Raw genomic sequence first — 72,089 nt, forward strand, 5'->3', positions numbered from 1 at the left:
TACATATACACCATGGAATATTACTCAGCCGTTAAAAAGAATTCATTTGAATCAGTTCTAATGAGATGGATGAAACTGGAGCCCATTATACAGAGTGAAGTAAGCCAGAAAGATAAAGAACATTACAGCATACTAACACATATATACGGAATTTAGATAGATGGTGGCGATAACCCTATATGCAAAACAGAAAAAGAGACACAGAAGTACAGAACAGACTTTTGAACTCTGGGGGAGAACGTGAGGGTGGGATGTTTTGAAAGAACAGCATGTATATTACCTATGGTGAAACGGACCACCAGCCCAGGTGGGATACATGAGTCAGGTGCTCGGGCCTGGTGCACTGGGAGGACCCTGAGGAGTCGGGTGGAGAGGGAGGTGGGAGGGGGGATCGGGATGGGGAATACGTGTAACTGTATGGCTGATTCATGTCAATGTATGACAAAACCCACTGAAATGTTGTAAAGTGATTGGCCTCCAACTAATAAAATAATATTTAAAAAATAAATAAATAAATAAATAAATAAATAAAGATGTGTTTTCCAGTTTTGTTAAACAGTAACTATTACTCAGGAGAAAAATCAAGATTTCTGCCCTTTCCATGGACTAAATATGTAATTTCAAGCAAGTCATTATGGTGCCAATTCCATCAGATTGTTGTGAGGATTAAATGAGCCAACTGAAATGAATTATGTAGCACCTAACTCATGTTAAACAGCATATTTTAAACTGCCTTTAAAGTGAGGTAATATAGGTGAAAAAGCAAAAATTCAAATGACATGAAAAGCTATACAATGCAAAATAACTTTCTTTTGGCAAAGTTTTCCCACTGTTATTACTATTATAATACTATTATTAGAGATCTCCAAGCAAAAATAACACCCTGTTGACTGAAAAGGGAAAAGTTTACAGACCAGGAGATAACATCCTTTGAGTCAGAACCAAGTGAAATAACACATGTATTCTGGCTAAATTCCAGCATGAGTGATTAACATTCTCCAACTTCAAATAATTTTTATCATTAGCCAACACTTGTCCATCCCCAATAATACACACTTTGCATAAAGGCCACAGAACGAGGCAGCCTCTCTTGGCATGTTCACAATCTGTGCATACTTTCCACTGAGGGTTTCCCTCTCTTTTGGATTGCTATTCCATAGCTGAAAACTCCCACTGCTTTCACCCCTGGGATGTTTGCCGACACTGACTGCCAAGTAGTTCCCCAAAACAAACAAACAAACAAAATATAAGCACAGGTATAATCACAGGGAATGAAATAAGTAATATACATTTTAAACATATTTATTAATAGTTTTGATGTTTGTGAAGCGGTTGATATTTAACTTTGAGGCTGGAATTAACACACATATTCTTCATTACAAGTCTTGTTGATAAGTAGGGAGGAGAGGACTGTTCCGCAATTTAGTTTCCCAGTCTATGTAAGTGGGATCCAGGACACAAGAACGACAATAGCCGCGGTGTGTCTCGGTCCTTTAGTCCAGTCCTGAGTATTTTGAGAACTCAGGCCCTCCTGCCCTTTTTTCAGCCTTCTTCCCAGTAGAAGGAAGGGGCTGGGGAAAGGGAAACAATTCAAACCCTCTTTGTAAGCGTGTGAATGAATTTCAAGAATGCTAAACACCTCAATCTTCCAGCCTAATTAGAACACGTTAGAAAAGAGGCATTTTCAGGACATTTAAAACTTGCAGCATAATAACCCATCTGGAGAGCGCCACAGTGCGTCCCAGTGGTTGGGGCTCCCAGCAGGTCTTCCCGTGGGCTCCCGCTGCGCCGTGTGCCCCGGATCCCCGGCGGCCAGCGGCAAAGGCCGGGGAAGCGACCGGGACTGGCCCGGTGGGAGTAGGGGGTACAGCCCCTGCCCATTACACCGCCGGAGCCAGTGTTGCTTTTCTCTGCAGGCAGCTTCGGAACTGCCTGGATTTTTAACCCGATAAACTGATAAAGGACTAACATGTTTGGAGTCTTCCTAAGATGGAAAGAAAATCACTTTCTTGTTGCAACAGTAAGATTTTGTTACGAAATACAAAAGTAAAAGTTAAAGCCTGGGAGATAACCGGTAGAATATGAGGCGGGGGGGGGGGGGTGGGGGAAGAGGTGGTAGAAATTGTGGATGTCGCGGCCCAACTATCTCGATTGGAATCCCGGGTTTCCCATTTGAGCGCCTACTCTGCGCCAGGCGCTCGGAATACCGTGCTGAACAAGATTATCTACGTTGTGGTTTTCTTGGGGGGCATTAACATTAGCTCGGTTGCCTTGGTCAAGTTTCTAAACTGTTTCTTCACCTGTAAGGAGTGTCTGATTCATAGAATTATTTTAAAGATCTGAGACATCCTGTATTAAGATGTGAATGACGAACGCGCTGTCCGACACAGTTAGGACTCGGTAAGTGTTTGTTCCTCTCTAAATCTGAGCTCACCGGGTGTGAGGGTGGCGCAGAGCGGAGACAGGTGCCACGGTTAAGAGTGATTCTTTGAGCAGTCTTTTAAACAAGCGCTGGACTGTAAGGATACTTAGCTGCTGAGAAGAGATCTGGTAGGTGCCCTGGAAGCAAGCGTTCATAAGCTAGAACACTACGGGAAAGTGAGCCCCGCATAAGCGGGAATCAGCAGAGAACTCTGGAGGGACCTCTAGGGTTTCCCGCTCAAGGTCTCAAGAAGGCGTGATTAGCATTCGCCCCGCCCCCCATAGCTTCCCGGCCGGCGATTGGCCCGCGCTCCTCGGCTACCCGCTCAGGGCTGGACCCGAGGGCTCCTGGGGCGAGGCCGAACCGGCGGGGCAGTGGGCGGGGATGCACGGAGAGTGTGGCGGGGCTGCCCACCAACCCAGCCCCAGCGCGAAGGGGCGGGGCCAGGGTGGAGTCTCCCGGCGGGCCTTAGAAGCAGGTGACCCGGGCGGGGCGGGAGAGGCCAGTCCGCCCGCGACCGTGACTCTGCTGTGGCCACCGCCGCCGCCGCCGCGTGCAGTTCAATACCGGGTGGAGGTGGGCGAAAGGGTGTTAGAGTGCGGGGGAGGAGCCGAGCCCGGCGCGTCCCGGGAGCGCCACCACCGCCCCCAGGAGTCCGCTTGGAGCGCGGAGCCCCCTGCAGGGGAGGAGGCCAGCGGCAGGTGGGCGGGACGCGGCGGCGGGCGCGCACCGTGCAGTTCCGGCAGGGCCAGCGCTGGCTGCTCGCGGTGCTGTGAGGCGGCGGGATCCGCCAGTCGCCTTCCTCTCGCCCATCCTCTCGCCCAGGTGCAGCCAGGCGCACTCGCCCCTCTGTCCAGCTCTCGGACCCTGGTGGAACACACGGCCTGTCCCCGCCCTGCCCCCGCCCGGATCATACGGGGGACCCCGGAGGAGGAGAGGGCGGGGGACCCTGAAGGAGGAGAGGGCGAGTGACCGGTCTGCGGCGACCTCGTTCAGGGGGCGACCCCCTCTCTGAGACGCCCCCACCTGCTGCCATGTGCTGCTGCCTCGGATACCCAGCCTCTCGCCAAACTTGCCCGATGCCAGTCCGTCTCTGAGAAACGGGGAGTGTCCCAGAGACGGGGGACCCAGGCTGGCTACGGACTATCTGCTTCTCTCCGGATTCTAGGAGGTGAGAGCCCCCGCCTTCCCCTTCTCCTCATTCTTTTCCCTATCCCTCAGCCCTTTTCCTGGGGGGCTGAGCGCTATAACCTCGGCAGGCCCAGGGAAAAGGGAGGAAGGGTGAGGGACGGGGAGTCTGTAGTTGTGTTCCAGGAGGTGAAGGGGAGGGAAGGGAGAGAGGTTAACTTAGAGATTTGGAGACGGCTTGCGGGATCGTACCGTTGACGCCCCTCTAATTGGGAGTGGTTGCCATTTTTCTTCTTCCCCACTTTTTTTTTTTTTTATAGAGTACTTTCCCCAGAATCGGAGCCTAACCGTCCCTCTCCAGCCCTGTCCAGCGAAGAGCTGAGCGCTCCCTGCGGAGGTAGCGTTCTCCCGAAACAGTTGGTCTTTGGACGGATTTCTTGAAAAAGAAACCAACAGGTTGCCAGCCCCAGCGCCACACAAGTCCGCGGAGAGGGAAGCTCCGATCCCGGTTTCCTCCTGCCTGAGCTGGCCCCGCGCGGGCTGCGGGAGACGCGGGGAGGGAGGGGGCTATGGCTCGACCTGACCCGTCCGCGCCGCCTTCGCTGCTGCTGCTGCTCTTCCTGGTGCAGCTGGCGGGCTGGTCGGCCGCCGCCTCCAAGGCCCCAGCATGCCTGCCAGGAGATCACAGTGCCCATGTGCCGCGGCATCGGCTACAACCTGACGCACATGCCCAACCAGTTCAACCACGACACGCAGGACGAGGCGGGCCTGGAGGTGCACCAGTTTTGGCCGCTGGTGGAGATCTACTGCTCTCCGGACCTGCGTTTTTTCCTTTGCTCCATGCACACGCCCATCTGCCTGCCAGACTACCACAAGCCGCTGCCGCCCTGCCGCTCGATGTGGTAGCCGCCAAGGCCAGCTGCTCGCCGCTCATGCGCCAGTACGGCTTTGCCTGGCCGGAACGCATGAGCTGCGACCGCCTCCCAGTGCTGGGTCGCGACGCCGAGGTCCTGTGCATGGATTACAACCGCAGCGAGGCCACCACGGCTCCCCCCAGGCCCTTCCCGGTCAAGCCCACCCCCTTCGGCCTGCCGGGGTCGCCGGCCTCGGGGAGCGACTGCGCCGCCGGGGGCCGTCGGTGTTCATGTGCAGCGAGCCCTTCGTGCCCATTCTGAAGGAGTCACACCCTCTTTACAACAAGGTGCGGACGGGCCAGGTCGCGGCGCCCTGCTACCAGCCGTCCTTCAGCGCCGGCGAGCGCACGTTCGCCACCTTCTGGGTCGGCCTGTGGTCTGTGCTGTGCTTCATCTCCACCTCCACCACAGTGGCCACCTTCCTCATAGACATGGAACGCTTCCGCTACCCGGAGCGCCCCATCATTTTCCTGTCAGCCTGCTACCTTTGCGTGTCGCGGGGCTTCCTGGTGCGCCTGGTGGTGGGCCATGCCACCGTCGCCTGCAGCCGCGAGCACAGCCACATCCACTACGAGACAACGGGGCCTGCGCTGTGCACTGTCGTCTTCCTGCTGGTCTACTTCTTCGGCATGGCCAGCTCCATCTGGTGGGTCATCCTGTCGCTCACCTGGTTCTTGGCGGCCGGCATGAAGTGGGGCAACAAGGCTATCGCGGGCTACGCGCAGTACTTCCACCTGGCCGCGTGGCTCATCCCCAGCGTTAGGTCCATCACCGCGCTGGCCCTGAGCTCCGTGGACGGGGACCCGGTAGCCGGCATCTGCTACGTGGGGAACCAGAACCTGAACTTGCTGCGCGGCTTCGTGCTGGGCCCGCTGGTGCTCTACCTGCTGGTGGGGATGCTCTTCCTCCTGGCGGGCTTCGTGTCGCTCTTCCGCATCCGCAGCGTCATCAAGCAGGGCGGCGCCAAGACGGACAAGCTGGAGAAGCTCATGATCCGCATTGGGACCTTCACGCTGCTCTACACGGTGCCGGCCAGCGTCGTGGTGGCCTGCTGCCTGTAGGAACAGCACTATCGCCAGAGCGGCGAGGCCGAGCTCACGTGCGCGTGCCGGCCCGACTCCGGCCAGCAGCGCGCCAAGCCCGAGTGCTGGGTGCTCGTGCTCAAGTATTTTATGTGCCTCGTGGTGGGCATCACGTCGGGCGTCTGGATTTGGTCCGGCAAGACTGTGGAGTCGTGGCGACGCTTCACCAGCCGCTGCTGCTGCCGTCCGCGGCGGGGCCACAAGAGCGGCGGCGCCACGGCCGCGGGGGACTGCGCCGAGGCAAGCGCTGCGCTCACGGGCAGGACCGGGCCCCCAGCCCAGGTGCCGTCGCCGCCGCCTATACCACAAGCAGGTGTCCCTGTCGCTCATGTAGGAGGAGGCGGCCAAGGGACCGGGAGCCGGGTGGGAGTTGAGGGAGCTAGGTTGCTTTCCTTTGGTAGCTTTGCCAAGGTCACTTCCGTTTTACCTTAATGGTGCAGACGCCCCCTCCTGGGGCAACTTGGAGAGGAGGGGAAGGGGCTGTTTCCAGGGGGGCACCTGTCCCAGGACTTCTCAGAGGGGCTCAGCTGACGTCTGCTCTATCTTCCTGCCTTTTTGAGGGGAACCATGTTTTTAATTTATATGTCGTTTTCTTAATTTTTAACTTTGTTGCATTTTGGCAACAAAATTTACCTTTGCTTTGGGGTGGGGGTTACAATCCTGAGGTTGGCATTCTAATGAAGGTCCACTTGGTTCAGGGTTCTGTGAACTGTGTGGTCTCAATTGGGAAAATGTATTTCTTATACTTGTGTCTTTAAAAATAATGTAAACAGTGAAAGTTTAGGTTGCTGTGAGCAGGAAGTTTCCCGTGGGCTTCTCCAGCTTACTTCTCCTTCCACTGCTTAAAGTGTCCCAGATGCTTTAAGATGAGCTGCTTGGCCCTTTCCCTAACTTTGGGGACACCCTAAGTCATACTGAGGAGGGGGAGCATAATGGGTTTACGCCTCCGGAAAGTGACAAGGTTAGGAAATGTTGAGAGTTTCTGTGTGCGTCCTAGCTTTGTTTAGCAAGCTTGAGTTTCTTTTCTGTAGTCCTTGTAATCATTCTCATTCTTAACGGCGCCAGCTTTGCTTGAATAACTTAGAGGTAGCATTGTAAGTGTCCAGAATAAATGTTTGGAATAGTGCTAACCTAAGGGATGGCGATTGGTTGAACTTCAATTCCAGGCTGTTAAGATGGCAGCTTTGTGCTGGAGGAGTGGGTGGTTCTTAGTAGACTCTAGTGATCTTACTTAAAAAAAAAAAAAAACTTGTGTTATATTTTGGTAAAAATGAGCCCACTTCCTTCTTCTGAAAGTACTTAGTGATAGAGCTGAAGGGGTCTCCTTTTTACATTTAAGGACTAAACTGGATATACCTCCTGTAATTAAGTAAATTTCCAACACTTCTCTTATCTGCTCCTCCCCCATCCCACCTCCTTTATCATGTTAAACAGTCCTTTTGCTTTTCTTATTCCTCCTCTCCTGGAGAGCTGTGATTAGAAACCACACCCAACCTTGAATGAGGTGCTTGAAAGGGAGGCTGGCTACCTGTGAACAAATATTGGCAGCAATGAGGGAAAATGACTGTCCCTGGACATTGGACTAGATTACAGCCAGATGTTTCAAAAGCAGCGAGACACTGCTCTCTGCAGCCTCTGACAACAAATGAGACCCATAACACACTTGCTTAAGCTTTTGAAATGTGAATCAGTGTAGCAAAAGAAAGCCGTTTTCCCCACCCCACCTCAATATATTTTTCTTTTCCTCCTCTTCTGAGAAAGCCTCTAATCTGTTGAACCATTCCCTCATTCATATATGAAAGCCTGCGTATTGTTGAATACACACGTATACACACTACACACACACACTTTACTATTAAAAATGCTGTTTGCTTTTCTAATCTGTTTAACCATTCATTCAAGAAGAGTGTGAGGCTATAGTTGGGGAAGGGAGTGACAGTGCATTTTCCGGTAAAATACCGGGGACTAAATTTAAGAAGCTAAAATGGCAAATGCAATTAAAATTTGGGAAGGCCTCTCTAGAAAAATGACAAGTATAACGATTTGCACTTCATTTATACCAAAGTTGGAAAAGTAAGATTTAAGCCCAGGTCAGCTTTTACTTTATGGATATTAAGTAAACAAGTGTGTATTTTCCACAATGGATTTAAGCACTATGCTGATGGAAAGAAGCATGATGTTAATAGTTTTCATGAACTTTCAAAGGCTGTTCATGTTTATAAAAATGCAATGCTCGTAAGCACTCATCTAAATCAAAATTAAATTTCAGTATATTTGACAAAACCTGGTACACCGAACTACAGAACTTTCTGCACATGTAATTCGTCTGCTTTTTCTGCAGCTGCTTAGAACCTTGAAATAGATCCCCTGCCTGAGGGCCAGTTCCTCTCCTGTTTTTCAAATGAGGACCTTTTCTGATCACCTTGACCTCTTCCCAGAAATTACATAGATTATTCTGCTGCCTTCAGTCATTGTGTCTAATTTGGGTTGTTCCTTTTCCTTTTTTTTTTTTTTTTGTGGAAGAGTGTAAAGATGATGCAGAATTTGTCTAAAAGTTGTGAGAGGATGTGGTTGAAGTGATTTAATTCTTACTTTTAAAACAATTTTTTTTTTTATTTCGGCAACATACCGAACCTAAAAAGAACAACCAATTTACTTTAAAAACAACTTAAGACAGTTAAGAGAAAGGATACTAAGGCAAAGAGCAGTAATAGAGGTAATGCACTGGAGGTTTTTTAGGTTCATCCCAGTTCTTAGCGTTGCCTGACTTCCGTCTCTCTCTCTCTCTCTCTCACCCCTGCTCTCCCTTCCCTCAAAGATTAAGCCCACCTGCTTCCTGAATTCTTGCATCAACCACCCCTCCCCCTACCCAGGCAGAGAAACCCATCTATTTATGCTCACCCCCTGTTTCCATCTCATACTCAGTTCTCTCCTGATTTTTATTTTCATCAGGCAGACCATCCATACTCATGAAAGCAATGGTAAAATGAAAGGCTGTGAGGCAGGTTACCAGCTTCTTTACAGCCAGCTCTGATTTTAGTGAGGACTCAAGGCCCCGTTCAGTCTCATGCACAGCTTTGGGCTGTCCCTTTCGTGGTTCAGTTTTAATCAATGGCTCTCAGCATAGATAGGAGGGTGAAGATTAGAAGGAACTAATATGCGACCTGTCAGTGAATCAGCTGACAAGAACCTTAGGAAGTCTTTTTACTATGTATTATTAACCTCACATTCTGAAGCTGCCTAAATTGACTGGAAGAAAGTTCTCTTGGTGCCTTATTGGTTTATCCTTGCAAACCTCTGTCATACTTTCTTGCCGTCGCTTCCAACGATGGGCCCATGTGTGTGTTGTGTGCCACTGTGCGCATGTACAGGCTTAAATAATGTGCCAGCAGCCCTGTTTCCAAGTTGATATTCATTAGACCCTTTCCTCCTGGGCTAGGGCTGCACTAATCCTGACACCGGCTGCCAGGAGAAAACCTCATGGATCCCACACCGAACCTTAGTAACAGCATCTGTGACCTGCAGTCTCAAGTACAGAATGGGAACCCCAGAGCTAGGAGACGTAGTTGTATATTTTAATGAACTGCCACCCCTGCTAAAGAGGCTTCTTTCACTTTTGTGCTCTACAGAAAGACCAAGGAGGGTAGGAGGGACAAAGCTTTGAATCACTGCTTTCTAACACCGAATGGGGCCAACAGGACAGAGAACATCACAAATCTAGGCAGGTGTGAGGTACAGTGGCTGAGAATTGCCTGCTCCCTCTGGGTGCCCTTTCTTGCCTCCAAAGTCCAATCAAGTGGTCCTGGGAACGAAATCTGCCTGGGTTGAGGAGGGTGGTTCTGAAAGAAAAAGCTACCAAGACATGAAAGCAGGGTGAAGGGTAGGCAGGATGAAAGTAACTAAGTAACCTGACTCAGAACTCTGAAAAGCTTCTAGCAGCTTGATGACAACTACAGGATTTATTTCAGCCAGGATAATGTCTGTGGTACATCATTTGAAGACAATATTACTTCATGTTGTTAAAAACTGTATGTATAGTATGTATGTGTTGTGGGTGTATATAAATAATTTATATATATGGGAGATTTAGTGACTTTTGATACGGGTTTGGTGCAGGTGAATTTATTACTGAGCCAAATGAGGCACATACCGAGTCAATAGTTTGAGCCCAGGGCATTCACTACTTTTTCTGATTTCCACATATGTGTATTGCCTGTCCCATGAGGTACTGTCGATGTCATGTCAAATCCAGAACTCATAAAGCAATGCCAGTGGTATTTTATTTGCAGACAGTCAACTCAAATCTATAAATTATTACTGGCAGATGATTATAGTATTGAATCTCTTAACACTAACAAAAGGAAATCCAGAACATCTTGATAAGAAGTTTTTTGTTTTGTTCCTGGAAGTCAGTAGAACAGCAGTTGTATGTGGTTATGTTAGTTTCAAGGTACTTAATTTGCTGACACTATTTCAGATAAAAAATCTGTATGTATTATATTTGTGGGAAGGTAAAATAATGGTTTGAGATTTTTATCAAATATGGAGAGTAGTTATTTATGAAAAACAAAGATATGTCTGTTTTTGTTTCTTTGTTCCCAATTAATATAGATAAATTTTAAAGTATATTAAAGCAATGGTAAAGTAAGTAAAAAGATGCTACACAAGTATTTTTCTCTTCATGCTTTTACAAAGAGACACACTGCTTTCTAAGTGATTCCCTGGAGTAGGAACTGGCAAACCACTCCAGTATTCTTGCCTGAAAAATCCCAAGGACAGAGGAGCCTGGTGGGCTACAGTCCACAGCATCTCACAGAGTTGGACATGAATGAGCATGGGCTGGCTGAAGGCGCTATGTGGATTCTAACTTAATTATCAGATTTCTCAGATATGAGTGGCAACCTTTTTATTGATAATGAAATTAAGCAAACTCCAATCACAGAAGCAGAACTAATGAAAATATGTTTTACTTGAATATACTTCTTAGGTTTCTCCTGCCAATCCTGTGATTGTTTTATGATTCACTTGAAGAAGGGAAATACACAAGAACAGAGGCACTGCCTGACATTGTGTTGTTTGGTCAGCTCTGTCTAGACTGCTGAAGCAATTTGGATGGAAGCGGTGCTGTTCTGTGTGTCTGCTTGGCAGTCATGAACTCCCCAAACTTGATCATTCAATTTACAACTTGGTATTAAGGCCTCCCAGGTGGCTCAGACGGTAAATTATGTGCCTGCAATGCTGGAGACCTGGGTTCAATCCCTGGGTCTGGAAGATCCCCTGGAGAAGGAAATGGCAACCTACTCCAGTATTCTTGCCTGGAGAATTCCATGGACAGAGGAGCCTGACGGGCTATATGACCTGACGGGCTATATGACGGGCTATATGACCATGGGGTCACAAAGAGTTGGACATGACTGAGCAACTAACACCTTCACTTTCATTAAGGTCTAAACACCAGTCAAGGAGCCCAGATAAGGAGATATATATTCTCCCTCTATATTTGTGGAGAACTGGTTCCAGGAACTTTCCCTCCTGCAAATACCAAAATCCACAGATGCTCAAGTCCTTTATGTAAAATGGTGCAATATTTCCATATAACCTACACACAGTCCTTCCGTCTTCCCCCTGCATCCTCCCATATACTTTAAATCATGTCTAGATTACTTCTAATGTCTAATACAAATCCTCAGTAAGGAGTCGTTTTAAGTATAATGCAAATGGTTGGTGGTATGCAGCAAATTAAAGTTTTGTTTTTTGGAACTTTCTTAAATTTTTTCCCCAAGTATTTCCAGCCCATGGTGATTGAATCCACTGATCAGAACCTGTGGATACAGAGGACCTATTGTAAGTTGATTTAAAGTTGCCACATCCCTGACAATATGGACAGATGCTTAGCAAGCCTGAGAGAATGTAGTGTCAAAGTAAGATGAGCATTGTTAGATTGGTACACATTAGGACATTTGAGAGAATAGAAAATACAGCAGTTGAGCTGGATCCTGGTAGAAGAGCCACTGTGCCTTCCCCATACAGGTCTCCTTAGTTGACACATCTTCCTGATGCTTTCTCATTGCTTATTCCCCACCAGTAGGGAAGGGGCCTGTTAGACTTGGGTGGCTAGAGAAATAGGTCATAATGCATTTTTAGTGGTTTAGTTGCACAGCTCTTTAGTTGGTCACATCCAACAGAAGGGGAGGCAGTATAATTGTTCTATGCATAGATTTGGGAGCTAGACTGACTAGGGACTCAAATTCCAGCTCCAACAATCATGGGCTGCTTGATTCGAGACAGATTGTTTAACCTTTTAGTACTCTCATCTGTGAAAGGGCGATAATGATAGTATTTATATTTTAGAGTTGAGAGGATCTGAAGGATTAAACCAGGTTAAGGTAAGTATCAATAAAATGAGGAGGAAGCAGCCATTCAGGCATGGGATGGGAGAGAATTGAAAGACTAGTTTTCAAGTTTGTGTCTGTGTAAGAATCACTGGGGGTTCCTATTAGAAATGTAGATTTCCTGGCTTCGCTCCAGGAACTGAGATTCCTTTAGTCTAGGATCCAGGAAGTGGTTCTTTTTGTTTTGTTTGCTTGTTTAAACTTTTAGAATTACTTTAGGTTTACACAGAAGTTGCAAAAATGTATACATCTTGCCCTAATATTAACATATTATCATAGCACTTTTGTTAAACTGAAGTCAAGATTATCATATTACTATTAACTCCAGACTTCATTTGGATCTCACCAGATTTTCTACTAATGTTTCTTTATCTGTTCCAGGATTCCACTCATTTCTTACAGGTTTTCAGCCCATGAGAAGCAGATGGTCTAGGGACCACATCTTGTGAGATACTGGGACACGTAAAGGACCAGGCAAGGTCAAACTGCCCTATCCTCATGTTGGGAAGATGAATGCAATTTTGAAGCAGAAGGGAATAAACCGGTGAGGCTCTGGAGGGGATGGGGGTGGATATAGCAGTTTGATTTTAAGCCTTGGGATGGAATTGCCTCCGTTGGATGAGAGGGGTTACCTTAAGAGTGAGGCATCTGTTCCTAACACCAGGTGAAACAAGTTGTGGAGTCTGGAACGTGGGGTTGCTGCTTAGCCTGAGGTGATACGTCTAGAATTGTGGGCAGGTCAGGGGACTGAGTGCAGCAGATGGGGAACAAGCACCTTGAGGAGGGCCCAAGTAGTTGATTAAAGGGGATCACAGGGACCAGTTAGCCTGTGAGCCATATAAATCCTGTACTTCCTGGAACCTGCTAAGGCTTTGAAAGTGGATCACAGTAGTAACCAGCATCAAGCACTGCCACATTTGGCACTAGCAGAAAGTTAGAGGGTGAAGCTGAGATGATCCTCTTGAGAGAGGCCAGTGGGAGGTGACCAAACACTGAACCTTTGCCCTTGGAAGAGTCAGTTCCCACAGGGAGGAAATACAGGGCCACCGTCTGGGGAGCCAGAAGTAAAGGTTGGAAATGAGAATGCTAGGATGAAGGAATAGATGTTTTAAGAAAAAGTTAGGAGAACAATCTGAGTAGATATGGACACATTCTTGAGTACCTTAGGTTCTGAGGCTGTCGCTGAATTTTTCTAATATTCAAATTACTAGCTCCCTTCACATTTACCTGGGCCTTTTTTAAAGAATGTTAACCACTTTTCATTTGACTCTGGATTCCTCTTAATTTCTATTTCACTTTCCTAGTTCTTTCTGCATCCTAGAGTTCCCTAAACCACAAAATGGTATTCTTAAAATTTGTTTCACATTAAGTAAATTGTTCTCTCATCTGCCAAACCCATTTAAAATAGACTAAATTGCCTCAGAAACCAGACTGCACCTGTGTACAAGGGACCAGACTTTGCTGAAGGGCTCCTGGATTTTATTTTTGCTGGCAGTGTCAGGCTGGCCAGGGTGGTAAGTGGCCAACAATTGAGATCTTAGGTGATCTAATCCTTGGTAGATGCTAGGGATAATCGACAGATTCTGCACAGAAACTAGCGCTTGCCTGAGAGAGGCTCTGCCAGCCATCAGGTGCTTTACCTAGTAGCTCTGAACTCACAGACCACAGCTTCTGGGCGAGGAACAATCCTTGTCACTCTACACATGGTTAGAAGGCTTATGTGATCAGAGTCCAGGTAACCTACATGCTGTATGGAAACACTTCCCAAAACATTGCATAACCTGAAATATAGAGTGAATGATTTCCCAGTAAATATTGACTTCATCAGCACTTTTAAAAAATCAAGTAATGGTATATCTTATAAAATGGGAAAACTAACAAATGAAACATGAGTTGTTATAAAACCAGGATTTAGTAATGTTGAATTTCAATAATGGGCATACAGGGTACTTTAGATGTGATAGAATAGGGTCATGATAGAATCTGATACAGAATGGAAAAAACTTCTCAGAAACACTGGGCCCTAAGTTGTCTTAGGGTGAACCCCGTGAATTTAATGTAGAAAAATGACAATTTCATTTGGTTCAAACATAGATTTGAAACCTTTGTCTTGTCCTTATAAACTTCAGTTCACAGTATTCCAGTTAAAATTGCACCGTCAGTATATTCCAAAAACTAAAAATGAAAATAAATTTGAGTTGAGGTATTCTTTTATAGTCTTAGTACTTTAGGGAATAAATTCTTCCTAGGTATAAACTCTCAACACTACCCTATGGCCCCTACTAGGAACTAGTTTTCATGCCCTATAGTACTTATGAGAACCTTTAAGTTTTCCATTTATCAAAATGGCTGTAATTGTCTCTAGAATTAACACTGAAAGAGCAATTTTTAGTGATTCTAACTTGTCTTCAAACTACAGTCGTGTCCAAGCAGTGTTCCTACCCCCACTTTTAACCTTTGACCACTCAAGATGTGACAGCATTTCTGCTTAGTAACTGGCATATTATTACATGGTACAAGCTATCTTAGTGATTTGTCATAGTTTTTCTCTCCTTCTGCACTAATTCAGATTATTTCTCCTAATCAACAACTTACCAAGAACAAAGTTAAAAGATCTGACCTTAGGTAGTGAATTAAGGTGGATGAAGACACAACAATACTATCAGGAGTGATGGAATATTGTGCGAGTGCAGTGACTAGGGTCTTAAAGAAACCTTATGGTGATCTGGTATATTACATGGCTTGCTTAGCAGTCACCCTCTTTATAACAACCGCAGTTCTACCTCCTCTTCTTCCACTTTCCTTCCTGTTCAGTGGCTTGAAATCCTCAGTAACTCACATTCTGATTCACCAGTACTTCTGTAACTCTTTCCTGTGTTTTACCTTTTATCTTCCAATGTGCTTTTTTCCCCTGTTGGTACAATAACACACAATTCCAAAGTGCCATCGAATGCACTATGCCACTGAGCGCCACAGCCAGTGATTTTAAGTGTACTAAATTATCTTCTGGTTGAAAAGAACATAAGCCGAAGAAATAAATGCCTCTTAACTAAAGGCAAAGGTCAAAGCAACTTTTGAATGCGTAGTCGGAAAATGCTTTCAGGCCTGCCTATCAGAGCGGATTGAGAACATTTTCGCTAAGCAGAGCCGTGATGTTATTTATGTGAGCAGTGAGAAGCTGCACAACAGCCACATATTTTAATTAAAACAGAGTTTATTAGCTTTTCTTTTAATATAAACATGAGGAAGAAAAACCACACAAGTTGGAGCATTCTTTTCAAAATAAAACTTCAATCGATACTTGAATCTCCAAGCTCCATAAACAATATTTTTTGAGGTGGTAGACTGTAGTATTTTATATCCATTATTTATCATTTATGTCTCTGTCCTTTAAAAATGATGGAACCTGTGGCACTCAATATAATGTGAAGCCCTGCTATAAAGAGAGAAAATATTTCTGGCCCAGAAATGCTTTGTTTACAGGCAAAATTCCTAGGATTATGTTTGAGTAGGTAGGAGAAAGATTTTACATAGTTGAGAACACTTTTTTTTTTTTTTTAATGTTTCAAGTTTAGGTGACATCATTACCAATTTCCTAAAAGACCGATTACTGGACCTTCCTGTCTTTTAATGGGCTTCCTGGTGGCTAAGGGGTACCCTGTGTTTTAAAAAGCCTGAGGTAAGGGTTCCTAAGATTTATCTTTCCTCAAGTAACAACTTGAAGTGACAGACCTAGAGCCACGTTAACACGCAGAACAGAAAAGCTGTTTCATGTCGCTTACTTTCCTGTCACTACTACTAGGGTCCAGTTCCTTTCAGTTTATTACCGAGAACTAATGCTATTGTTCGTAATTCCTTTACCAAACCTAGAAAAAAGAAACTTCCGTGCTCAAGCAGATCAACAGCCCAGCCAGGCAAAGGACTATTTTAAAAAGCGGAGGCCAGGTCTATAAAGATCCAAGATATCCTCCTGAAGTCTTTATGCAATTTGAAGCTGTGATACTTGTAGAAATATAAATGCTACAAACTTACAAAACATCACCTGAGAGTTTACTTGAATTTCTTGTAAACTCATTTAGTTTTGTAAATTTTAAACATTAAGCTCTTAATTTTAATCTTTTGTTTCAGCCTATTGTTTGCCATCTTCAAGAGGGACTGAAACAAAAAATTCAAATTAAAAGCTTAACATCCAGGATCTCATTCAGATATGAAGGAGAATTCAAAAGCTTTACAGACAAGCAAAAGCTGAGAGAATTCAGCACCACCAAACCAGCTCTTCAACAAATGCTAAAGGATCTTCTCTAGACAGGAAATGCAGAAAGGTTGTATAAACGTGAACCCAAAACAACAAAGTAAATGGCAACGGGACCACACCTATCAATAATTACCTTAAATGTAAATGGGTTGAATGCCCCAACCAAAAGACAAAGATTGGCTGAATGGATACAAAAACAAGACCCCTATATATGCTGCCTACAAGAGACCCACCTCAAAACCAGAGACACATACAGACTAAAAGTGAAGGGCTGGAAAAAAATATTTCACGCAAATGGAGACCAAAAGAAAGCAGGAGTCGCAATACTCATATCAGATAAAATAGACTTTCAAATAAAGGATGTGAAGAGAGACAAAGAAGGACACTACATAATGATCAAAGGATCAATCCAAGAAGAAGATATAACAATTATAAACATATATGCACCCAACATAGGAGCACCGCAATATGTACGGCAAACGCTAATGAGTATGAAAGAGGAAATTAATAGCAACACAATAATAGTGGGAGACTTTAATACCCCACTCACAACTATGGATAGATCAACTAAACAGAAAATCAACAAAGAAACACAAACCTTAAATGATACAATGGACCAGCTAGACCTAATTGCTATCTATAGGACATTTCACCCCAAAGCAATTAATTTCACCTTTTTCTCAAGTGCACACGGAACCTTCTCCAGAATAGATCACATCCTGGGCCATAAATCTGGTCTTGGAAAATTCAGAAAAATTGAAATCATTCCAGTCATCTTTTCTGATCACAGTGCAGTAAGATTAGATCTCAATTCCAGGAAAAAAATTGTTAAAAATTCAAACATATGGAGGCTAAATAACACGCTTCTGAATAACCAACAAATCATAGAAGAAATCAAAAAAGAAATCAAAATATGTATAGAAATGAACGAAAATGAAAACACAACAACCCAAAACCTATGGGACACTGTAAAAGCAGTGCTAAGGGGAAGGTTCATAGCATTACAGGCTTACATCAAGAAACAAGAAAAAAGCCAAATAAATAACCTAACTCTACACCTAAAGCAGTTAGAGAAGGAAGAAATGAAGAACCCCAGGGTCAGCAGAAGGAAAGAAATCTTAAAAATTAGGGCAGAAATAAATGCAAAAGAAACTAAAGAGATCATAGCAAAAATCAACAAAGCTAAAAGCTGGTTTTTTGAAAAAATAAACAAAATTGACAAACCATTAGCAAGACTCATTAAGAAACAAAGAGAGAATAACCAAATTAACAAAATAAGAAATGAAAAGGGTGAGATCACAACAGACAACACTGAAATACAAAGGATCATAAGAGACTACTACCAGCAGCTCTATGCCAATAAAATGGACAACTTGGATGAAATGGACAAATTCTTAGAAAAGTATAACTTTCCAAAACTGAACCAGGAAGAAATAGAAGATCTTAACAGAACCATCACAAGCAAGGAAATCGAAACTGTAGTCAAAAATCTTCCAGGAAACAAAAGCCCAGGACCAGATGGCTTCACAACTGAATTCTACCAAAAATTTAGAGAAGAGCTAACACCTATCTTACTCAAACTCTTCCAGAAAATTGCAGAAGAAGGTAAGCTTCCAAACTCATTCTATGAGGCCACCATCACCCTAATTCCAAAACCAGACAAAGATGCCACAAAAAAAGAAAACTACAGGCCAATATCACTGATGAACATAGATGCAAAAATCCTTAACAAAATTCTAGCAAACAGAATCCAACAGCATATTAAAAAAATCATACACCATGACCAAGTGGGCTTTATCCCAGGAATGCAAGGATTCTTTAATATCCGCAAGTCAATCAATGTAATACACCACATTAACAAATTGAAAGATAAAAACCATATGATTATCTCAATAGATGCAGAGAAAGCCTTTGACAAAATTCAACACCCATTTATGATTAAAACTCTCCAGAAAGCAGGAATAGAGGGAACATACCTCAACATAATAAAAGCTATATATGACAAACCCACAGCAAGCATCACCCTCAATGGTGAAAAATTGAAAGCATTTCCCCTAAAATCAGGAACAAGACAGGGGTGCCCACTCTCACCACTACTATTCAACATAGTCTTGGAAGTTTTGGCCACAGCAATCAGAGCAGAAAAAGAAGTAAAAGGAATCCAGATAGGAAAAGAAGAAGTGAAACTCTCGCTGTTTGCAGATGACATGATCCTCTACATAGAAAACCCTAAAGACTCTACCAGAAAATTACTAGAGCTAATCAACGAATATAGTAAAGTTGCAGGATATAAAATTAATACACAGAAATCCCTTGCATTTCTATACACTAACAACGAGAAAACAGAAAGAGAAATTAAGGAAACAATACCATTCACCATTGCAACAAAAAGAATAAAATACTTAGGAGTATATCTACCTAAAGAAACAAAAGACCTGTACATAGAAAACTATAAAACACTGATGAAAGAAATCAAAGAGGACACAAACAGATGGAGAAACATACCGTGTTCATGGATTGGAAGAATCAATATTGTCAAAATGGCTATTCTACCCAAAGCAATCTATAGATTCAATGCAATCCCTATCAAGCTACCAATGGTATTTTTCACAGAACTAGAACAAATAATTTCACAATTTGTATGGAAATACAGAAAACCACGAATAGCCAAAGTAATCTTGAGAAAGAAGAATGGAACTGGAGGAATCACCCTCCCTGACTTCAGACTCTACTACAAAGCCACAGTCATCAAGACAGTATGGTACTGGCACAAAGACAGAAATATAGATCAATGGAACAGAATAGAAAGCCCAGAGATAAATCCACGAACCTATGGATACCTTATCTTTGACAAAGGAGGCAAGGATATACAATGGAAAAAAGACAACCTCTTTAACAAGTGGTGCTGGGAAAACTGGTCAACCACTTGTAAAAGAATGAAACTAGAACACTTTCTAACACCATACACAAAAATAAACTCAAAATGGATTAAAGATCTAAATGTAAGACCAGAAACTATAAAACTCCTAGAGGAGAACATAGGCAAAACACTCTCTGACATAAATCTCAGCAGGATCCTCTATGACCCACCTCCCAGAATATTGGAAATAAAAGCAAAACTAAACAAATGGGACCTAATGAAACTTAAAAGCTTTTGCACTACAAAGGAAACTATAAGTAAGGTGAAAAGACAGCCCTCAGATTGGGAGAAAATAATAGCAAATGAAGAAACAGACAAAGGATTAATCTCAAAAATATACAAGCAACTCCTGAAGCTCAATTCCAAAAAAATAAATGACCCAATCAAAAAATGGGCCAAAGAACTAAACAGACATTTCTCCAAAAAAGACATACAGATGGCTAACAAACACATGAAAAGATGCTCAACATCACTCATTATTAGAGAAATGCAAATCAAAACCACAATGAGATACCATTACACGCCAGTCAGGATGGCTGCTATCCAAAAGTCTACAAGCAATAAATGCTTGAGAGGGTGTGGAGAAAAGGGAACCCTCTTACACTGTTGGTGGGAATGCAAACTAGTACAGCCACTATGGAAAACAGTGTGGAGATTTCTTAAAAAACTGGAAATAGAACTGCCATATGACCCAGCAATACCACTTCTGGGCCTACACACCGAGGAAACGAGATCTGAAAGAGACACGTGCACCCCAATGTTCATCGCAGCACTGTTTATAATAGCCAGGACATGGAAGCAGCCTAGATGCCCATCCGCAGATGAATGGATAAGGAAGCTGTGGTACATATACACCATGGAATATTACTCAGCCGTTAAAAAGAATTCATTTGAATCAGTTCTAATGAGATGGACGAAACTGGAGCCCATTATACAGAGTGAAGTAAGCCAGAAAGATAAAGAACATTACAGCATACTAACACATATATACGGAATTTAGAAAGATGGTAACGATAACCCTATATGCAAAACAGAAAAAGAAACACAGAAGTACAGAACAGACTTTTGAACTCTGTGGGAAAAGGTGAGGGTGGGATGTTTCAAAAGAACAGCATGTATATTATCTATGGTGAATCAGATCACTAGCCCAGGTGGGATGCATGAGACGAGTGCTCGGGCCTGGTGCACTGGGAGGACCCAGAGGAGTCGGGTGGAGAGGGAGGTGGGAGGGGGGATCGGGATGGGGAATACGTGTAACTCAATGGCTGATTCGTGTCAATGTATGACAAAACCCACTGAAATGTTGTGAAGTAATTGGCCTCCAACTAATAAAATTAAAAAAAAAAAAAAAAAAATCCTCACCCAAAAAAAAATAAAAATAAAAAAAATAAAAAAATAAAAGCTTAACATCCAAGATTTACAAAACTAAATGAGTTTAGAAGAAATTCAAATAAACTTTCAAGTGATATTTTGCATCTGTAGCATTTATACTTCTGCGGCAGTGTCCTGGAGTGTCCAAGCACACTGTATTAAAGCTTAAAATTGCACCAAGACTTTTGGGACACCTTCTATTTCACTATCTGCTTATTCCTGGACTAACAGGTTGGCTGGAATTACGAAAATAGCCTTTAATACAAGTATTTAACAAAGAGGAAAATCATCAGAAAATGAGAAGCACCATTAGAGTTAACAAGAAACGCAGCACGGACCCGACAGAAGTAGGTAACAGCATGCTTTCTCTTCTTATGATCCCAAACATGCTAACATGCTAGTAAGCAGTGCTTGCAAAAAGACTGAATGACAGGTGTTATTCAGCAGCTTTTTGGTTTGAACTGATTGCCAAAAATGACTAGCAGCTTCAATGAAATAGGGAGGAAGAATCCTTCAAAACCTAACAATGCTACAACAGGCTGTTCCTAAGTGGCTTTATGAGTTGTTAGGAGTCCCATGTTTGAATGGTAATACTACATTGATTCTAAAGGAATATGCAGCAATATGGGTGAGAAAAATAGGAAAAAGTAAAAGTTATATAGTTAGTGTCTTTAAAGTCTAAAAATTTAGACTATTAAAAAAACCTCACATAGTTCACAGTTATCGGCCTACACAGTAAGCAAATATCTGTGGGTGGGTTGGGAGCTTTTAGCTTTGGAGTGGTTTTTGTAACTCTGTTTACATTAAAAAGGACAGAAGAGTGTGTTGCCTTGACAAGGTCCAGTTTTTTCCTATGACCATAACCTTTGCGGTCTGCAAGTCTCAGAATTCAGTGAATTCAGTGTCTTTCTTCTAGGTGAAAATACTAACTTTGCTGGTTTCTCAGCAGGAGAGGTGGTATTTCTTCAGTCCTTGTTACGAGGGGTTCATGATGTTACAACCCCTCACCTCTCTCTGTTCATAAGAGGATGGCATTGGAGCGCTGAATACCAATGAAATTATCAGCGCTGAAAGACCTTCTCATAGCAACTCTGCCCAAGTCTTTGTATTCGTCTTCACACAGTCTGGAGATGGCCTAAGAAAGTCAATCAGATAGAACATAAGTATAATTGGGGGAAAAAAGTCCCAACCTTAAAGAAAGCAGCATTGATAAGCCACACATCTGCATTCATTTAGGTTGACAGTTGCTGCTACTTTGGATAGCTCATATCTACACTGCTGATTCCCGAAGATAATATTCTCCAAGGGCTATGATGAGATTGCTGGGGCAGGGAGGAACATATTTAAAAACTGGGTTCCCAAAATAGGCCCCATCTAACAGCAATATGATGTTACCTACATACTAGATCCTTAAGCATAATGAACACACCTGAGCAAAGTCAGTGTTTCCCAGCTCTTCAACCTCTATTCAGTCTTCACTATTTACTTCACACTAAGAGCATTTCAATGAGGCAGGTGTGTGCTGACGGCAAGAAAGGCCTAGTGATGAAGCACTACAAGGTGCTATCTCACAGGCATGTAAATTATCGTAGAAAAATGTCTTATTTCTAAAGTACCAAGGTACTGGAAAAAGTGCCAACTTTATATGTATTCATTTCAGTTGTAAATTTTGCTGTATACCCACCAGAAATCGCAAACTACTTCAAATTACTCTTCAAATCACTACTACAAATTACTTCATCCCATGTATGTTACCACTTCCATTAAAAACCCACCTACTTTCTACATCCAGTTTCTGAACCCACATTATAATTTCCAAGTATAGGTCTCACAGGTTAGCCCCTGATGCTTCTGGTCTAATAAACTCATGGGGCTGAACTGTGATACACACAAACACACACTACAAGTTCAGGCAGTTAAGAGTGGTAAGTAATTATCAATGTACATATGATTAGGGATACAATTATAAGAAATTATTCCTGTGTGGTTAAATGTAAGTGTGGAGGTTCAAATGGAAAACCATTAAGAACAATTAAATCTGATTTAAAATATTCTGAATTATGGTTACATAAGATATATCTGTACTTTTTTTTAAAAAAATGTGAGATCTCTGTCTAACCCATAAAAGACACAGGGAATAAGATGCCAATGGGTTAATAAGCTCTTCAAACTGTTAGTCACTGCGTAGTGTAAGTCAGCCACAGATGCTGGCTTTGGTGGCTGACAGAAAACCCAGTTAGTGAATCCCCAGTCTTACCTTTAGGCTCTGTGCTCTTTCTTTGCTAAGAGGAGCAATTAGAAAACTCAGGTTGTTGTCATCTGCTAAGGAGCAAAGGTCAAAGTAGTATTTGGCATAAACACTGGCGGGAACATGAATATTAAACTGAAGGAGCTCCAGAAAGTGCCTTTGCATCTCATTCCTGGGGGAGGAGAAGACAAAACCAACATAGGACAGTTTCAGTCAACTGGGCTACCTTCAGAAGCCCCATTCTGTGCCACAACAGCTCTAAATACAGTTTGGAAACAAACAATGGCTCCCCAGCTGGATTAACACACTAATGTTCAAACAAGGTACAGCTCTTTGTGGTTCTTCCTGCGTCCTGGCATTTGGAGTTTGGGACAAGGTGGGGCGGTTACGGCCCTCTTATGCACCCATGCTGCTGACTCGGGGGCTCATTCTTCAGAGTTCCATTACTGCAGCTGGCATTCATGCTCCACGCTCACTCACAAGGCCCCGCTATAGTCATCAGATGAAAGGAATGATGTATGCTGTTTATTAGCTCTGGAGAACTTGCAGACATTTTCACCGATAACAGGAAGGGGCTTACTGAAGTAGAGACACGCCAAGAAAAGGAGTAGGCACATCACCACGGCAACAAATGGGGCCATGGAGAGCCACTGCTATTATCTCTGAGGGGAGAAGACTCTTGAGGCAACAAGGATTCATCTCAGATAAATAAATAAAGAAGCTACACTCGATGTGAAAGGGAATCCCCTCCCCCCGCTCCAGTGCAGGGGACTGTGGCAAAGGGCAGAATGCAAGTTTCTGTTCCTCTTAACCCCAGTAGGACCAGAAGGTGTTCCTGGGACAGGATGGGATACACTTTTTAAGATATGGGAGGCAGTAGGATTAAGGGGAGACGTCTTGGCTAGACTAAATGCACCTGAGCAATGATCCCGATGGAGCAGTTCCCCCTGTGCTCTGTCCGCCGGCCCTGACTAGGACAGAAGGCGCACAGGCACGCAGGGGGCGAATTCAATGAAGTGGGAAAGTAGGGTCCTGGGGGCAGATCTTTCCTGTGGGACCATACACAGTCATTTGCTTGTCTAATGTTTAAGTAAATAAAATCAGAGTAAGTCTTACCACTTTCACAGCAATCATTTTAAAGAGTTAATTATATACAAATGATAAATACCCAGACAAATGAAAGTGACTTATTTTTCAAAATATTTGTTTCCTGGTTTTAAAGTGTTAATCTTTTATCCATTGGTAAGTCATCAAATGTTTGATGTTCTCCTGCGTGGAGAGCACAGTGTGAGCAGAAATGAGGTTTCTCATTTGTTGAACTTTAAACCTAACTGAACCTACCTCCAAAATTAATTTCCTGTTCATATGGCCATAAGTCTATAGAAATGTAAATCAGATAATGTTTTGATAATCAGCTAATCAGGACTTAATTTACTACAGGAATAAATGCACTTCACTATCCCTTTTATATTCTCTTCCACTAATACATTTTAATTGTGTGGAAACACAGTACTTCAGAGGATTAACATGTCTATTAACAGAGCTTTACTTACTGAAGAAAAAAGCATTAGGACTACAGAATACGCTTCTGCGTTTTGTTTTGTTTTTTAAATGACTAGATGACTGAAGAGCATGCCATTTATAGGCGCAGCAAATTTTCTGAACAGCAGCTGCTCAATATATTCAAACAAGATACATGGATGTTAGAAAACTTTTAAGGAAAAGCTGATAGATGCCAATTTTTCAATTTAGACTCAAAATGAGACCATTACAAATAGCAGCCAACAGCAGGGGGATGAGACAAATGTGACTTGAACACTTGGCTGTAATGCTTTCCAGTTTCCAAAGATCATAAACAAAAGCAACCTATTACGAACACAGCTCCTGGTGATTCTGTTGTACACAGAAAAGTGCTGTTTACAATTAGCTTCTTCCTGTAGCTAGACACTGCCATCAGTGCCATTGGGCTCACATCTATGAACATCCACACACTTCCCTGCATGTTCTCTGATGCTGTAACTGGACCCAGAGCCCCCGTCAGCTTAGTTTCAGGTTCTGAGAAAATTTCAGCTGCCATCATGGCAGACCTGGTGTTTATGATTACACATTTTCCTTCCTTCAAGGAACCAGTTTAAAGATGGATGATAGTGGTGCTCAATGTCACCTCAGTTTCTACAAATTCCAAAAGTACTTCTACTTATCTCGAATTATCTGCCGTAACACTAAGGTGGCTACCAGCAATATCACCATGACACTTTTTATCATCAAAGTGGACATTTTCACCAAAAGCCACTTTGACAGCTACCAACAATCACTGGTCCCTTCTCTTAGTCACAAGCTTCTTTGCTTCAGTTGTAAATATGCACTTTGGTAAATCTGAATTAAGAGTCAGGGGCAAAGGTAACAAAAACAAACTCTTGCCACTGCCTGTCATGACCTTGATCGTCCTCTGTTGTTCACTATAATAAAGAGGTACCCCTTTACGTTCTCCTAAATGCCACCCACAAGGACATTTTTGCTGCCAAGTGAGCACTTCTAGAGTCTGCTGCAAATACCTCTCTGGTTCCTGCTGCCTCCCACCCTCGGGGCCCTTCCCTGCAGCCAGACAGCAAGCCTGATGTTTCACGCCCATGGGAGCATGCCATCTGTGAGGAACCCCCCAAGTTAACTCGAGGCCCCACCAAGTACCGCTGTGGTTGCTGAGTGCCCCGGGTGAGGCCCCACTGACACTTCCTGGGCTACCTGAGACAAAGGAGTTTCCTAACTCAGCAGGCCTACTTCTAAACAGGGGGAACACTCCTGACAGCGGAGGAGACAGAACACAGAGATCTGAAACCTTTCTATTTGGTCATCTGTACATCATGGTTTCTGTAACAACAGAACCTTAGAGACAACCTCAGATTACAAAAGAAGAAAAGACCTGCAAAAACAAACATACAATGTGTGACTCAAGTTGAAGTTATAACCTCAGTAGTCTGGAGGTGCTAAGACCTCAGCAGTGACCACTTAACTTCCAAGGCCAGACATGTGTCTCTTAAAAACAGACTGGACCTGGTAGACAGCTTTAAGAAAGACGTGAAGTTATTTACTGCACCATGCTGTTCTGGTAGTGAGCTTGTAAAATGGTAAAAACCACCAGAAAAGTAATTTCAATTTATCAAGCAGAATATTACAACAGTAACACACCAAGATTTAACTAATGAATGATGGGAAATACAAATGGTTATACTACAGCTAGATAGAAAGAAGTCTAATTTTATATTTATACCTAATTCAGCTCTCTGCGCAATGTAACCTTTCTTAAAATGTAACATTTCTTAAGCTGTAAACTTTATGGGAGCAAATAAGGTATTGGAAAATGGTTAGACAGTTCACCGTAACCTTACAAACTCACATGTCCTCAACTGTAATGTCCTTTAGGATCTGGCAGTAGTCCACATTCCAAACAGCCTGATCGTCCCAAACCTTGGAGGCAAGAAGAATGGCTCCCAAAACAATTCTTTTCCAGTTAGTGGGGCAAATGTCGATCTCAGCATAAGTTAAAAGCCTTTCTAAGTAAACCTGCAAAAGTAGAGGACTGACCTTTGATTTTAGTTCAGTTTAAGGGCTGTGATAGAATTGTTAGGAATGATAGGTTTCATCTGTTTTTAACATGTCTTTTATTCTTTGGTTCTACAGAGACTTCTGCTCGGCCAGCCAAGGCCAAAGGCCAGGTCACAGTTGTAAGGCAAATAGTTCTGTCAGTCTGGTATTTCTACTCTGCCCATGTGAATTTCCAACCCAATTTTGGTCGCAGGAATGAAAGGACATCTCAGCATTCTAAAGACAGGCATTGTGTTATTACCTTCCCACTTGTAAAAGGCAGCACGTATAGCCCAGCATCGATTCAAATGTTCAGTAAATGCTTGAGTGCCTACCGTGTGCAATGTACCTACCATACTGGTGGTGGGTACGTGGCAATTTTACATAAAGCTTGAGTATGTAAAACTCTGGTAAGACTGAGCAGTTCTTTATCTTCTCTTCAGAGGGTGAACCTGAAGATAATAACCGGTGGTCAAGAGAGCCTCCCAGTGGCTGCTGCGTGGCAGAGCAGGACAGGTAGCACAAAGCAGCTGTGCTTTACACTTGGTGCCTTCTTAGGGAAGATTCATGCACAGAAAGAGCTTTTTGTTCACATCTCCATTATTTCATAACTCATTTGTCTTACATATTCTGCAACTTAGTCAATTTGTTTGGTTCTAAGGTGGTTAAGAGCTGCCGGTGTCTGAATCCCTGGGGCTCCTCTAAATCTGCCAGGTAGTCTGTGGGATGACTTCATGGCTTCTTTTATATGTGTCAAATGGCTATTCTATAAAGAACCAGACCAAGTTAACAGCTGAGTAAAGATTAAAGACATAAGTTGTGATGGTGCTACCTCTGCAGAAGAAAATATATGCCATTTGACAAAAAGAAAAATGTCCCGTTATCAGACTGACAGCTCCGATCTGCCAAAGCTCTCCAAACTCAATTGTGTTCCAAACACGGTTACTGAGATTATATACCCTTAGTGAACTTCTGCCCCCCACTCCCCAGAGAACTCCGCGTGCGCCAGGACTCTCTAAGAACGAGTCTCCCACAGGGTCCGCCCCTCTACTGTATTATGGCACTGGTAGAGGCAATTCAACCTTAGGGGCAGTCCCTCAGCTTCCTCTCAGCTTCACTAAAGGCAAACCTGGTCTCATTTACACCACTTGCCCTCCTGTCTCAGTGGAAGGGACATCTCTTTCTTTTCCCTGAAGCTAACTCTTCTATGAATGAAGTCAGTCCACCTCTCATTTCTGCAGAACACTGTTCCCACAATTCATCTCTTCTTGAACAACCCCCGTTCTCTGTCAGAGATTTTCTCCAATGTTCTCTTACATGTTCTCAGCCCATCTGTCACCACCCCTTAGAACACTTCCTTCAGGAAATGTTCCGACACTGGCTCCTCATGACCCATCCTCTCCTTAGCCCATTTAGTCTGCCCCTGGCCGCCACTGCCCCGCTGAAATTACTGAGGCGTGGTCACTGCTGCCTTCATGACAAACAGCCAGCACTCTTCATCGCGGCGCCCCACTCCCCAGGCCTGCCCTCAGAGCTGAGAGAGACTGCCACACGCCTGGCTGCTGGGACCAAAGACCTCCGCTTGAGTTATCGCACTGCCGTCTGCTGGGAATTCTCATCTCCACTTTCACTGGTCACCTGCCGGCTCTGCTCTTCTGTCCGTCACTTCTGGCTTCCATCACTGCCATTGCCTCCTAACTTCTCTGCTTCCACTGACCGCCAACCACCGTCTGTTCTCCCCAGAGCAGCCAGGAGAACCTCTCAGATTAAGTGCACTTCACGGGCCTGCTCAACATCTGCCAGGGCTCTCCCATCAAACAGGTCACTTCTGTGGCCTGCTAGTTACGAGGCCCCGTGTGAGAGGCCATCGTCCTTCTGTGACCTCATCGCCTGTGCCTTCCCGCATTCCCTACGCTGATCACAGGGGCACCTTGCTGATCCCTCAGCACAGAACCCGTTCCTGTCTGCGCCTTGTGCTCTGCCCCCTGCCTGCGCTACCAGGCCCCTCATCTTCCTCAGTCCAGCCAGGTCCTGGTTCAGATCTCACCTCTGTAAGGAGGCTCTTCCTGGTCTTTCTAGCGTGCATGCGTTAAGTCGCTCAGTCGTGTCTGACTCTGTGACCCCATGGACCCGTCTGGCTCCTCTGTCCATGGGGAATTCTCCAGGCAAGAATACTGCAGTGGGTTGCCACTCCCTTCTCCAGGGGAGCTTCCCAAACCAGGGATGGAACCCAAGTCTCCTGCACTGCAGGCAGACTGCTTCCTGTCTGAGCCACCAGGGAAGCCCCTCTAATCTCTCCATGCCTTTACCTTGCTTTCTCTTTCTAGCTTTCACTACTACTTCAAACAGTCACCTTTTTAAAATACTCATTTTAAAAAGTCTTACACTCTGTGGTACACCCGATACTTACACACACTGTAAATGAGCCATACTCCATAAAAACTAGAGAAAAACAAAACCCTTATGTCTGCTATGCTCACCTCAGAAAGGCAAGGACTCTCCTCTGTGCCCAGCACTTAGAACCGTGACACAGGCAGGCATCTGGTGCCTGTCTATGCCCTAAGGAGCTCCTTGGCAGCACTCGGCACGTGCGCCATGCTCTCCTTCCTCAAGCTCTCCTGGCAGCTCTTCTGAGTCTCTGCTGGGTTTCCTCCCACTCCAGCCACTCCTCTGGGGACGTGTCCTCTAAGTGCTGATGGTCCCCACAGATCTATCTTCTCCTCAACTTATATTTAACGCACTTTCTCTGCATTTGAACAGCTTCACATAATTCCCTGCCTCTTGCTCAGCTTCAGGCTCCAATCCCATACAGTCAAATGACTGCTAGACACTGTCACTCTGCTGTCTCACAGGTCCATCGGGCTTAACTTGTCTACAAAGAAAGGCCCCTCTTCCAACCCACACACTCTCTCCTGCCTGCATTTCCCAGCTCTGCACGTGCCAGCGCCACTCCTGCCTCTCTCAAGCACATGCTAACTAAGCACCGTAGCTGGCTTGCAGCTCCAAGAAAAGGCCTGCGTCTGACCCGGGGCCCACTGAGGGGAGCCTCCTCTCCCACACTCTGCCTGCAGAGGCGCGGGCAGCGGTGGACGCAGGCCCTCCCTTCAGACATGCAGCTGACTCTCCCCTAGAGGTCTGCTACAGGGAGGAGCTGGGCAATGCCAACTACCTCTCAGCTGAGCATGATCCATTACTCAAATGATAAAATCTTACCAGAGGAACTCGGTACGGATGACAGAAAGGTCCTCGCACAGCTGGAGCTCGGCAGGCTAACCTGAGTAAGCCTTTCCGAGCACTGCCGACACCCCAGGCCTGGGCACCTTCACATGCAGGACCAGAGGACAGCAGAGATGGTTAGCACTGCCGTCCAAGGCCAGGCAGGTGAAGGCAGTCGGTCTCAATCAAGACACACATCACAGCTGCCTAGGCAACACAGCCTGAGACTCAGAAACACACTGAATCTGCACCTGCCGTGGGCCAGGAAGTTCAGTGACCGCCTCCCTCCCACCACCCAGCGCACTTTGCCGGTGTGCACCTGTGTGCACTGTGTGCCCATGCGTCCTGAGGTGTGGAAGGAGAAACCAGACGTCTCTCCTGCTGCCTTTAACATCAACTGCTTTGTGATGAGAAAAGCAATGGCAACATTTTAAATCATGATGATTACTAAAGCTCAAATCTGTATGCTTTAATTCTTTTTGATACATTTCTCTTTAATAAAGTTCTGATGATCATTTCAGGAACCTACTTTCATTTGAAAAATAGGCCCATACCTTCTGTACAAGAAAAAAATTTCTAGAGATGCTTCTATTAAGAGAAAAATATATTACCAAAGTCACTATTGCACATTCAGCAGTCAGCTGGGCGGCACTGAAAAGAGTATGAACAAATCTGTAAATGAATTTGTGTTCAGGATCATGCTTAAAGTACTCCTCTGGAACCCCTTCTCGCTGAAAGAAGAAAAAACACAATGTTAAGTATCCACTGAAGAAAAATACTTAAAAGTACCCTCAAGATAGCAATCTTCACACGTGGGCCCATGTGCTACTTAAAATAATTTTGACTGGGTGACATATCTTGTAGTCTTTTAAATATAAACAACTGGATCCTAAAGTACCATAGTGATTCAATACTCACTACCATTCATTAGAGAAAAATGCAAGCACAACCTCAGAAAATGCATTTTCACCTTCTTCCCCAAAGAATTCTACCCAAATGCAAACTATTTTTAGGCTCAGAGTCTTGCTGATCATTGTACGTCATCATACTTTTCTGCAGTCAACCATGAAAACACCTCTCCACTGTCCTGTAACCAGAGGCTCTAAGAGTGTGCTCTCTCACACAGCGGTCACCAGTCACGTGTGTCTACTGAGCACCTGAAGAAGAGAGTTTTTAAACCCTGTCATTTTAATGAGTTTAAAATTTAAACAGTTTTTAAATTTTCGCCTTAGAGGTCTTACATATGTGTTAGGAAATGTTTATATTGTGTGATGCTATGGAAAATCATCCTTTAAAAAGCTACATTTTCTGTTACTTGGGTATGTTTACTTACCTGCTCATTCGTCATACAAAGCGTAACTTGGTTCTTATCAGTCACACCCCTGACACAACATGCTTTTGGTAAAATTACTTGACATAATATGGGGTGGGGGAAGAAGACTTAAAGGAAGACAATCTTGGCTTTGAGCTGGAGGCAATAATTTTCTTCTAGTAATTAATATCAAAGCAATTCAGCATGAAATAAACACAACTGTAATAAGAGAAAAATACACCTTAAATAAAAGTGACACTTACTGAGAGTGGATGTGATCTCTCATCAAAAATGTCCAAGGACCTGTTGGCATCTCTATAAAATAAGAATGTGTATTTTAAAAATTAATTCAGGAGTTACTAGCTTAGTAAAATATCTGCTAAAAGTAGAGAGAGGAGTAGAGGAAGCTTAACCTTAATAAAGCAAACAGTTTTACATATTCTCCTGGATTCTGCCCTTAGAAAGGTTTTCTGATCTATTTTATACTCAGCACACCAAGTTGCATGAAATCTCTTCTACAACCAGCCAGAGCTGCCTTTACCCACACAGACCCCTTCTAACAGGCAATGTTCGTAGACCAATACATTTCCACTTCACTAACCTCACACTGGAATATACAAGAACATTTTATAAAGTGGTAGTAGTGGGCAATAAAGTCTTCTAACTTCAATGAATGTAAATATGAGATTCATGATTTTTTCTTGTCTCCACCCCCTTTTGTTCTTCATATTATATTCTTATTGTTTATTTCTTCTTGTCTCTTTTAAATAGTTTGAGTTAAAAATTTTAATTGTCTTTTAAGAGAGACCAGGCTTTTTCTTTTAAATTCCACCACACTTTTCTGCACTGTGCCCATTTAAACAGCAGTTCTGCAAATGTGGTCTATAGGCCTCTGGGAATCTCCCCTGACCCCTCTTCAGAAATCCTGTAAGTCCAAGAGGTCAAAAGTTTTTTTATAAGAATACCAAGACATCACCTGCCTCTACACTGTTTGACACTTAACTATGATTGTATAAAAGCAAAAGTGAGTAAAACTGCTCATTTCTGAGTGTGAATCAAGGCAGTGGTATGAAACTAAATTAGAAGTCATTTACTTATTCCTGGCCAAATGAATGTAAAAAATCTGCTTCACTTAAGAACATCCATGATGAAAGAGTAAAAATTAAGTGTTCTTAAACCTTTACTCTTCTTCTTCATATTCTGAGTAAGTGGAAAGTATGCATTAAGCACTTGTATGTACTGAAATATGGCTGTGCTAAGGAAGAGCACTTGTAACTGACTAGTAACCAAGTCACTTTTTCCCCCCTAGAACATCATATTTAAACCACTTTTTTCATGAAACACCAATTGACAGTCATTGTTTCAAAAATGAACAAAGTGAGCCTGTCACTTCAAAGAAAACTCTAAACTATTTGTTGCCAATGATAAAATTCAAACCATCAAGCTAAAAATATTAGGATTTTTGGAAAATCTGTACCTTTCAGTGTGAGCTTTATTTATGGTGAGCTTAATTTATCAATACTTAAAGACTTTTCCAATAAGACTGGGAGTGATACTAACAAGAGTGAGTTTTTGACACTGTCTGAAGACATGTGAACCAATACTTTGCAAATGACAATGTATAATATTATAAAATCATGTACAGATAAAAAGATCCACTCAGTATGCATGACAGATCAATGGGCATTAATTTAACATAGTATCTACCTCAAGTTCACTGATAATGACTTGGAACTCCATCTTAACTAATTTAATAAACTGGCACATGTGGATTTTGGGGACAGTATCAAAGAATATGTCCAATTATCTCAAGGCTTTAAAAATTCACCTTTTCCCAACTATATGTCTGCATGTAGCTGGATCTTCATATTGCTTCTTCAAAGCAAATGACTGAAGACAATGATGACATGAGAATCAACTGTCTCCTATTAATGAGATACTATCCTCTCCACTATTTTGTTGTGGAAAACGGTTATTTTTCATTAAAAAAATGACTTATGTTAAACACTGGGGTCCCCAGTCAGATGGTGATCTCATCCCTCAGGAGACAGTTTTCCTGTCCTAATGTGGAGAGAAGCAGAACACCTTACTTGCACCTACAGAGCAGAGGCCGGGGTGCTGCTAAATACTCTGCGACACACAGGGTGGCACCCCACACCAAAGCCTCATCCAGCTCAAAACTTCAGCAGTGCTAAGGAAAACATACACTGGATTTAATTTTTTTAATTTTAAATTTCAGTTTCTAATACAATAAATATCCATATAAACCACATAAAACTTAAAGAATTAGAGTCCCAAAACAAAAATAAATGATTCACTTCAATACTGTAATGAAAGCACTCTAACAGTAAAAGCTTACTCTAACACTGTCTACTGTTATTAACACTAAACTTGATACTGTGTAAATTAATTAGCTGGAATAACAAGACAGGTTTTAAAAGAGCTCACCTGTTCTTTATGTGGTAATATATTGCTGAGATCACACTGTGGAGGAAAAAAAAAATATTGTAATAATTGGTTTTTATCACATTAGGCCTGAAGACATTTTAAAGGGTTGGCAGAGAGGTAAGACCATCCAGATGCCCAGTGGCCCCCACACCCCCTAATTCAGAGCAGTAGCCATAGGTGGTATCCCCCATGTTTTAGGTTCTTTGGCTTTTAGCAAAATTAGGAGACCCAAAATATAGATGTGCTCTTAGAAGACATGTTTGGGTTGATTATTATAATATATAAATTATTATATATTTCCCCGGTCATTTGTCCTTCTCTGCACAGAATCTCTCATCCCATACAAGTTACATCATCTATCCACATGGTTAAATTTAAGCCATACAGATTTTGTGTTTGTGGCTTTTTGTTAGGCACTGCATTTCAGTTGATTCAGTTCAGTATTCCCCCTAACACATCTATTTTCCATTATTTCTCTAAAAGTAAGTAATACAAGTGCTCCATATCAAATAAAATGGATTTAAAATCACTTTCACACATAATTATTAGGAAATTTAATAGCAAAATTTTACAGTCACAAAACTGGTGATAGGCCTAGTTACCCTGAAATGAGCACTGCTGTGAGGCGGCACAAGGCAGCACAGGGCACTGCTGACGACAGGCATCTCTGCACTATTTTACATAAAGTCTAACCAGCCAACAGGTGCCAGACCTCAGGTAGTTCTTACATGACTGCAGCCCTAAGCTATTCACAGATGCTGTGTACTAGGCAACTAAGGGGTTCCCTAGTTAAGTTATTTGCTTCCCTTTGTTCTCAGTATCTAAAATGAAACTCAACAGAGAGAAGGCAAATCTGAATTTTGTAACTCGTCTATAGAATCTTAGCATTTGCAGAAAGGCCTGTAACACTGTTAGCGTCAAAGATGGATACTTCTATAGTGCTTCAAACTTTCTTCAAATTGATTTTAAAGTCACAGAATTAAAAGTTACATGATAAAAAGGGCAACTGAACCTAATATGATACTTAACCCATTTTACAAATAAGAGAATCAAGGCTTAAAATTGACTTACTCAAGGTCCCAACAATTATCAGAAGTAGTTCTCTTTCTCCTACCCTCAAAGCAGAGAGTGGTTCCCAAGGTCAGCTGCACAATGGATTACCCGGGACACTTTAAACACTGCCTGGCTTCTGCTTCAAAATGTTCTGATTTAACTGCATTAGGTACAACCTGGGCAACAGGATTGTATTTAAAGCTCCCCAGGTGACTGCAACGTGCAGCCAAGTCTAGGAATGAATGAGTCACGGTTATGATCAGAATCTCTCAGGATGCTTTTGTCTATGAAATCACGCCTCACACATCATTCCTCAGCTTGTCAAAAGGGGTGTATGTGTGAGACAAAGAGACACAGGGACAGAGAGGCAGACAGACCCACAGACTGTGTCTTGAGGGCAGGGAGGAAAGGTGGAATTCATGTATGTGTTCAGAGACATACATCTTGAAAAAGTTGCATAAGTGATTCTAATAAGGCTCACCTACCCCAAATGAAAACTAATCCTATCGTATTTCTCAAAATCATTCCTAAAAGCCAATTTGCCCTATTAATTTCTCAGTAAACCTTTATTTCATCAATAATGAATGTGAATGGTCATTTTTAAAACTTAATGAGAAAAAAATTTACTGTATTTCCAAACACTAAGACTAGGTTGAGAATAAAAAGCATGAAACCTACTTCTCTGAGCAAGGTTAATCTTTAAAACTACTTCTGAATTATATACTGGAACATCAGGCTCTTTTGAATTCAAAAGAAGCTGTGAGTCTAGCCACAGTGAGAGTAGTTTTTAACCCACAGATTTAGAGTCTTGGCTGAATAAAAACATTCGGTGATTACGAGAGAAGTGCCAAAACTCAGGACTTTAAAGAGCAATGGGGCTCAGTTTTTGTTGAAATACGATTTGACCGAAACTAACATTATAAGAAAGTTACATTATTATGATTGTGAACTGGTTGTTTTTAATTAAAGTTAGAAGTTACTGATCATTTAAATAGCTAAAAAATAAAAAGCCTTGCACATTAAAAATTAAATTTATAAGCTAATTATATTTTTAAGACAGAAAAGTAAAATTAATGATAAGGATACTAATATTTTCAAGTAGCATTTCCCAAACTGTTCTGGAAAGTCAACATTCATATGCTAAGAAGACATTAGTTAATGTTCCATGAACAACCCCAAGGGAGGTAGGAAGGTCTGCATCCTGTTTGTTTTTTTTTTTTCAATTTTTTTATTTTTCAGTGGGTTTTGTCTTACATTGATATGAATCAGCCATAGAGTTACATGTATTCCCCATCCTGGTCCCCCATCCCACCTCCCTCTCCACCCGATTCCTCTGGGTCTTCCCAGCCCACCAGGCCCGAGCACTTGACTCATGCCTCCCACCTGGGCTGGTGGTCTGTTTCACCACAGATAATACACATGCTGTTCTTTCGAAACATCCCACCCTCACCTTCTCCCACAGAGTTCAAAAGTCTGTTCTGTACTTCTGCGTCTCTTCTTCTGCCCTGCATATAGGGCCATCGTTACCATCTTTCTAAATTCCGTATGTATGTGTTATTATATTGTATTGGTCTTTATCTTTCTGGCCTGTTTGGTTTTTAATTCTCTCTCTTAAATAAATGAACATTCTCATGATTAGGGTGTTTTGAACTGTGCATCTCCAATTGTGGACTATGAGGGGCTTCCAGAAGTTGAGGAATAGTTTTCGTCATCGTAACACTGTTCGTGTCTTCTTAAGTATAAGCCTGGCCACAGCCTTGTTTCTGAAATTTCATCTTTTTTTGTTCTCTGCTTTGACTGATACAGTGTGTTAGAGATACACATATATAAACAAAAATTTTAAAAAAACAAAAACAAAATTAAATGTGTCTATTAAGTTAAAATCTCAGTTGAACAAATTTCATCTATGGAGAAATTAAGCTTGAGAGTATGCCCCTTAAAACGGTTTGATATATTTTCCCCCTCTTTGGGGGAGAGGAAGGAGAAGTAAAATTTCCTACAGAAATACTGCAGGAAAAAAATGCACGGTGGGATAAATCTGACCAAGTCCAGTTAAATTTAACTGCAGATTCACTTCGGTGCCAGTAGGGGACAAGCTGTTCCTTCTTCTAATGGTAGCTTCCAAACTAGTATACATAGTTGTAGGACTCTCCCAACTCATAAAGAAATAATTTTTTTCTAGAAACATACAATAAACAGGTACCTCTGTTTCTCATTATGTTCAACATTGTCTTAACAATAGAAATGAATCAAATGAGGTTTACATTTTTCCTGGGATTTCTCACTTGCTGACTTTCCCCTCTATCATGTACTCTATGATTAACATGGAAACTGAAGACTCATATTGAGAGGTCCTTGAAACCAACATAGAGTTGACACCAGTTCTTAACCTGATCACTGAAAAGGACAAACCAAATGAATGAAATTATGTATGGCGAGGATGCTTTCAGCATGAAAGGGGTCTGCCACTCAGCCTTGGCAACCTAGTTGTACTCACCATTTTATTGTGGTTCTAAGATTAGGCTGGCTGACTGTGCTGTCATCTAGAAATATGGTTGGGCATGAGCTATACTTTTTAGTAAGCTGCCCTGGAGATACCTGAAGGGGAAGGGAGGTAGAAGAAAATGTCACAGTAAGTTAAACCTATAAAAGTGTGTTTTTTCCTTGGTTAAAATGTCAAACGATAAAGCATTAAGATTTTCCTTATACTCCATGAACTGCTGAGTGTTGCATCATGTGCAGCTCCATGGGAAACCTCTGTACTCTAACTTCCACAGGCAAGATCTGAGAAATGTGGTATAAACTGCTGCTCTTGAAAAAGGACCCACAAATGAACCTGGCAAGCACCTATTATAAATTGCCTTTATAGTAATGAGAAAGCTTTTAGTAAGACTTCAGTGTTTCTTCCTTAAGCAATGAAATGTAGCGGAGATTTCTATTTCTATTCATTTACTACAATGAAATGCAATGCTTTATATAGTATCGATGTGAAAGCATTTCACTGCAGTAAATGAGCGCCAATCATTAGTTTGGGAGACTGTGAGGAAACAAGCGCTTTTGAATCAGAGGCTGGGCGTGCCAGGGCTGCTCCATCACGAGTGACCTGAAGGCCATAGATCTCTTTGAGCCTCAGTTTCCTCATCTGGAGGATGAAAGGGTACAGCTTTAAGATTCTCTCACAGCCAAGAAACAGACAAAGCAGCTCTGAGAATTTCACGGTTAAGTAAGACTGCCATTATATTACACAAGGGAGAGCCTCAGAGAATACTTTCCACTCATCTCACAGTTTTATTCATTCTACTCTACATGTTATCTGCCACTCATCATGGCACTCTGCTGCCTTGCGCATGCTGCTCTCTGCCTGCAGTGGCTTCTTCCTCCTCCTTGTCCCAGCAAGCTTGACCCCATCGACCTCCAGCAAACCTCAGCCAGCAGCCACACCACCAAACTTCTACCTTTCTGCACACTTACACCTCTGTTTCACCACCTGTTACATGGGCTCAACTGCTTGCCTGGTATCCCCCCTCCTAAGTAAGCAAGCAAGCTCCTCCAGGTGACAGATTCTTACTGCTCCTCCTCCAGCTGCTGAGAACAGAATCTGGGACAAATTAGGAATCAAGAAGCGTTTGACCAATTATTTAAGATCGATTACAACTGGAAGGTAAATCATGCTAATGATACACATTCAAACTATCTGCAGTGGTGCTGGGTAGGTGACAAAGAGCTTTGTCAGACCCTCTAGAGAATAAGCTATCTTTAAAACACTTTAGAAGTATCCATTTATTTGTGAAGAGCCCAAAACACAGCCATAGTCAAATACTAAAACAGCCTGAACTATGTGAGGACAATTCTCTTCCTTTAAGTAAAGGCCAATAATCAAATCCCAGTCACTGTCAGTAGCTCTGAGTAATAGCATTCTTTAATACCACAGAACACAAACAGTTTTAACACTTGGTTTTGTTGGTTTTTGTTTACTAATTCAGATGAGCCTTCCTTCCTTCTATTAAAATAAAGTAGTTTTCACCACGCTGTCACACTCTATCAGTGTCCTCCACAAACGCATCAAAGGTGAAACAAGGAGAAAATCTAGTCAATGTTTTTTTAAAATACAGAGCTAGTTAAATAAACATTGCTAGTAGCCAATAGTAGGAACTATCCAAATGGGTGTATAAGCCACCGTTTTGCTTGTTTCAGGTATTTTATGGCAAGGCCACTTACTCCTTATTAACAAAAATTTCTACACATAACATACCTGAAAAGTACCACTATTTGGAAGAATTTCTCCTTCAAGCTAGAAATGATTTAAACTGAAACTCATATATTCCTTAAGTCATCTGGTTAATGTGTAATTTTAGAATCTCAAAAGAGAGACAGCATGAAAACTGTTCATTCAAATAGTTATATTCTAAATGAAGTTATCTTTTAAAAGGTCACCATTAAGAGTATGACACATTACACACAGTAAAAGTCAGTTCTGACTATAAAATCTATCTATGAGGGGAATAAAAATAGTAAGAAAATGCACCAAAATATAGACTAGTTTGTAGAGCTTTGGCTTTGGGTAACATTTATCCCGTTTTTCTCTATTAAAACTTTTTCTTTATTATGAATTATATCTGTTTATCTTTGGAAATATTAGTGCTGAAACGTTTAAGAAGTTTAATCAGACGTAGCCCTACAGACTATGGGTGCTCATTTAGTCTATCAGTAACCTACAGACTACTGGCTAGATCCTACCAAAGAAGTAGTGAACACTTCTCCAGGCCTACTCCTGAAGCAATTCAAACTTTTGGCATCTATTATTCACTAAAGGATGGCAGAATTAAAGCCTCTGAGCAAAGTCTGGATGTATTAGCTGCCAACAGGTTACTTTCCCCTCATCTCACTTTAAAATTTAAGGTAACTGTCTTTTATGATTAAAGCCTTATCATCACTGGCTCAAAACCTCAATAAACTACACTGACAAAGATTAATGATATAAAATGCAAATACAAAAATCAAACAGCAAAACCCACTCACTGATAGTGTAATGTTCAATGAAGAAGAGTATTTACCTTCATTCAGAGCTAAGGACAGAACAGATGGACTTCTACAATCTTTACAAGAAGGGAAAAGGCTTACTTAGTAGACTTCAGGTTTAATAGCAAAGACTAAAAAATCATCATACTGGAAGACTAATAAGTAACAATCCCCCCCAAAACTTATCATTAAAAGTCAAGCACCTGTTGAAATTCTGCCTCCACCCAAGTGAATCTTCCCATCCTGCCTACTGCCTCTGAGTTTAACCCATCAAAAAAATTAAGCTGAAATTCACTTTTTTTCTTCCCCTTTCCACAAGCTTTAGATGTGTTTATTAATAATTATTAAGACTTTAACTTAAAATTTTGTAATATTCTATGCATTAGCGTGGGGCTTCCCTGGTGGCTCAGTGGGTGAAGAATCCACCTGCCAATGCAGGAGATGCAGATTTGATCCCTCAATCAGGAACATCCCCTGAATTAGGAAATAGCAACCCACTCCAGTATTCTTGCCTGGAAAAGTCCATGAACAGGGGAGCCTGGTGGGATACAGTCCCTCGGGTTGCAAGAGTCATGTCTGACTTAGCAACAAAACAACAAGAAGTGCATTAGTGTAAACTACTCCATCCACATTACTGCACATTAATGGACAATGTGGCACGAAGAGTAGTTTGAACAGGATTCTTAAGGCCTTAGTAGAAATGTACAGTATTTTAATTGTAGGTATAATAGAAAGTATTGTCTGAATCAGTATCATTAATTATACTGAATTAAAACTTTTAAACTTAGAATTTACATTCAAAGTATAAATCCAACTTTGAGTGGACCAACCACAAATCTACTTCTTTTCCCCCTTCTTTCAGAGATATCATCTCATTAGAATTAAAAGTATTTTTTTAAAAAAGCTGTACCCAAGACAGGATAAACTGCAGATGATTTTTGATGTTTGAAAGATGAAAAAATGAGATAAAGGAGTAGTAACTGACATGGCATAACAGAGGAAGCACAACCTTGGAACTACAGAGTGACTGGGCCAGGAACAACAAAACCAATCTGTCTTACAGAACCCAAGGCAGGTTCAAAATTCAGAGACGTGGTCGCCAAATCCGTGCAGTGAGGTCTATCAGTTAGCAAAGTGATGCTTCCAATTAGATCTTAACAGACAGCGAGGGACCATCACATGTTTGAGGGAAACCTCCAAGAAGTCACAGATCAAAGCAGGGAGAAGGAACTGATGGGAATGATAAAAATCCAGGAGCAAATAAAAACTTAAAAAAAAAATCTTCAACATCTACAGAAAGATGAGAAATTGCATCAGTGAAAAAAAGAATGAAAGGATGGAAGAGAACTCTAAAAAATAAGGTAGACAAAACAATATATTCAATAGAAGGATTAGAGCAGAGTCAAGGAAACCTCCATGAAGTAGGACAAGAAGACAAAATGGAAAACAGAAGCGGAAAAAAATCTGTGCAGAAATATTGCTCTAAAATTTTCAACATCTAACAGGAATCCAAAAGAAAAAAATAGAAAATACCAAAGCAGCACACAAAAAAATTCACTAGAAGAAAAGATGTTCTGCATGTTTAAATGCCCCAATAGCGTGACAAGGTCTATACCAAACCATGTTATGAAATTTCAAAACCCCACAAAGACAGAGGGTACTACAAGGTTCCACAGGAGGAAGGAATGGAGAAAAGACTAACTTGGTAATATACAATGTATCAAATTCAATAGATTTAAGATCAACACTGTAAATGAGAAGACAAGAGGGAAATGTCTCTAAAACTGCAAAAATTAGTTTCGACCTAGAATTCTACACTTTATCAAATAGGAGTTTCACAGAGGCTAGGTCTTTATAAAATTTTTGCTCATGTGCCTTTTTCCAGGAAAATGTGCTCTAGTAAAACAAGACAGAGGGAAACAGAATCTAGGACATAGGGGATCCAACACGAGAGCAGTGATGTGAGATCCCAGGTGACTTCACACAGATATCCCAGGAAAACAGGCACAGAGCCAGGCCAGGAATCATTAGTATGTAGGGGGTAGGAAGACAAAAGGTTGGCGAAGAGTGTCTCCAAGAAGAAATGGAACAGATGTGGTTTTGTGGATGGTAAATATTTTTGATAGGCATGTGACAAATGTTACAACATTTGGGGGAAAAAATAGCTGTTAGAAAACAGGCAAGTGAATATAGTCAGGAAATTAATTCCACAGAAAAAAAATGAAGAATGTGAAAACAGGGAGACTGGCCAGGGAGCTACTCAACTATGTTGGGCTGTGTGAGATTATGTTTGCTAGAAAAAGCAGAACTGGATTATCCTGAGAAGTGTAGAAGTGCTCAGATTTCATTAATATTGAAGAAAAAGAATGAAAGGTATATAAGGAGGTGACACAGAGACCTATATGGCTCAGCAATGAACAATACTTGCTTAGTCATAATAATGTAAACAGTGATTCCGATTTAATAAAAACTGATGCATGTAAAGGGAACAGAAGGAGGGAAATAAAATCACGGTGGACGAGGAAGTTAAGCTTTCACCTGTTGTGCCAAGAAGTCAATGGACGGTGCTAAAAATTAAATCACCTATTACACTTTTATTACTGTGGTTAAAAACTAAGATAAAAAATTTAAGGCAAAAGAATTTAAGGTAGATCTTTATGCTATAACCATATTATTGAAATTTAACTTAAATGTCAGGACCCTTAAAAAAAAAAGGGTACTACTAAGTCAAAAACCTTTCTGAATATACTTGATAATTAGGAACTAGAGATTCAGAAATTTTATAAATAAGAGGTTAATGCTAACAGTATTGGATCCATCCTACTTTTTAGGAATCATGGCAGACGTGCTTTTAATTAATCAAACTATTGATTTCTTAACTTTTCAACTATTTACTTACATGGTTTAAATGGTTGCTCTTCCTCTTTTCTCGCACTAAGAATAAAAAAAAATTAACTGATAATTCTGATAAAACTACCATAGAAAAATAAGTCACTAATTATCTGATGGATTACCAATATACACAATGAGTTAAAATTTCATTCTGTTTTTCAAAATAATTTCCAACAAAATATATAATTTAAACCACCCAGCAAAATGAATCCTATAAATAATATCTAAAAACTTAGTTTTACTATTTGACCAAGATACTCTGTATTAGGTACAAATCAAAGACTCTCCATTTACAAAAGAAAAGGACAAAGCAAATTAGGCCAGGTGAGATATTTAGCTAGTAAAACAATCCACCAGCTGCACAGTATGCAGTATTTCCTAGTTCTACATGTACTTTAGTCACCAGGATTAACAGATGACAACTCTAGGCTCCAGGTTCTGGTCAAGCACCCGCGTCTCTGGAAGCATCCTGAACCACTTATTTGTCACCTATTCAAACACCCAACTTAAAAAATACAGGTTCTTTACACACTGGGAAGTAATCTATAAATTTTAACATGTGTGCTGACCTCACTGGACATACATCGACAGCACATAGAACTGTTTTGCTCCAACAAAGGCCAGAAGAATATAAGCTCAAAGAGGGTCTTAGGCCATACACTTTCCCATGGTGTCACAAGCACGAATTCCTTTAGACTGAGGAGAGACAGGGGCATGGGATAGTGTTTCTTTTACTCTCTCCACCGTCTCTCTACAGTGTAAGCAGCTCATGAGTCTGGAAAAGGCTGAGAAGTACAGTAATCCTAACTAAAAATAATTGCCTCAAGGCAAAGTACACACACTCTAAGAAAATGCAAACTAGAAACCCCAGGAGCTCCCAGGGTGGAGAACATGTGGAACACTCTGGGCCCTCCCCCACGCCTGGCCCTCTTCCGTCTGGCTGTTCCTGAGACAGACCCTTTGATAAAAACAAGTAATCTAGTGAAAATAAAAGAGGAAAAGAACCCTCTATTTTTTACTGTGCTGCATTACTTCAAATATTATAGAACGTTCACTTCTGGTATTCCTGCTCTCATAAACAACCGAAAAACCTGATCATATATGGCTTTTTAGCAAATAAACTAGGATTTAACATATATTAAGGAAGACAAGCAGGCAAGACAAGCAGGAGTGCAAAAACTTCTGATTCTCATCTTAAAACAAGCAGGACACTAGAAGTTTACACAAGGTTTCCCGTACTGAGGATAACCTTCTGGAAAACCCCATACGGCAGGCACACTGGTCTGATTACCCTGGCCCAGCCCTACCTCAGGGTGAAAGAACTTTGAAGAGCTAAAGGTTCTTATAAGAACTTTTAAAAGAACTTAAAAATTCACATGAATCTGGATGTGAGAGACGTTCACCCGGTTGAGCACTGTGCAAAATGGTGCCGAAATCACAAGCCTCGACTCCCGTACACAACAACTGATTATGAAAACCTAACTGTGACCTAGACCGTATCATTCATCTTTAACTCATGTGCTCCTGGAGCGAAAGGAAAAGGACGAAGGAGCATGGAAGAACAGACCACAACTGATCATGTGGCAAGCTGGCTGCTGATAAAGAAATAGCGAAGGGTATAAACAGATGGTCCAAGTGTTTCTCCTCATTAAAACAGCGACACCTAAATGAAAAATGCATCATCACATATTAAAATAAAACCACATATTAAAATATTATCACATATGAAAAAAAATATTTAAACCATTCTAAGCGCTTTTCTCTATCTTCCTATAATACACAAAACAAAAACAGTTTTCAACCTTTTTCTCGGGGGCGGGGGGGGGGGGGAACACTGTCTTACCGTCTGTTTGAGATTTGCTCAGGAAAATTGTGCCTGCCCTTGGGTGGTCAGAAGGGTTTGATTCCAAAGCTAAGTCTGCACAGGAAAAAGAGAAAAAGGTGTGACAGTTTAGTTGAGTAGAAAAAGACATGACTTTTAAAACAGCTACACGCTAATTTTAATCAAGTTTAATAGTCTTAAGAAGAGCGTTTAGTAATGACAAGAAGGAAACTGTAGTAAAGGCAACAATACAAAAATTCTATTGGGAAACAGAAAAATTGTAGAAATTCTCCATATATGTGGAATAAAACCAGGGCTATGTCTTAGGCTTTCTTTTTTTAACTTGCACCTAATCTATGCCACTTTTAGGCGAATCATGTATGTGATTCCCCTCTTTTTTTAACTTGCACCTAATCTATGCCACTTTTAGGCGAATCATGTATGTGATTCCCCTCCTACGTATTGATTAAAAATTCAGTCACCTCTCTTTAAGGTGATATTACTAGCACATTTCAGGAAGTCTCAAGAAGCAAGTTATGCTGTAGTCAATTACTATCAGATACCAGCTCAATCAATCAAATATGCTATAACCAAATGAGCTGCTTTTGGCAAACGTTCTTCAGACAATCTAATGGCTAATTCCAACTACACTCAACAAACGAACTCATTTAGTTGGCTGCCGTTTATCTAGGGGCTATTCATCATGGCAGATTTAAGAGGATTACATAAGAGTTCAATGTTCTGATCCATAGGAACACTTCCAGGATAGTGAGTTTTAACTTTGGCCTATATAACAATTTTCTGTACAACTTGCACTTTTTGCCAGTGAAAACTACATCACTATTTTATAATAGACTTGACAGGTAAGCCATTAGACAGTAAACTCATACATACACACAATATTTCTGCACACTCCATTAACTGTTTTGCCAAGAGTCTAAGGAGACGATGAAAAAAATCTACCGTACTCTTCACTGTCACAAAGGTAAGACTGTCAACTCTGAAGCAAAGCATTACCACCCACACTTTCCCTCATCCCCTCTCCCACAAGCACACACAGTAATGTTAGAGGTATTTTGAGAAATTACTGTGCATTTTATATGTGAATTCTTCCTAAAATTACTTCTTTAGCAATCTTTAAGAATGTGTTAACCCAGGAGAAATATTCTTGAGCTTATGATTGGGGGTTATCATTAAAGTTATATTTTAAGACCCATCACTTTTATATTACTAATTTAAATTGCAACTTATTTGACAGCATGATAGACTTATGTGGAAAAAGGATGACTAAAAAAATTTAAGTTCGGGTCTTAATATAAACACTCCCAGGAGGAAACCTGTAAAATACCAGGTCACTGAACATTACTTTTCCTCCAACCTAACATTCTATCAATCGTGAGATCCACCTCAATTGAAGATGTTAAAAATATGAAAATAAAGGCAACTTAGGACAAACAAGATGCATTACTGAAGCCTAAAAGTGTTAAAATTATGCTGTCAAACTGTCAATAAATGATTTTTCCCTGTCAGAATATCAGAGAGAGGGTAGTGACCAAGAAGTCATCTGACAGGAGGAGACTAATGCCAACATACTGACTTCAGTTCAGTTCAGTTCAGTCGAGTCCGACTCTTTGCGACCCCATGAATCGCAGCACGCCAGGCCTCCCTGTCCATCACCAACTCCCGGAGTCCACCCAAACCCATGTCCATTGTGCCGGTGATGCCATCCAACCATCTCATCCTCTGTCGTCCCCTTCTCTGCCTGCCCTCCATCTTTCCCAGCATCAGGGTCTGTTCAAATGAGTCAGCTCTCTGCATCAGGTGGCCAGAGTATTGGAGTTTCATCTTCAACATCAGCCCCTCCAATGAACATCCAGGACTCATCTCCTTTAGGATGGACTGGTTGGATCTCCTTGCAGTTCAAGGGACTCTCAGGAGTCTTCTCCAACACCACAGTTCAAAAGCATCAATTCTTTGGCGCTCAGCTTTCTGTACAGTCCAACTCTCACATCCATACATGACCACTGAAAAACCATGGCCTTGACTAGATGGACCTTTGTTGGCAAAGTAATGTCTCTGCTTTTTAGTATGCTGTCTAGGTTGGTCATAACTTTTCTTCTAAGGAGCAAGCGTCTTTTAATTTCATGGCTGCAATCACCATCCGCAGTGATTTTGGAGCCCAGAAAAATAGAGCCCAGAAAAATAAAGTCAGCCACTGTTTCCACATCTATTTGCCATGAAGTGATGGGACTGTATGCAATGATCTTAGTTTTCTGAGAGCTTTTTTTTCTTAGTTTTCTGTTGAGCTTTAAGCCAACTTTTTCACTCTCCTCTTTCACTTTCACCTTCATCAAGAGGCTCTTTAGTTCTTCTTCACTTAATATATTGCAATTAAACAGGACTGTCAGCATTTTCTGGGCCAACTTCTGGGCTCCAGTTTAAACGTTTACTCCATTTACTGAACTGCCCTATCACCCCTAGTAGTACAGTATATTAGTTTTATGGCTAATAATACATTTCATGTCTTACAGTCATCCGGTGATTTCATCTGAGTCCACACTTTACACCCTAGCCAAGCGGTTCTTGCCAGCAGATGCTGACCTGGGCTGTCTCACCGGAGGGCACACAGCATGCTCCTGCCACCCCCTCAACTGACCGCTTCCCCAGTTGCTGACCAACCTGGCTTCCAAATTGCTTCTCAACTTGCCTCTAACGTGGTTCTCAGTCCTGCCTCACCTTAATCCTCAATCAAATGCTGTAATGATGATGACCAAGAGATGATATACAGGTAAGTATACCTGGCTTTATGTATTTCTAAAGAGTACTTAGCCCGGGCTTCTTGGACTTTTAAGAACCTTTCTGGGTTGCAAGCTACGGTGATTTCATTTCACATCATACAATGTTACTGTTTTAACTCTTCAAGTTTTATTACTTTAATACCCTAAAAATAAACAATTTTTCTAAAAGGGGCGAGAAAAAAGGTAGTATTTCAAAGCAGAGCACAAAATGTCATCAATAAATTTTATCCCTATGTGTCATGTATATGGAATTTACAGTCCTGATCTATCAAGGTTTTAAAAATGAGTAAAACCTTGGACAATTCTATACCTCAGAGAAGAATCCCTACACTGCCTAACTCAGAACATGATAAGAATCAAATGAAATTCAAGAGCAATCCATACACTATAGCTTCACTGAGTTACACAAGCCCCTTCACCATGACAAGGCTGCAATCCATGAGGGGATATACTATATAAAGCATAATAAATGACACATCACAGCTTTCACAAATTAACTCAAAAGCCAAAAGTGAACATTTAGCATTTCATAGGAAAATTGATGTCCACTTATCACCCTCAGCCAAGTAACATCTTAAATAAACAGTGCTCTGTTGTTGTTCAGTCACTAAGCTGTGTCTGACTCTGCAGCTCCATGGACTGCAGCGCGCCAGGCTGCCCAGTCCTACACGATTCTGTCTGTGCAAACTCACGTCACTGAGTCAGGCCACCCACTAAAGGAAAGAGGGTAAGAGTACCCAAGGGCAAGCATTTCTCCTAGTGTTCTTCCTTTTTCTTCTTTAATAAGCAAATGCATATCATTTCTCCTGCTTCTGCCATGGAGATTAGTGTATATTTTCTCCCCATTTTTTTTCAGGTTAACATCCCCTGGAGATGAAGTCATTAACAGTGGAGAGAGCTCCTTCACAGCTCCCTAATTATTCAGTGTCTGGATGTGCTAGTTTACCAGTCCCTTACTGGACATCTGAAATATTTCCAGTATTTTGCTACTGAAGATAATGCAACATATGCAGCCTATACCTTCAGAATAAATTCCTTTAGTAGGATCTCTGGATTAAGTGAGACTGTGCAAACTTCCCCTTCAAGGGTTGACCAATTTCCCATTTTTACCAGCAATATATGAATGTAACTTTCTTCAGTATCACCAAAGAATGCAGTGCCAAGTTTCTGAATTTTCTCCCAACACAAGCTACAGTAGTTGTATTTTCATTTCTCTTATGTGTGAGGATATGGTTAAAAGCCATCTGCATTTCTTTTTCTGTGACTTATCCCATTCATATTGTTGGTAGCCTACTTTTAGATTCACTCAGTTTCTTCAAGTCAGCCTATTTTAGGCCCTTATTAATGTTACTTTTCTGTTCAAACCACTGTTGGCTCTCAGCTGAGTGACTACACCAGCCTCCTAGCTTGTCTCCCTGCTTCATTCTACCCCTGCCCACATTAGAGTAGCTCGTCTGATCTCCCTCCCCTCTCCCCACGCCTCCTTCCCCTTCTTTAAGAATTGTCACCATTCCCCTGCATATAACCTTTCAATGGTTTCCCATTACAATTAGACTAAAATCCGTATTTTTTCTTGTCAAGGTCTACTAGACACAAGGCCTTAACCCCCTGATACTCCTCCTGGCATTCTTTCACTCAGCTGCAGCTACCCTCTTTCTGTCCTCGGCCTACACCGAGCATATTCCCTTCTGAGGACCTCACACGGCTCCCCCTCACTCCTAGGATGCTCACTGTCACTTAAGGAGACCACCCCCAGTAACACTGCCCCCTCCCCAGTCCATGACCATCATTTTCTTTCTTCTCAGTGTCTCGCTACTTGACATCATTCCTGTGTCAACAGGCCCCAGGTACCTCTAGGAAGTAAAGACCAGAGTTAGGGTTTGGGTTTTGTCAGTATAACCTCTGTTTGTCCTGCCCCTAAATAGTGCCCAATAATCATCCATTTCAGTGTACCCCAAATCATTTATGCTTCTCCCAGTTTTCCCTCATCATCTAAGATTTCTTCTAATGCTGTCCTTTGATGTGTCTGTCACCCAAGACCAGCATTAATTTCAGATCTCTTCGAGTGGTAGTTTAGTTACTCAGACTCAAAGACACCGACAGGTTACCAAGACCCACAAAAACCTAAGAGAGGAAATCTACTGTTCAGTGAAAAATCAATGGTAACTTTAATTTGGGGAAAGAACATTTAATGTTAAAATACCTTAACTACAAAATGACTCACCCTATGAATTTAATTAAGTCGTAAGACAAAGCCATAAGACCAGAATTCTACAGGGAAGTACATCACTTTTTATGTCTGTGCCCAGATTAAAGCAATATAGTGAGATTATAAAAGACAACCATAAAGGGTGGGTAAATGAATGATGCTCCAACCATTAAACAGGTGGTAAAAAGCAGACTGTACAGCTACATGCAGCTGCATGGAAATACATCCTGGAGCACGCTTCCAGGAGCTTCCCGTCTTCACTTTACAAGAGAAAGTTACAACGTGGCACCCAAAGAACAATCTCATACAATAAACACAACATTCTGTTTATTCGTATACAAAAGGTTCAGGAAGAACCAACACCAAAATATTAATGAAAATTCTGGATATTCTGAGTATGAGTGAATGACTTTTTAGTATTTTGCAAATCTTTTACCTCAAATGTTTACTGTTATCAAAAAAGTAAAAAAAAAAAAAAAAAAAAAGTGTTTATATAATAGCTACTGAAAGGAGGAAAAACCTGTTGCTCAGAGGTTTTCCCCCATTACGTTGTCAATTCCTTCCCTACCCACTCCTTGGAGGATGGAAGGAAGGAATCACTTGAGAGAGCAGCTTGCACCAGAGAATGAGCAAAGTTCCTAAGAGGAGAATATAAAGGCTGTTTGAAAAGCTGATGCATAATAATAAAATCAGATAATAGGACCTTAGCATCTTATTTTCTATTATTGACACTAACATCAGTTACATTAGATACACTGTTAAAGGCAAGATAGCGACAAAATTCTTTTGAGTCTATCTGATATTTATACTAGGTTCTTAGGAGTTAACTGAAACAGCCTGAAGAAATCATGTTCTTCTCAAAGGTTTCTGAAGAAAAAAACACAGCATCATTTATGTTTGGTTTTGTCTAAGTAACCAAATAATTCTTCATTGCAGAAAAGCCAAAATGTTTTATATCAATGCAGGTATTTCTCAGTTTCCAGGGAAACTGATATAAAATTGTCTGAAACAAAAACATTAAGAGCAAACTTCCAATGTGCTTGCACTTTACATTCGTGTTCTGACCTCGTATCTATGGAAACTTAATAATAGGCAAATGCTGAAATTGAGGTTTCTCTCATCACTTTATTGAATGCCAAAAAGAGAGACAAATTTAGGTAAAATTTTAACAATCATGTCAAACATAAAAAGGTAAATTCTGTGCTCATGAACTCTCTTTTTCTAGTTCCTGACTCAGCACTCCCCCTCACTAAATGCTTCGCACCTTACCTGCCCGCTTACCTGTCTCTCCTAACGTCCCTCTGTCCAGGGCATTCTCGGCTTCAATTCGAGTCAGCGGAACAAACTCTTTAAAATATACCAACATGTTTACCTGACTGGTAAATTGACGCTATTTCACGACTTCTTTTATTCCTATCAATTCTAATAAATGTACAGACACAGAATGGAGAGGTATGTGTTGCTTCTGAGTTGTGAACAATAAACTCAAATGGAAATAGCCAAACTGAAGTTGAGTTAGGCCTATCTTATGGATAAATTATAAAATAAAAAGTGCATTCCAAACTTTTTTTTAAGCACCCAACAACTGAATTTGGTGTATCTACCACTCTCAAGTCTGTGTCTTCTGTTCAGCAGCTATGTTACACAGTTATTTCAGAGCTCTAAGTCTTGGCTTCTTCATTGGCATCACAGGGAGAATATTCACAGGCCTTATTTAGAGATGGAAAGGTCAGGTGAAATACACCCGAAAATACGTTGTAAATCGTAAAAGAATCATACAGCAGTCCAACTTTGGTCTCCCTACACTACCTACTACTGTTTTTTAAAATCACTTAGAGGCTTACCTTACAGCAACAAGCTGAGCAGTTTTCACAGGTATGCACGAGCTTTGTTTTTAAAGCTACAATTAATTTACATAATTTGTTCTTTCACAGTATCTGACTATTCTGAAAAGGGAGTACTTTCCACTTACAAAGCCATGTCCATCATATGGGTGAGTTCACAGGCTTACCTATTCTAACTTTGAAAGAAATTAAGTAAACCCAAATAAAATCTAAATAGAAGAGCTATAAGACATTTCCTCTATGAAATAAAGAAATACTCTCTGGCATTTAAATGAAACAAGTGGGCCAGTGGGGCTTTAACATCTTCACGGCACAATGTTTTCTACTTTAAAGAACACAGTCTTTATTAATAAGCCACAGTGTTATCCAGAATCTTTTTTTTTTTTTTAAAACCTAGAGCCGTCCAGTTTCAAAATTCTAAAGGAAAAAAAAATCAAACATTTCCTCTCCTCTCTCTCCTCTTCTCCATGACAACCCACCCCTACCCCCAGCCACTTCGTCTTCAGAATTTTACCTGAACATTATAAAAGTTGAATAGGATTCCACTGTCAGGAGGGGGTTGGAAGGAGAGGTAGCCATGGAGACAACTTTCCGGCAGGATCTGCCATCTTAACTGCCAAATCTTTGTATTACAAATTAAAGTCTGAATTTCTTTTTTCTCCTTTGAAACTTTTGACCAACAGTCTCAGGAACCACCCCCAATCCTCCCTTAGAAGAGGCAACATGCAAGTGAAGTTGGTTAAAGCTGGGGAGCTGAAGACATTTTTGTGTCAAAGTGGGAATCTTAATCAGAGCTCCGTGGGATCGTCTTTGGGTAACAACAACAACAACAACAAAACTATTCCCTGCAGCCGTTGCTGTAACGTTTCACACCGTTCAGTTATTTTAAGACCCCCCCTCTAACCTTTTTCTTTCTTATCGTTTTCAGATTATAGTTAGAATAAGGTCGCTTCAATCAGGACAACTCTAGACAGAATATTACTTAACGCCACACTAACTCTGTCGATATCAGTTTTGATTTTAAATAACAAACCCTAAAATCTGTCTTAATTGTCCCGAGTATCAACTATCCTAACGAGTGGAAGTGTATCTAGATCCTTACCTCGTTCCTTCTCTTAGGTACCATCTGAATAGGTAAGGATAGGAAGATGGGATGGATATCGCCGAAGTTGGGAGTATTTAAGTTTTCATTGAGAAAAGAGAGAATATGTCAGAAAGTCTTTACAAAGTCCCACGAGATGTTAAACAGAATCACGAACAGGAGCCACAGACTTGAGGGTCTTGGGTCGGGTTGCGAAAAGGGAATGGGGAAGAATTGGGCGTTCGGGTAGACAAGAGGGAGAGAGACTGGCCGGACGCGACGGAGAAAGAATAAGGGTTGGGGACGCCAGGCAGGGCCAGCCTCCGTCCCCGGTGCCCAGCCCCGAGAGAGCCAACGCCAGGCAGGAAGGAGCCCTAGGCGGCGGCTTCCTCCCGGGGGACCTGGGGGTCGGCGGAGGCCAGAGGTAAGCCCGAGAGCAGACGGCGCCGGCCCCGTGAGGGGCGAGGCGCGCCGGCCGCTTCCTTACCTTCGGGCATCTCCCGGTCGCTGATGTGCTGCAGGTGGAGGCCTTCACCCGCTCGGAAATCCAACTCGGTGGGTTCCACGGCAGCCGGCGCCACGGCCACCGCGTCTCCGGCCGCCGCCTCGTAGACCTCAGACTCGTAGTCTGGCTCCGCCGACCCCGCGCGCCGGCCCAACTTGGGGCTGGCATTGGGGCACACGCAACAGGTCAGCGTGTTCCCCATGGGGCGTCTCCGCTCCTCGCCTCCGCTCGGCCTCGGACTCCGCCAAGCTCAGAGGCCGCCCCCTTCCCCAACAATGGCGCGGCGGGCACCGGCAGACCCGAGCTATGCCGGGGCTGCGCCGCAGATGTAGACGCGGCCTCGCCTGCCTCTCTCCTGTCCGCCCCGCCGCCGGGCCCGGGGCAGGGCCCCGGCCCCGGCCGCACCCCCGCTGTCTCGCCGCCGCCGCCTCCCCGGAGTCAACTAGTCTGTGAAGGCGGCGACCAGACCGGCTTATTTAAAAGGATTGGGGACCCGACAAGCGCTGAGACGCACAGCCACTGCCGGGAGAGAGCGTGGTCGGAGCTCCTCCTCCTTCCGCCGCCGCCTCCCAACTGAAAGCCGCGCGCCTGGCTGGCCCTTGCCAACCGGAACGCGTCCTTCGGTCACCTGGTTACGACGGACCAATCACACACAGAGTTTCCTCCCAGTGCCCGCCTCAGAGAGCAGGCACGTGACTCACACTGCCCCGCCCCCACCCCGCGACTGCTCCACCCCACGACTGCTCCGCCCCTCGAGTGGCGCGCCCCAGACTCCTGTTTCCATTCATCGTGCGGCACTCGGAGCTTTCCGTGTCCTTCGGGAAGCAATGCGGGAGTTTGTGAATCGAAGTTATAGAGTCAGTGGACTCTATAGAAGGCTTGTTAGTAAAGAGTCAGTTCCGTTAAGCAACTCGGTTTCACCGGGTCTGACAGCTGACTCATTTGATGCATTCCTCAACGAACTTAGTTACACCCGAATTGTTGACAGTTTTTTGTAACTAAATGCTCCTCTCAAATTGACTTCGAAAGAGTGTTAGTTTCCGCCTTCAGTTTAACCATAGCAATCCCCCGGGTCCTCAATAAAGAGCTGTGTCCGTGTCTTGAATGAGACTCGAGATGGGAAAATTGACACAGCAAGGTCCTCAAGAAGGCAGAAGTGGATGTCCTCCAGGGCAGACATAGATTAGCTTTGGATTGAGAGAAAAGCAAGGAAGGAAACAGGACCTGGGTGACAGATGCCTGTTCTGGGTCTGTCAGAATAGAGACATTTCTGATAGAGAAGATGTTTAAGAAGAGCTCATCTGATGACCTCTATTTTTCTATGTTATAATAGGCTTCTGTTTGGAAAGCTACTCCAGGAAAGTGAGGATAATGTGTAAAGAAGTTTAAACATTAGAAAAGCTTGATATACCTAATAAAAAGAAAATGATAGCTTCCCTCAAAATCAGAAAAGTTGAAAATAAATTTGAGCAAAAAACCAAGGAGCTAGGGTATAAAACAGGTATGTCACAAAAGTGAATGATGGGAACATTTGTTCCTCCAGATAGTAAAAAGAAATAGCAACAACTTTCAAGGGGGAAGAGTTTTTTAAAAATGAAGGAATTATATGTAATTGCCAAAAATGTGAACTTTTACAAACCCTTTCATCCCACATAAGACCAAAAGGAAAGGAAAAAAACCCAGAGGGAGTATTCTCCTTTGTTAAAAGGATACCAGGATGGAAAGGTCACCTCAAAAATCAAGGAAGCAAAGATGATTAATAAAGATATAAGTAAGGTTTGAATACAAAAACAGGCAATATATTGAAATGTGGGAAACCATGGTAGAATGGGAAAGGATTCAAGGAAGTTCAGTTTCAGTGAACAACTTCTCGTTAAATCCTTAGGACCTAGTGACTACATTCCATGACAATAATAATATTGTCTGAAGTCCTAGGAATGTCATTAGCTACCATTTTGGATGATTCTTATAGACTTGGGACAATGCCTAAGATTAAGTTTCAAAACACTGCCTGCATTTAACATCAGGCACATACAGAAATAGATATGCATGACCTTGAAAATTAAAGAATTTTAAACTTGCTAAGCAGAAAAAATATTCAGAAGCACCATTATGAAAGTTTTAATAGATTTGAAAATATTTTGTTTTAGAAGAACATTGGAGGGCAGTGAGAAAAAAACCTTATCCTGTTATGACTGTGGCAAATCTGGGAGAGAAAAGGGAAGCAGAGCAGTAATGACGTTTGAATTAAGCTAGAGTCGGATTCTGTGATAGAACCTGATATTTGCATATGCCAACTGATGTATGAAAATTCCCTGTTTTACATGGATCTGGAGTAAACGCATTCATTAATTCAACTTATTCATTTAATGGCTGTTCAATACCCTGATGACTCAGAAGGTAAAGAATCTGCCTGCAATGTGGGAGACCTAGGCTTGATCCCTGGGGTGGGGCAAAGAACCCATTCCAGTATTCTTGCCTGGAGAATTCTCATGGACAGAAGAGCCTGGCAAGCTGTAGTCCATGGAGTCGCAGAGTCAGGCATGACTGAGCAATTAAGCACAGCATCTGAACTTTTGGGCTTCCCAGGTGGCGCTAGAGGTGAAAACCTGCCTGCCAATGCAGGAGATGCAGGTTCAATCCCTGGGTCAGGAAGATCCCCTGGAGGAGGGCGTGACAACCCGCTCCAGTATTCTTGCCTGGAAAATCCCATGGACAGAGGAGCCTGGCAGGCTACAGTCCATATGGTCCCACAGAGTGGGATACAACTGAAGAGATAGCATGCTCGCACCCGAGCTCTTACTATAAGCCACACTTTTTAGGTTCAGATTTAGGTTGCTTTGACCAAGAAAAACAAGGTCCCTGTTCTCATGAAATTTATCTTCTGATAAGGGAGTCCACAAACCAGTCTTATCCATCACCCCTCAAGCTCATGGCCCAGGATGTCTATTTATCTCCAGCTATTGTGTCTTCATTCTAGACGGTAGGGTGGAGGAGTAGAAGGGAGATTTTTTTCAGAAATCCACATAGCACAGTGCTTACATATCATTGGCTTAAAGCTTAGTCCCATGGGCATACATAGCTGCAAGGGAGGCTCAGAAAATGTAATTATATAACTGAGTAACTAATGCAGAAGGGAGAACTAGACATTGAAACTAGATATTGAAAGCACGCTTTGTAAGGAACAATCTGTAAGGAAAGATTAGAGAAATTTCAACTTAAAGCAAGAATGATCATGATAAAATTTCATAGCCTTTTGCAAGCATATTTGAAAAAGTTATACAAGGAGTTCTATAATGATCTTTTCTTAAGTTAAAAGGACAAAAAAATGGAGAAAGACAAACTGTAGAATGAAACTAGGTCAGATGCAAGAAAGAGTCCACAATGGTCAAGTAAACAGGATTATATATTATATGTGTGTGTTGTGAGTAATTGGATTCTATCCTGAGTATTACAACTTGTTGGTCTTATAAAAGAGGATTTTGTGTGTAATAGGTACATTTTTTTCTGGATGTAGAGTCTACCCTTATCATCATATTCTCAGTGGCATGTGTGAACAAAAAAGTTGAGAATTACTATTATACCTGATTTCATGTGGAAAAACTTGACTTCTCTCATTCCCAACTTCAGAACATTATAATTCAGATTTTGGAGTAAGTGGGGGCATTAGACAATACTGGGAGTCATATTGTAATAAATTACCCCATGTCTGTTCCAGTTTTCTTCCTTCCCTACTCCTTCTGAACCGTTCTCCCACCTTCTTTCTCTTCTCACACCATCTAGGTTTCCTTCTGCCAAGTGAGTCTGTTGAGAAGAGAATGCAAATTTAGCTGAAATGATGCTCTAAAAAAATGAAAAAGTCGTTAGTTTACCATACCATCAGGGCAATGAATGCTCACTGGACAAGTCACTGTCCCAAATATTGAAGCATTTTCTCAGACAAGTTCTAGGAAAAGTCTGCAGTTCTAGAAGAGTCAAGGGGTTTCCTTTTGCCTTCTTTGGGCCATGACTTTCCTCTGCCATTTAATGGTTTCTTTACTTCTAGTTCCACTTGTCTAAGTATGATAGGAAATCTCAAATCTTTCTCAGCCCACCAGTGCTTCCTCTGATCACCTCCAAGCGAAGGGAGAGGAGCCGTTCTCTTCTGGAAGTGCCTTGTTCAGGCTGCTGGTTTCCTAAAGCAGATGCCAGTTGCTCCCAGCTCCAAAGACTGTAACAGTATGTGGTCTATACTTAACTGGTCTCATAAGAGAGCTCCTCCCCTCTATACTTACCCAGGAAATAACTCACTGCCAAGTCCACTTAGAACAAGGCAGAGTGATTTTTAAAAACACTCACAGTAGATGCTTCCAGTTGTTTGTTCTTAATTATGCCAATGCTCCTTTCCCCCAGCATTTCCAAATTTCACTATTTCCACTTGTTTCCCTTGTGTGTTATCTTGGAATGTTTAAGACGTTTATTCTCTGCACTTCCATTTAATTTTATACACTTAAAACGGAATCCTTGGCCAAGTTGCCTTATTGAAGTTAGAACCATTTTCTTGCAGTGGTTCACCATGTTCCCCTCAGTTTCTCCTAGCCTTTTTGACAACGGCCTCCTGAAACAAAGGTGATGTTAGAAACACTGCAGAAAAAGGAGTTTCATTAAACTTGGCAGTAGGGAAAAGTTTGAAGATGTCTTTTTCACCAAGTTTGTCTCCTAGAAACAAAGCTCATGGATTTTTAGGACATGAAATATTTCTCATATGAATCTATTGCCCTTTTCTAGAGACAAATCAGTTTTTATCCTCATAGCATGGCATTCACCCTGAAATACTTCTAGAACTTTTCTATCAGAAGGGATTAAGACAGCAAACTGGAAGGAGGTAGGGGCCAGGGAACTTGTCTGAAGAGTCAGATTTGAATAGACAGCACACTTGGAAAAAAAACAAACAAACCAATAACACAGATTACATTGGGGGTGGGGGTGTAGGGGGTAGGGAGGGCTAAAGCCTTGTCCCCTATGTTGAGTAAGTTTAGCTTATGTAGGGCACTTGTTTGACAAGCCCAGGTTGAGTAAGGCCATACACCCCATGAGCTGTGTTTTTCCAGTCATACTTATCATGCAGATAAAACCAAATACTCATCTGAAAGTAATACGCTGGTTATGCAATCAATGCTTTGCCCAGGAGATGCAAGGAAAAATCGAGACCACAGGAACAACTGAAGCTACTGTCCCCAAAAATGAATTCACTGTTCTTTGTAGTCATAGAATTTGCCCTGTACCACCTTGGCCATCTGGTAAACCTCTACTCATTCTTTTGAGGCTTATCTCAAGCAGAACCTTCTCTGCAGTGCTCTCTGACTATTAAAGCTAGGAAACCTCTGCATCTTCAGGGCCATCAGTTCCTTCTCTAAAGCAGCCTTGTATCCCATTGTATGGTAATAGCTTGACATCCTCATTAAACTAGCCATTCCCCTGAGGACAGAGCTATTTTATTCAGCTTTTTGGTATCCCCAGCACAAAGTATAATGCCTGGCTTGCAGCAGGCTCAATATGTTTTTTCTTGAATGACTAAATGAATGATAAAATTTGGAAAAATGAAAAAGTTGGACTAAGTGTACCAGCAATCACAGTTTGAGAACTGATACAATTATTCTTTACTTTTCAGCCTTCTCTATTTTTTTTTTTTTTTTGTGTGTGTGTGTGTGCCTCTCCTTCTAGTTTCTGTTCCTCTAGAGCATTTTTTAAAAACAATCATCATTTTCTAATGGTATAGATGACTACATTTACAAGGCAAAAATAGAGACACAGACATAGAGAACAGATGTGGGGACGCCAAGGGGGAAGGGGAGGTGGTGGGATGGGTTGGGAGAGTGGGGTTGACATATGTACACTACTGTGTATAAAATAGATAACTAACGAGAACCGCCTGTGTAGCACAGGGAAGCCTACTCAGTGCTCTGTGGAGACCCAAATGGAACAGCAGTCCAGAAGTGAGGGGACGTATGTGTGCATGGAACTGATCCAATTTGCTGCACAATAGAAACTAGCATGACATCATAAAGCAACTGTACACCAATGAAAATCTATTTAAACACAGTCATTTTCTAATGCTCACAATTTTGTGGGTCCTCACGGGCAGGGCCCAGTGGGGACCACTCCTCTCTGACCCAGAAGAGTTCAGGCCCCATTTGGAGTGGATCTAGCCGCTGGACACGGTTCATGCAGGGCCACGCAGCTGCAGGGTCTGTTCTGGCTGTCAGCTGGAGTCCTCACTCTCCCGTCAGATGCCTAGTCTCTGAAGGCTGGGACATCTGGGACTGGCCAGACAGCCATCAGCGCATGGTGGTCTCAGGAGAGTCAGACTTCTTACTGGATGCAGGCATGTAATCCCACTGTATTTTGCTTCCCTAGTAAGTGTATTAATCTAAAAGTACAGAGGAGGAAGGGAGAGGTATGGTGAGCAACATTCCTTAAATCAGAAAAAAAAAAAAAAAAAAGACCTCAAAGTTAACTTATTCACTGAAGTTCATCAACCTCTGAAGATCATCCAGGCCATCACCTTATAATGTATTATGCTAAACTTATACTGTAACCAAATCTAAGTCTTATGCACTATCTGCCATTCAAACAATTCCTTTCCCCACTTGGTCTCTGAGTTTTTTGGTAGCTAGAAAAAAAACACAGATTTGTGCAGAAACAAATTTGCCATAGGTTATGTTCATTTTGTGATGTCTCCACTTATGTGTTTGAAAACACGATGATAATGGTTAGTTGCTCAGTCGTGTCCAACTCTTGCAACCCCCATGGACTGTAGCCCGCCAGGCTCCTCTGTCCATGGGATTCTTCAGGCAAGAATACTGGAGTGGGTAGCCATTTCCTTCTCCAGGGGATCTTTCCCTCGCAGGAATCGAATCTGGATCTCCTGCACTGCAGGCAAACTGTTTCTTGAAAACAACATATAATACATTAAATGGAGAAGAGTAGTAGGAGAAATTTCCTAAAGTTTATATGCTAAGAATAGCTTATTTTGCTAGCGATTACCTTGACAGAGCAACTTAGAATCTATGGTTTCAGCAAAAAAAAAAAAAAAATGTGTCCTGTAAAACGAAACCACTGATGAAAACAAAACTCCAAACATTATTATTGCTGCTACTTTTCCCCCCTTTATTTACTTCTGACTGTGCTGGATCTTTATTGCTGCACAGGCTATTCTATAATTGTGGCTAAGAGGGCTACTCTTCGTTGTGGTGCATGGGCTTCTCCTTGTGGTGGCTTCTCTGGTCATGGAGCACAGCCTCCAGGCACACGGGCTGCAGTAGTGGCGGCTCCCCTGCTGTAGGTCCAGGCTCAATAGCTGGGGCCCGCCGGCCTAGTTGCCCCATGGCATGTGGTGTCCTCTGGGGCCAGGGATCAAACTCCTGTCTCTTGCTTTGGCAGGTGGATTCTTTACCACTGAGCCACCGGGGAAGCTCTACAGCTGCTACATTTACCTAGCGATTTCCATGTGAATGTATACTGTGAAATGTTTGATGTGCAGAAGAAATACCCACAAACCACCCCCATAATACAGTAATATGAAAGCCCTTCAGGGAAACTCTCCACTTGGGACCAATGGCCCATCTGATCCCATCTCACGAGGATCTTCCCTTCTCCAGGGAAGTAGGTGGAATGAACACGCTGTTTGCTATTGCCTGTTTCTGAAACAAGGTATATGCCAAGGTCTGTGTGCCCTTCCCCAGAAGCATCAGGGGAGGAGTTTGCAACATCTGCAAGTTCTGTTTAGCCCTCTTTTAGGTAGAAATCCTGCTTTGCTGGCATTTTACGTTTCTATAAAAGAATAGGAAGAAACTTGCCCCTCAGGGTCTTCAACAAGATAAGGTTGTGTCTAGGTAGCAACTGTGATGAGGTATCTACAGAGGAGAAAGAAATAAATAGGATCAGAAAAATACACATTCCCTACCTTAGAGTCACAAAGAGTCAGACAAAACTGAGTCACTGAAACACACACACACACACACACACACACACACACACACACACACACACACAGAGGTATCCTTACAGGGCCTTGACTGAGGGCCAAACAATCACAAATAGAGCAGTGCTCGTTCTGAGACTCAGGACAATTTAGATAATTGAAACAAAGGAGGAATTAGCAATGCTTATCTGTCTCTGTTGAAGTTGTTAACATGTGGTTCATTATAGATTTTTCAACATATATTTATTAAAAATATTCCATCCAAATATTATTTCTCTTGATCAGTGAGTGTTTTGAGGTCCTCTTAAAACTTCGGCACTTGCAGGAAGTGCCTCATTACTTCCGGCTGCCTGTCCTTGCCCAGGCCGAGAAGCAATGCATGGGGTACTCTGGATATTGCCTGGCCTGTTCTTAACCAGAGACTAAAGAAGAGTCAGATCCTTGGATTGGTCCTTGACCTTTGGTGTCTAATCATTGAGCTCAAAAGAACCAAATTCCAGCCTGGGCCAGCGATGGAAGGCAGCCCCAAGCCCTGTGTGTACCACTGTTGGCCCATTGTACAGACAAGAAGCTGAGACTCAGTACAATTGGCAAGTACGCCTGAGATGACAAATCTAGAAAGTGACACATGAGGGCTTGAATCCAGGCCGGGCGGATTCCATGGGCTGTGCTCTCAGTCACTGGGCTCCAAGAGACTGCCCATTCACTGTATTTCCTACCATTCCCCAGTGAAAAGGACAAATAATGTGTTTTTTTCTCTCTTAACATAACAGTCAGTTATAAGTTACAGGAAAATATGTTCTATTAACTTTTGATAAATGTATTGTCTTTTTTCTCTTACAGAGGTAATACATATTCACTAAAGAGAAATTAGAAAATACACATATATGAGAAATCAAAATCTCACCTCCAGAGCCACCCACTATTAGTATTTTGTTGGATATCTTTCCCAGATTTATTTATTTTTGTTCTCTAAGCTTTCTTTTAATAAAGATAAATTACATGTGTATGATTTTAAAATGAAACCATGCTAAGCAGGCAGCTTTCTGAAGTGTGCTTTCTTCATTTAACAACATACCTTGAACATCATTCTCTGTCATTGTTTTTTGCAGAGTAATTTGTAATGTTTCCATAATATACATTCATCCTTTCATGAATATTTATTGGGGGCCTGCTACTTTCCAACTAGGCACTAGAGATACATCGATTAACAAAACAAAGAATTTGGCCCTCTAGGAGTGACACTGAGGTAGAAGATGACTTTAAAAAAAAAGGACGATAAATGTATGCCACTTAATAAGGACACTATTTTGGATGTATCAGGGAGTCTTCCATGATAAAAGGCTTGTGTAGATGCATACTAAGCCACTTCAGTCCTGGCCGACTCTGTGTGATCCCATGGACTGTACTCCCCCTGGCTCTTCTGGCCCTGGGATTCTCCAGGCAAGAATACCTGAGTGGGTTGCCATTCCCTCCTGCAGTGGATCTTCTTGACCTAGTGATCAAACTTACATGTCTCTGACATCTCCTGCATTGGCAGACGGGTCCTTTACCACTAGCTCTATCTAGGAAGACCACGTATGTGCTTATTAAAGAACAAACAAAAAAAACACTGGGAGAAATGCTTCTGGTTGTATATTCTTATCCTGCATTGCAGGCAAATTCTTTAACACTGAACCACCACGGAAGCCCATTATGGGCTTAACAGTTCCATAAAACTGTCCCCCTAAAATCTGTATGTTGAAGTCCCGACCGCCAGTACCTCAAACGTGACCATATTTAGAGATAGGTTCTTTAGAGTGGCGATAAGCTACGATGAGGTCATTAGGGTAACCCCTAATCCCTTATGACTGGGATCTTTTCAAGAAGAAGAAATTTGGACATCAACACATAGAAGGAGGACACTGGGACAAGATGGCCACGTGTAAGCCAAGGAGAGAGAACAGGAGCTGACCCTTCCCTCACAGCTCTCAGAAGAAACCAGCCTGCTGGCATCTTCATCTTGGACTTTCAGCCTCCAGAATGGTGAGGAAACTAATTTCCATAATTTAAGCCTCCCAGTCTGTGGTATTCTGTCATGGGTGCCCCGGGAAGCTAATAAATTTGGAGACAGAGGCCAGAATGAGTGGGAGGGCGCAGGCCCTGTGACGTCCGGGGACCACAGCACCAAGGCTTGGTCGCTTGAATCAGAGAAAAGCGAAGGCGTTTGGGGCCCTGAGGGAGGCTGAGGGGAGAACGGAAGTCAGGAGAGGCAGCAGGGCACCGCTGGGTCCTAAAGCACCCCGCAGCCCTCAGAAAGAACTTCAGGCAACACTTTGGGGAAACAGGAAAGCCCTGGAGGACAGCTGGACCTGATATTCTAACAAAGGTCCTTGGCTCCTGGGTGGAACCCAGAAAAGATGTATCAAAAAGTTTGTAACCCTTATATTTTTTAAAGTTTTTATTTATTTATTTATTTTTTTGTGTGGATCATTTTTTAAGTCTTTATTGACTTTGTTATGATATTGCTTCTTTTTATGTTTTGGTTTTTTGGTCCCTAGGCATTGTGGGATCTTCGCTCCAACCACTAAGGATGGACCCCTTGCCCCCTGTCTTGGGAGGCAAAATCTTAAACATTGGCCCACAGGGACGTCCTTGTAACCTTTTTAGGGGTCCATAAAATGATTTATCAGTGCATCTTAGTGAGAGGAATGGGAGGCAGTGGGGGGGTGCGTCTCAGACATTGGCCCCAAGCCCTAAGCCTGCTTTGCACTCTCAGCACCTCACCCCCCAATCTGACAAGCTGTAAACTGTCGCCGTAAACCAGCCTCAGATTTTGCCGTGAGTCCTTCTCTACAGGCCTCTGGGGCCTCTCCTCCCCCAGGCTGACGCCAGCTCATTGCTGGCTGCTTCCTTTCCTGGTGTCTGTCCCTGCTCACCGGGTCTCACACCCAGGGTCCCCATCCTCAGGCTCCCTCCACCAACTCAAACCTCTTAGCTCATGGGCACCAACTGCCATCTGCCAAGATTCCATCTTACTCTTCTCTCTGTCTCTGTTCCTCCTCCTCTCCCTCATTCCTAGTTTTTCCTGGACAATGGAGACAGGGAAGCCACCTCTGATATCTGCAAATGAAATTTCACAGAAGTGGACAATCCGCAGGTGAAGTCACAGCTACTCAACCCAGTTGGAAACTTTGGGCCTTTCTAACAAACCAGAGGTAACAGCTGCAAGGGCAATAACAGTGCAGGTTGGACCAAACTTTGATCAGTGTGCTGAGCACACTCAGGAGGTTTTCATCCATTTCCAGACTCCTCTCACGCTATTGAGGGGTCCTCTCTCATAGAAAGAGCCCCCATCAGTAACTTCCGTTAAGAATGCATGTGTTTATTGTTACCTTCTGCTCAAAGTCTTTCCATACATTCCACTACCTCCCACCCAAGACCTATGGACTCCATCAGTGTACACTTGTTATTCTATTTTGGCTGCATTTTGACTGTTATTCATTGAAAATAAAGGATGAAACGGATCATCTTTCTCAAAGCACAATAAACACATAAAACTGGAGAAAAAAAACAAAAACAGATTCCATTAGTAAGTGTGCCTGTGCAGCCCAGACTTGAAGTTTAATCCCCTCTTTGACCACAGGAGAGAGTTGACATTAATAGGTGGATATATAAGCTGGATATTCACCAGTGCAGATGCCCTGAGCCTGTAGGAAAGGGAAACACCAGGAGGGTCACTGGCCCTGGTCCTCTCCTCCTCTCCGTCACAAAAGAGCTCAAGGCCACCCAGTTATACCTATGATTACAGAGAAGCATTGGCAGGTTTGAAGAAAGAAGATATAACTTCTCAACCTACCTCTGTGTCTCATTACTGGGCCACATCTGTTCTGTATCATGAATCAATATTTTTAATAAATCCCCTAATAACTCCTTTAATCATCTTGGGAATGCGTAATTATACTGAACTGAAAAAATACACAGGCACACGTGTGGGTTCAAACAGTTCACTCCTTAGATACTGACATTTAAAATATATCACAACTTTTGTAACTGTTTTGCATTTCTTTTCCTTCTTTTTCTTTCTTTCTTATTTTGTTTTGATTTAATATGGAAGTGGCCTGTGCCTATCTTGACCTCTGACAGGCCCCATGAAAACCTGAAGCCAAGGCGAGGTGACAAAGTCTGGTCCCTCAGCACTAAGGGCCTCCTCATGTTACTTCTTTACTTAGAAAAATAAAATGCTATCGCAGAAGACCCAGAGCCACAAATATTCTTCCCAGGCGAATTTGTTTCCAGAATTCTTAGCTTTTTGGTTAAATTTTGCCATCAGGGAATTGTTTAGACTGGAAATATCTAGGCACGACCAAAACAAAATCTCAAGTGTGCATCTGTCTCCTCCAAGTTGAGTTAGAATCAGATATGCCTTTGGGAGGAAGCAGGCGAGGGAACTCTTCCCACCACACACAGTTACCTCAAAATCAGATGGAAGGCGAGTAAACCGTTACGTGTCTGTTCGCACATCTTACCAGAGTCCCATTTCTACTTTTTTGGGCAAAATAGCAAAAAGTATCTAATACATATCACTAAATAGGTTTGCAAAGCTATAATCTTTGTAACTACCATTGCTAACCAGACACTAGCATGCCTTTATGCTCAGTATTAGAAATGACAGCATGAAACTTTTTAGGAACTCCTTCTATTTCATAATGATACTGGGTCATCATGAGTGTGAGGGATCATGACACCCTCTGTATGTAGTTTTAGATTCGCTAGTGATGCCAAATATATTCATGTGAACAGATACTGTTTCAAAATCCCCGAGTTCTATTTAGCTGAATACCAAAGGACTGACTCGAATTACTGCGGAGGAAGTAAATATATCTTTAACTCAGATGGCTAAACATTAAAAACTCAGAAAATCTATCTTGCAAAGAGCTGGAAAGTAGTAAAGTAAGACCTTTACAGAAAGGCCAATCAATTTTGTGCTTTCCTTAACTATATTATTATAACACTTTTCAATTCACATCTTTTCTTAGCCATATGTGAAAAACTGCCCTTTTTTTTTTTTTTTTTTTACTAACGTTATGATAGCACCTAATTCAGTTCAGTTCAGTCGCTCAGTCGTGTCTGATTCTTTGCGACCCCATGAACCACAGCACACCAGGCCTCCCTGTCCATCACCAACTCCTGGAATTTACCCAAGCTCATGTCAATTGAGCCGGTGATGCTATCCAACCATCTAATTAATGAATGAGTAAATAATGAAGTATTAATTAATTAATTACAAATAATAAATCATTAGAAATGTAAAAATCTGTTTTATACTACTCGATACAGTGGTGGTGGTGGTGGTGATGGTGGTTTAGTAGCTAAGTCATGTCCAACTTTTGTGACTGCATGGACTGTAGCCTGCCAGGCTCCTCTGTCCATAGAATTCTCCAGAGGAGAATACTGGGATGGGTTCCCATTTCCTTCTCCAATGTACTCAATATAGTACAATCCCAATAATCATAGTAATAATAATCACTGAAGTAATATGCAACTCTGATTGAGTACTTAGCACAAGCTAGAAGCTTCGGTAAGTACCTTTGTGGATGGTCTTAATCTCCCAACAACCTTGATAGATACGTAAAATAATTTACTAATTCCTACTGTGTATGTGTGTGTGTGTGTGCATGCATGCACATGCGTGCACACACTGAGACATATTCGACTCTTTGCGACACTTTGGATGGTAGCCTGCCAGGCTTCTCTGTCCATGAGATTTCCCAGGCAAGAATAGTCGAGTGGATTGCCATTTCCTCCTCCAGAGATCTTCCCGACCCAGGGATCAAACCCATGTCTCCTGTGTCTCCTGCACTGCAGACAGATTCTTTACCTGCTGAGGCACCAGGGGCTCACTGCAATGAATGGCTAAGATTTTTATTCAGAATTTATGGTGTGTCAGGCACTGTACATGTATTAGGTGTTTTAAGTATAAGTGTTAGTTGCTCAGTCTTATCTGACTCTTTGCGACCCAACGGACTGTAGCTTTCCAGGCTCCCCTGTCCATGGGATTTCCAGGCAAGAATATTGGAGTCGGTTGCCATTTCCTCCTCCGGGGGATCTTCCCAGCCCAAGGTTTGAGCCCAGGCCTCCCACATTACAGGCAGATTCTTTACTGTCAGTCACCAGGGATGTTTATTTATCACAGCTTCCCACAAAGTACCTCATGAGCAAACTGAGGTACAGAGTTGAAGTGACGCGCCCAGGGCTACTAAGCTGTAGGTGATGTAACTCAAGCCTCCAACTCCATTCGTCTAGCAGCAGCTCTTACTAAGCAGCTGCCCATCACCTGCTGTATTTTCTTTGAACTTTTTGCATGCCAGCCACAGTATCAAATGGTCTTCATGTGTTAACGGTCTCTCCTTGAGGAGCTCATTGTTTGCTCATTTTTCAGATGAAGAAAGGAAGGCACTTGCTCAGGGTTTAAAACCCAGTCTTACCTGACTCACAAGGAACGTGCTGGCCCCAGGAACAGAAAGTAAAGAGGCTGTCATCTTCAGCAGCCAGCGCTCGATCGCACGCGTCAGTCTCGAGGCAAATCAGACTTTTTATGGGCATGCTTAGGCTGAGAGACACAGGGTCAGAATCTACCCTCCTGGGTCCCGATTCCAGTCCTTTCTTAGATTTTTTGAGTTGGTTGTTTAGGCCAGTGGGTTTGAAAAGATTCAAGTCACAGGTGGGGAGTAGAAGCACAAGCGAAACTATTCTTGTCGAGTGAAAACCTTCAGCTTGTAGTTTTTCCTGTTATTCATTTTGAGCTTCCTCTTCATTACCATTGAACATTGTTTGAGGAAATATTTCAGTACTAAATGGCAGTAATTTCTATTTTCTTAAATATCTTCTGACATAGGTTCATAGCCTCAAGCTATTTTTAAAAATATCTTGTGCTTTTCTACCGTATGTATTCTTATATACTTATGTTCCAAATCAACTCCAAACTACATGTATTCAAGGTCTATATCTTACTCATGCTCTTAATCCTTATAGAACCTCACATCTTATATTGCACAAAGTGGGTGATTGAGAAATATTTGCTAATCAATATGAGCAGCATATTTGGAACTTCATTATACCACCTAAAACTATCCTAAAGGGCAAGCATCTATATTCCCAGCACATAAAATCACATATATAAAGATACAGAATCCATCTTTCTGATACATAGCTTTAGCTCTTGACAGCCACTGTTCAAAAATTTGGTGATGGTTCCAGCTCAGCCTGGTGCACTGTGCAAAAGACGCTTCCCTTGCAAAAAGGTGTTTCACTTTCCTGAATTGTGTGCAGAATTGTCACTTTTCTTTTTTTCTTCAGAAATGAGTCCCTTCATAACAATAAACCATTGTCATTTCTTCTCTCTGAAGTCATCTCAATCTAAATATTTAGTAGATAAATATATATTCACAAATTAACATAATATAAAGATGTTGTTTTTATATGTAGATAAATACATAGATATGTGTGTGCTAAGTAGCTTAAAGAGTCTTGTTCGACTCTTGGCAACACCATGGACTGTAGCCCACCAAGCTCCTCTGTCCATGGGATTCTCTAGGCAAGAATACTGGAGTGGGTTGCCATGCCCTCCTCCAGGGGATCTTAATGACCCAGGAATTGAATCTGGGTCTGCTGTGGCTCCTGCATTGCAGGTGGGATTCTTTACCACTGAGCCACCAGGGAAACCCAGATACATAGACAGACACAAATAGTCTTACAGAGCTTGAGTCCTCAAGCAGAGCTCACTGTGAATGGCACCCCCTAGGAATATACAGTGGACACATGCACAACCACACGCAGTGCCCTTGAAGTTAGAGCTCCGTGCTAGAAGAATTCTGTCTTCCCTGATGGCTCAGCCAGTAAAAAGAATCCTCCCGTAATGCAGGAGATACAAGAAGCATGAATTTCATCTCTGGCTGGGGAGGGTCCTCTGGAGAAGAAAATAGCAAGTCACTCCACTATTCTTGCCTGAGAAAGTCCATGGACAGAGGAACCTGCTGGGCTACAATCCATAGGGTCCCAAAAAGTCAAACAAACTGACCAATTAAACACTAGAAAAATCCAGCACTAGAGCAGAGAATTTAATAATAGGAATTTACTGTCCTTTGATTTTTTTTTCCCCCTGCTCTATCTACATAATCCTTTACCTTATTTCCAGATTTTAGCATTCTGACTTTTAAATTCTTTTCTCTGCAATGCAGAACCTGAACAGACAAGCAGAACAATATATCTACCTATGTGTAAAACAGAAATTCAGGTGTTGGCCTATTTGAAAGAGGTTCAACTTAATTTTTTTAATTTGGATTTTTCAGGTAGTTCTTGCTGTGGGATAAATTTGATTCATTTTATCGCATTAGGTTAGTGTTGCTTCTCTGAGTTGAAATGTAATGAAAAGCTTAGAGTTTATGTATGTGGCTCTGATGGGTGTATGCTTCAGAAGAACAGATATCTTGGTAAGCTAATATCATTTTTGAATGTGGCTACAAAAGTTGTCATCAAATCCAAGAGTTATGATGGGAGAAATTCTGGGAAGGAAGTAATCTAATTTACCTGTTGTAGTACAGATATATTCTAAAGATTGGGGTTTCCCAGGTGGCATAGTGGTAAAGAATTCACCTGCCAATATAGGAAACACAGGAGACTCCGGTTCAATTCCTGGGTGGGGAAGATCCCCTAGAGTATGAAATGGCAACTCATTCCAGTATTCTAGCCTGGAAAATTCCATGGGCAGAGGAAACTGGCGGGCTACAGTTCATGGGGCTGCAAAGAGTTGGACACGACTGAACGTGGGTAACTGAGCAAGCGTTCTAACTGGAGTTTTCTCTTTGCTGGCTTAGATCCAGGGAAGTAGGTGAATTCCCTTATACATCCTCTTTAGCTCTTTAGCTCTTTAGCTCCACCAACAGTAAAAGTACAATCGTATTGTAATAAGAGCTTTAAAAATCTAGAATAAGTGCTTAATCCATCTTTAGCAATAACTACAGATAATTTAACTTCCCTGGTGGCTCAGACGGTAAAGCGTCTGTCTACAATGCGCGCGATCTCGGTTGGATCCCTGGGTGGGGAAGATCTCCTGGAGAAGGAAATGGCAACCTACTCCAGTATTCTTGCCTGGAAAAGCCCATGGATGGAGGAGCCTGGTGGGCTACAGTCCATGGGGTCACAAAGAGTCGGACACAACTGAGTGACTTCACTTTCACAGATAATTTAATCTATTGTCAGTTTATTAATATAGGCAGATGGCATGTGCTGAATAGTTATTAAATAAAAATTTTAAATCACTGTATTTGTATATTCATAAGTAAATGCAACATAGTGTTTGCCATTCTGTGCTTTAAGGCATGATTCCTAAATTTGCTTCTTTTTGCACCATACCAGTTAAAAACCATTAATAAAGAACACCATGGGGATGTGTTTTACTCTCCTCTAATTTTAGAGGTTAAGAATTTTATATCCTATGGTACCAGAAAGGTGTCTTATAGAACCAATTAATATACTACAATTATCTGTGTATACAAATAATGATACAAGTACAAAAATATAAATAATGGTTTACAAGAGTAAACCACTCCCTTTATTGTTATTTGATAAAGTAGTAGATTTAAACTAAGATGTTCATCTTTGGTTTGTGTTAAGAAAGATTTTATACTTTGGAGTTGCTTTCAGGGACTGAAGTAACTATCAATTATTTTAAATCATTTCTTTAAATTTCTTTGAATACAACATGGTGCTAGTGATGCATCTTAAAGTGGCAAAACTGCTTTAAGCGAGTTTTTTATGTGTAGTTACTGGAAATAGGAATGTGTAGGTTAAAGGCATTTCTGTTATAGCCAGACCAGGCTTATGTGTGAACCTCAACTTTAGAAATATTCTATTAGGTTGGTACAAATGAAACTGTGATTTCGGACTGTGAATTTTAAATCATTATAACTAGGCTCAAACACATTTTTACTGATCAAAATAGGAACCATTACAACCAACATATTTTTGCCAATGAGAACAGTTTATTTATTCCTGTAGCATAAAAACACATGCTTTGAGATATGACAGATTCTTGAAAAGTGTGTCCTACATCCTGCTAGTAGCAGAAGCATTTTCCCTGCTAAAAGTTGTCCTGCTGGCTTTGCAATGTGCGGTCAGGCTTTGTTGTGGAGAAGAATTGAGCCCTTTCTGTTGACCAAGACCAGCTGCATGCACTGTAGATTTCAGTGCATCTCATCGATTTGCTGAGCGTGCTTCTCAGACACAGTGATTTTGCCAGGATTCAGAAAGCTGTTGTGGATCAGACTGGCAACAGACCACCAAACAGTGACCATGACCTTCTTTTGGTGCAAGTCTGGCTTGGGGAAGTGCTTTGGAACTTCTTGGTCCAGCCACTGAGCTAGTCATTGAAGGCTGTGGTATAAAATCCAGTTTTCACCACATGTCACAATCCAATCAAGAAATGGTTCATTGCTGTTGCATGGAATAAGAGAAGACACTTCGAAATGATGATTTTTTTTTAAATTTGCAGTCAGCTCATGAGGCACCCAGCTATCAAGTTTTTCACCATTCCAATTTGCTTCAAATGCCAAACAACCTTAGAATGGTCAATGTTGAGTTCCTCAGCAACTTCTCGTGTAACTGTAAGAGAATCAGTTTCAATGATAGAGAGTTCTCAGTTGATTGTTGTCAACTTCCAATGGCCAGCCGCTTTTCTCCTCATGTTCAAGGCTCTTGTCTCCTTTGCAAAGCTTGTTGAACCACCACTCCACTGTAAATTTGTTAGCAGCTCCTAGGTCAAGTGTATTGTTGATGTTGCCAGTTGTCACCACTGTTTATGACCTATTTCAAACTCAAATAAGAAAATTTCTTGAATTTGCTTTTTGTCTAAAATCATTTCTATAGTCTAAATATAAATATAAAATAAATATAAACTATAAATATAAAATAAATAGCAAGCAATGTCATTAGCAGAAAAACATGAAGTGAGAAATGTGCATTAAGTTAGTGTATAACATAACCACGGTTAGTTAAGATTGTTTTCCAATATCAAATGGCAAATTTCAACAATGCAAAAACTGTAATTATTTTTGCACCAATCTAACAGTTCTGACTTTGAAAAAGTTAACCTCTCAGAGCCTCAGATTCTATATTTATAAGATGAGAAGGAAAACAATAGTTTTGCTTAAACCCTTATAAAGCTGTTGTCTATATTAAATTTAAAATTTTGATACAAATAACACAGTACTGAACATACCTGGTGGAGAAGGAAATGGCAACCCACTCCAGTATTCTTGCCTAGAGAATCCTGTGGATGGAGGAGCCTGGTGGGCTGCCATCTATGGGGTCACACAGAGTCGGAGACGACTGAAGCGACTTAGCAGCAGCAGCAGCAGAACATACCTGGAAGATATTAAGCTTTCAGTAAACATTAGTGGACACAGTTTATTTTCATGTAATTGTTAACATTCACATTAACTCTGTCCCCTTTATCCCCTCCATCAGTTAAAATCTACATATAACTCATTCGTGCCAAATGGATATTAATAAAAGATACATAATTCCAACAAAGCTCAAAACTTACTGTTTATCATCCATTTCATTGTGCCCTCC

The 72,089-nt window shown here is 42.0% G+C and overlaps 1 protein-coding gene, 1 long non-coding RNA gene and 1 pseudogene across 4 annotated transcripts in view; 1 reads left to right on the top strand and 2 right to left on the bottom strand.

The window, feature by feature from the left end:
* The first annotated feature begins 3,413 nt into the window (after nucleotides 1–3,413).
* Nucleotides 3,414–5,880, top strand: LOC136145901 (frizzled-5-like; annotated as a pseudogene).
* A 14,635-nt stretch (nucleotides 5,881–20,515) lies between these two features.
* LOC136145903 (cyclin-Y-like protein 1) lies at nucleotides 20,516–53,022 on the bottom strand. Of its 3 annotated transcripts, none has more exons than XM_065904671.1 (10): nucleotides 52,496–53,022; nucleotides 44,098–44,172; nucleotides 42,262–42,296; nucleotides 36,841–36,941; nucleotides 33,291–33,326; nucleotides 31,106–31,157; nucleotides 30,142–30,261; nucleotides 26,127–26,197; nucleotides 22,742–22,904; nucleotides 20,516–21,619 (listed from the first exon to the last, which is right to left on the bottom strand). In XM_065904671.1, the coding sequence occupies exons 1-10, from the start codon at nucleotides 52,713–52,715 to the stop codon at nucleotides 21,503–21,505; spliced, it is 990 nt and encodes a 329-aa protein (XP_065760743.1). In that variant the 5' UTR covers nucleotides 52,716–53,022; the 3' UTR covers nucleotides 20,516–21,502. The 3 variants fall into 3 exon arrangements, with proteins under 3 accessions (XP_065760743.1, XP_065760742.1, XP_065760744.1); XM_065904670.1 differs by having other exon boundaries at nucleotides 26,127–26,293; nucleotides 52,496–53,013; XM_065904672.1 differs by lacking the exons at nucleotides 31,106–31,157; nucleotides 36,841–36,941 and having other exon boundaries at nucleotides 26,127–26,293; nucleotides 52,496–53,010.
* Nucleotides 53,023–70,515: 17,493 nt separating this feature from the next.
* LOC136145908 (uncharacterized) overlaps nucleotides 70,516–72,089 on the bottom strand; it is a 5,625-nt gene continuing 4,051 nt past the window's right edge. The window contains exons 2-3 of the long non-coding RNA XR_010658867.1: nucleotides 71,734–71,879; nucleotides 70,516–71,382 (exon numbers count right to left, since the gene is read on the bottom strand). This is a non-coding gene — a long non-coding RNA (uncharacterized lncRNA). The remainder of the gene's footprint in view (nucleotides 71,383–71,733; nucleotides 71,880–72,089) is intronic.

This window comes from Muntiacus reevesi, chromosome 13 (genome assembly GCF_963930625.1).
Source record: "Muntiacus reevesi chromosome 13, mMunRee1.1, whole genome shotgun sequence".
Lineage (NCBI taxonomy): Eukaryota > Metazoa > Chordata > Mammalia > Artiodactyla > Cervidae > Muntiacus > Muntiacus reevesi.

Bases quoted from the DNA above. Each gene is read 5' to 3' on its own strand.
- LOC136145903 (XM_065904670.1), bottom strand. From the start codon at position 52,715: ATGGGGAACACGCTGACCTGTTGCGTGTGCCCCAATGCCAGCCCCAAG. The intron at 26,294-30,141 runs GTAATATATTTT...CTACTTTTGCAG, and splicing joins AATGTGCAATAGTGACTTTG to GTTTACTTAGAAAGGCTTTT. The intron at 22,905-26,126 runs GTGAGTTTGTAA...CTCCTCCCCCAG, and splicing joins GACATTACAGTTGAGGACAT to GAATGAGATGCAAAGGCACT.